Here is a 72,089-nt window from a genome sequence, read left to right on the forward strand (position 1 = left end):
ATAAATAGATTCGGTTTATAGTAATAGGCATGTTAATATGCATACAATATATCATGCAAATAAATATATAAATAAGGCGGTAAATATTAAACCTGAATTAAATAAATGGCAAATAAATATTCAAGTATCGAACCTCCACCACAGCTTGGCTGGATCGTTCTTCGGAATTTAAATGGGCAGAAAATAAAACAAGGAAATAAAATCGATAAATCTAACGTAAGGCTAGATTTATAAAAAGTTCACAACAATTTCCGGTGTAGAAATCGTTGTGAGAAAATAAGTGTTTGAATGAAAAGCAGAATGAAAATACGGTTCGCGGTACAATTTCGGCAGCACTTCGTTAGCAGGAAATCGGACCCTTTGGAAGTGAGATAGCAGGTCCTATTTATAGGAGGTGTTTTGCTGTGACGTTGCATGAAAAGAGGAGGCTCTTGCAGACTGGGTGAGGAGACGTGCGTCTCCGATTCTTCAGGGAGACTGGGTACATGACTTGAGACGTGCGTCTCAAGTGGAGAAAATCCAGGAACATGGAGACGTGCGTCTCCCTTTGCTGATGTGGCATAGAGAACGTGGAGACGTGGGTCTCCACTTGCTGGGAAGGTTTGGGCCACGCGCCTTTGGTTCCATAGTGGGCTGAACTGTCTCTTTTGGGCCTTTTGGGTCCTAGTTGCACCCTTCTTTCACTTCAGCACTCCTTTTTCATCTTTTAGGCACAAATATTGGTCATTTAAGCTCCATTTTCTTTCCTTTTCGCAAATAGTCGTAATTAGAGTGTAAAACCTGAAACAAAGCAAAAACTCGCGTAATATCATAATAAATCGATATAATAAACGGAAAATGCTATAAATATCTATGGATTTCAAGCTAAATATACGATATAAAATCGTGTTATCAAGGCTTCAGATAGTAGATGTTTAAGCATGCTTAGAAGGACCAAATTATTGAGTCACCATAACCTAAGTGTTTAGAGTCTTCGAAACTTGTTCAAACAAAACTGAAATTCTTGCACTTACATTATAGATGTCAAGATTGATGTCTCATCACCAACATAATGTCAAGACAAATGTTATAACATCATTTGTTGACAAAAAACACTTTCTAAAATAGGAGACTGTGTAGAAGGTAAATTGTAGAAAAATAAACAACACAGCCAGCTATTAACCGAGTTTGGTGCAATGTCATCTACTCTAGGGGCTACCAAGCTAGGAAGGAGATCCATTATGATAATATTATTTCAAAGCCTAAAAAATCTTAATTTACAAATTCTCGACTAATCACTATCTTGTGCAACTTCTATCTAGAACTCTCTAGATATGAGATCCCCCTCTCACTTCCTACCAATCACAAACCAGTGACAAAAACCAAAACTAAAGATTACACTTCCGATAAACAATACTTAACTTTTCTTAAAAGCTTCAACTAAGAAAAATACTCAACTCTTTTCTTAAAAGCTCGTGATTGAGAATAATGAACAATACTCAACTCTTTGCTTAAAAGCTCATGAGTGAGAATAATCAGTCTATCTCAATGTATCAAAAGACACATGAGTGACATACACAAAAAACAGAAAGAACTTGAAGTACTCTCAAAACCCTAAACCCTTATTTTTCACCCACGGTTTCTTTGTTGTGAATTCTTGCTATTTTAGGTTTAGCAAGTCCTTATTTATAGACTCTTGCACTATAGGATTTGACTCTTCAATCAAATCCAATCATCTCCTTTTAAATCATCTGCAAGATGTTCATACAAAAATAGGAACAAATCTTCAATATTTGCTAAAAAGTCTCAAAGATCCTTTTTATGAAACCCAATCAAATCTGCAGTGTTCCTAAAATATCATTGATTGGTTGCGCCTGTATGAGTACTAGAATCTTCCAGAATCTTATATTTTTCAATCAAATCTTCAAGGATTTAAACCAGTTGTACCATCATGATATTCTGGTATAACATATCACAGGAGCTGTCTGAACATATGTCTTAAACACATGACAGTAGACCTTGTCATGACAGTTGGTCAAGATATCACATAATCTTGCTAAACATTAGATAAGAACCATGTTTTAGCAAAATTTATGCCAATTATAAAACCATTGATCTAACAATAACCTTGTCTTCATAGTCTTTAGCACCTGGCATTTTGAGACTTTAGAACCTAAGTCATCAAAGTCTTCAGAATTTGTTCATTCAGAACCTTGCCTTCAGAACTTCAGCACTTGGTTTTCTAATCTGTAAAGCCTAAGTCTTCAGGTTCTCCAGAACTTGTTCATCCATAACCTTGTCTTCAAAACTTCAGCATTTGTTCTTTAGAAGTGTTTTCATTTGAATCATTAGAACTTGTTCTTCCATAAACTTGTTTTCAGAAACTTCAGAACTTGGACAATAGAATCTCAGAGCTAGAGGAGGCCCCAAAATCTCTTTCATGAAAGTCTATTTCATAAGATCTATCACCAACGTTCATCAGAATCATTTTTATAGAATCATTCTAGAACTTGACGGAATCTATAAACACACTGGTTTCTTCTAGAGTCAGAGTATAGTGAGTTTTGAGCATGATGACGTCACATGCCTTTTCTTCTGAGTCAGAACCTGTTAGCAAAAGCTATACACTAGACATAAATCGTTATAGCACTAAATTGTTCTATGGGATATCATGTAATGTTATCATCAAAACATAAGGCCAGATACAGAACCAAATCTTGTTCTTACAAGAAGGATTGACGGGGCTGATGAGGTAGGCTTCAGATTTGGGTGTTTTTTTTTCAGGCTTCTTTATTAAGAATCATTGTGTGATTAACCTTCTTCAATTAGAGGACGATACTTTGATTGTTGGGGAAGGGAGTTGAAAGAATTTGTGGGCTATTAAGGCCATCCTTCAATTAGTTGGCTGTTTGGTGTTGCCGTTTAAGCTTATGGGAGGCTTTTCCATATTTGTTTTGTTTATCCAAGGCTAAATAGGCGACCGTAGATCAAATGGGAAGCTTCTCGAGTGGAGTGAGGCATTGGAGCAGCGGCGGGGTTGATCCTATTGCGGATATTTCTCTACTTCCCAGGATTATACAGCTGCAAAAAAATTAACAGTCACGACCCCTGTTTTAGTAGCTCCATATTCGGTAGTTTGGAGGCTTGATCTCTCTAATTTGTATATAGTAGCTTCTGGTTATGAGTTCCTTGCACCAAGTAGTGCCACGACTTTGGAGGAGGCTAAAGCTGAAGCTTCTCTTTGTCTTTGGAAAGTGCAAGTTCCGTTCAAAGTTAGAGATTTTGGGTGGAGATGTTTTCATAACAGAATTCAGAGTAAGGATCATTTGCAGAAGAGAGGTATCCTAAATTTTCGACCTGTAATTGGAAGTGTTTGGAGACTCATGAACGATATACAGTTTAACAGGGGCTCTTTTAATTTAGATGATCTAGTTTGGTTGATAAAGTTGTTAGTGTAAAAGTGGTCTTGTGTAGGAGATATTCCTCAGTCCAAATATAACTTTTACGAGTTTTGTAAGGGCCCTATCACTTTTTTCAAGTAGGGTGCAATTGGTTTGAAATTTCTCTATTTGTATTTACGCAAGAGAACACATAGTACTCTTTTTACAAAATATTTTCTTTCAAAAATAGACAATAATAACTAATAAACAAAAATTAATTAACAAAACAAAGCAAAAAATTATACGAAAGATTTGTTTACCCAACTCGATCCAAAGATCTACTATGGGGGAGAGAGCAGCTCTTCAATTTACTCTACCTAGAAAGTTTTTACAAGATATTAGAGACGAGTTACAAGAAAATAGCCTTCGCCTTCAGAGTTTCCAAGAACAACCCTGAAAGCTCCCAATAACAAACCATATTTTCTACCCAAGTGGAACAATCCTGAAGGCTCCCAAGAACAAACCCCTATTTTCTATCCAAGTGTTTCCAAACCTTTGTAACTCTCGATATATGAATCACTAAAATCAAAATTTTAGAATAAAATATTATAAATATCTAATAATATATTTTATATTAATTTAGACTATTTCTAAATTAATATATTTTCTATATTCAAACATTAAATAACGGATCCGCAAACCAAACCGATTAAACTCGAAATCTGCAAATTGTCTAAATAGAACATTTTTGTTGTTTTTTGACTTTCTGATTTTTGACAATCTCAAAATATTTTTTCTTTCTTTTCATCTACAAAGGTTTTAAGACACAGTTCAACAAAAATATTTAAATGAAATACAGTTACAGTAAAAAAGTTTATATGTTAAGTTCCATTTTGTTTACCACTTTTATTTTAATGAAATAAAACAAAATTCAAAAACTAACTTAACACGGTAAATTTTGAAGAATGAAATATTTTTTTTTGCAAGTCAGATATATTGCAAAGAGAACTAAGTGTTCTCAAAAGAATTACAAAAAAGAATAGGACCAATGTTGGCAAAAAGAAAGATTACCCACCAATTACAATTCAAGATAAATAAAACAAAGGCAATTTGCTAAATTCGTAGAAATTGCAATTTGGATGAGTAATTTTTCCGATGAACATCCGTCTCCAAACCATCTCTTTGATACTCCACACTATGTCTAAAACATTCCACATATCTTTTCTAAAAATAATCCCGTTCCTCCGAATCCACAAACTCCAACAAGTAGCCATCCAAATCATCCCCTCCTTCCCTCCTCTCACCTTGGCCCCGAGACAATAAGATCTCCAAGATAAGAAGCTTTCTTTAAAACACTTGAAGTTAGGATTCTTATGAAGGATAGAAAAACACTTAGAAAGGGGGGGGGGTTTGAATAAGTGTAGTTTAAAAACTTGGACGATAAAAATAAATTGCACAGTTATTTTTATCCTGGTTCGTTGTTAACTAAACTACTCCAATCCACCCCCACGGAGTGATTTACCTCACCTGAGGATTTAATCCACTAATCGCACGGATTACAATGGTTTTCCACTTAGTCCGCAACTAAGTCTTCTAGAGTATTCTGATCACAACTTGATCACTCCAGGAACAACTGCTTAGATACCCTCTAAGACTTTCTAGAGTTTCCTGATCAACACGATCACTCTAGTTACAACTGCTTAGATAACCTCTAAGACTTCCTAGAGTATTCTGATCAACACGATCACTCTAGTTCCTTACAACTTAATGTAATCAATTCTAAGAGTATTACAAATGCTTCTGAAAAGCTATAATCACAACTGTGATATTTCTCTTAACGTTTAAGCTTAATCTCACTAATATATTACAACAGCAATGTAGTGAGCTTTGATGAAGATGAAGTTTCTGAGCTTTGAATTGAACAGCGTTTCAGCAAGTTAATATTCACAGAATTTGGTTCAGAGTTGTTAACCTTGCTTCTCATCAGAACTTCATACTTATAGGCGTTTGAGAAGATGAACGTTGGATGAATTTAATGCTTTGCGTGTTCCGTACAGCATTGCATTTAATGTTTCACGCTTTTGTCAACTACCTCGAGCCTTGTTCACGCTGTGTCTACTGACGTTGCCTTTAATAGCTTCCAACGTTCCTTTTGTCAGTCAGCGTAGCCTGCCACTTGTACTTTCTTCTGATCTGATGTTTGAATATAATATTTGAATATCATCAGAGTCAAACAGCTTGGTGCATAGCATCTTCTTGTCTTCTGACCTTGAAGTGCTTCTGAGCGTGATACCATGAGAACTTCAGTGCTTCTGCTTCTGATCTCAAGTTCTTCTGATGCTTTCATAGACCCATGTTCTGATTCTGCCTTGACCATCTTCTGATGTCTTGCCAGACCATGTTCTGATGTTGCATACTGAACCTTCTGAGACAAAGCTTCTGAGCGCTGATTTGTGCATACTTTTTATATATTTCCTAAAAGGGAAATTGCAATGTATTAGAGTACCACATTATCTCACACAAAATTCATATCCTTGTTATCATCAAAACTAAGAATATTGATCAGAACAAATCTTGTTCTAACAATCTCCCCCTTTTTGATGATGACAAAAACATATATAAATGATATGAATTTGCGATCAGAAAGAGCAGACGGCTAAAGACAAATTACACAGCTATAGCATAAACATGTGAATATGTCTCCACCTGAGATTAACAATCTCCCCCTGAGATGAATAATCCCCCCCTGAAATAAATACTCGAAGAACTTTAATAATAAAAGACTTCCTTGATTATTTCGGTAGAGACGATCACATAAGCTTCTGTCTTTTGATAATTCATAGCTTCTGACTTCTGCTTCCATTGGACAGCTTCAGAACTTGAATTTCTTTAGATCCCTAGAACACTCACAGCTTCTGATTCCTGCTTCCATTTAGGACAGCTTCAGAACTTGAATTTCTTTGATCTTCAGAACATTCACAGCTTCTGATTCCTGCTTCCATTTAGGACAGCTTCAGAACTTGAATTTCTTTGATCTTCAGAACATTCACAACTTCTGATTCATGCTTCCATTTACGACAGCTTCAGAACTTGAGTTTTCTGGATCTTTTAGAACATTCACAGCTTCTGATTTCTGCTTCCCTCGGATAGCTTCAGAGCTTTGAATTTCTTCTTACATCACTTCATGCTAGGTTGTATCAGAACATTGTTGAATGTACCAGGGCATCATCAGAGCATCTCTACATCTTGAAATGTTACAGAACAACACTAAACGACAAAAGTCAGCATGAATGAGTTAGAACATAAAATGTGTATCAGAACACAAAATTATGTATCAGAACCATATAAGCCATATAGAATATATCAGATCCAATAGGCAATGTATCAGAGCAAATAAACAATGATTTGGATCATATTCTATTATCAGAATTTCTGATCATTCTTCGTTCTTGCTTCTGATTCTGAAGCTTTCTAGCACTCAACTTGCTTCAAGAATCCAAGAGCTTGATTCATCTTGTTGTTTCTTATGTTGATCTTGAATCTTTGATTCCTGCAACAACACAACTTAAAAAGATAGAACTTTGCAAGTTCTGTTAGTAAATGCAACTGATTAAATCAAATTACTTATCATATATTTCTCCCCCTTTTTGTCATATCATCAAAAACATAAAAGATTCAGATGAAATACTAAAAAGAAACACATGGAAGAAAAGGATAATTTTCATTTAAGCTCATCAATCCAGAAGTACAGAAGTACACGAAGAGAAGGAAGACAATACGCACAAAGATAGATGCAGCAAAAGCACAAAACAAAACAACAAAGACTCAATCTAAGATGGCCCTAGCCTTGACATGATCTTAGCCAGCATCTCTTGAACCATATTGTTGTGTCCATCTTGCCTCTCCATGAAAGCTCTAAACTCAGCATTGACTGAGGTTTGCTCATCCTGTTTCTTCTGAATATCTTCCAGAGTTCTTGCAAGACGAGAAGATTCATCAGAAGAAGCTTCACGGCTTCTATTCACAGGGATGGCATTATGATCTGCAGCTTCTATAGATAAATCATTTGCAGAATTTTCCTCAACAGGAACTGTTTCAGCAACATGATCTTCTGCAACTGCTTCTTGCATAGAAGCATCTCCATAATCTGCAGCTGGAATCTCAGAGTCTCCATTCTCAAGTGCCTGAAGAATGGCAGCTAGATTCCTGGGAGCAGAAGGACCTTCAACTTCTGGTGGGTCAACAACTTCTGGAATGACCAAGCTTGGGTCTTTCTCAGAAGGGTTTTCCCTCAGAAAGTTAAAGAGAGTCTTGAAATCCCCGAGCAGGACTGGATATTGAGGTATCCAGATCACAATCTCCCTACAAGGATTAGCTTCTAGTGCAGCAGCCAATCTTTCTACTTCCAAATCGTCCACAAAGGGCTTCTCCTTAGCGGCAACACAGTTTCTGAGAGAATGGTAGTATATACCATTATTATCCTTCAGAAGATATCTAGAGGAACCAGGGGCAGCAACCACTAATCTCTTCTGTATTCCCATTGCTTCTACTTGAAAATCCTTGCAAAATCTTTTCCAAAGATTTCTTGTAGAAACGTCATCCAGACCATTTAGAAAAGCATCCTTCAGAAGGTTTAGACTGTTAATTACCTCATGTCTGAATAGTTCCAAGCAGGTGTAGGGTTCAGGTTCAGGCGGATTGAAGGTGAATTTGTAGTCAGGGTAGAGAAGACAGTAGGGTTGGGATTCTCTGGTAGGTAATGGATGGTCTATAGAAGATGGAGGTGCGGTGGATGAGGAAGAAGGGATATCTGAGAGAGTGATTGATAAGGATAGAATATCAGAAGGGATGGATTGAGAAGAGGATGGAGTATTTGTAAAGGGAATTGGTGAGAAGGATTTATCAGAAGGAGTTGGGGGAAGAATACTTAAAGGTGTGGGGTTTAGAATGGGAGAGGAGAAGGATGATGGAGAAGGATTTGGTAAGGTGAAGTTTACTTTTGGTTCAGAAGGAGGTGATTGGGGAGAAGGTTTAGGGACAGAAGGAGGTGGAGTAAAAACCTGCCTGGAGGAGCGTTGAGAAGAAGATCTGGTTTTGTGAAAGGAGTCTCTGATCCTTTTATTCCAGCGTTCAGAAGAGCCTACTTTGTCAGGATCAAAGGTGACCCTCAAATTCTTGGCTCTCTCAGCCTCATCTTCTTGGGCCTTTCTTTTTAGCCTTGCCTTGTAAGCCTTATGCCAGTAGCTTTAACAGGATGTTTGTAACCATCCATCAGAAGATCCCATAGATCAGCATCTAGACCAAGAAAGTAACTTTCCAGTTTATCTTTCCAGTATTCAAAGTTTTCATCATCAAATACTGGTGGTCTAGTATAACCATTGTTACCATTGTATTGCTCAGCAGAGCCAGATGTAGATGCAGATGTATTTGTTGGAATTTTACCAGCCATCTTTTACTGAAGCGTTTTTCTCTTCCTGAATCTTTTCTAAACACGGTTAAGTGCTTGCACCTTAGAACCGGCGCTTGATGCCAATTGAAGGATAGAAAAACACTTAGAAAAGGGGGGGGGGGTTTGAATAAGTGTAGTTTAAAAACTTGGACGATAAAAATAAATTGCACAGTTATTTTTATCCTGATTCGTTGTTAACTAAACTACTCCAGTCCACCCCCACGGAGTGATTTACCTCACCTGAGGATTTAATCCACTAATCGCACGGATTACAATGGTTTTCCACTTAGTCCGCAACTAAGTCTTCTAGAGTATTCTGATCACAACTTGATCACTCCAGGAACAACTGCTTAGATACCCTCTAAGACTTTCTAGAGTTTCCTGATCAACACGATCACTCTAGTTACAACTGCTTAGATAACCTCTAAGACTTCCTAGAGTATTCTGATCAACACGATCACTCTAGTTCCTTACAACTTAATGTAATCAATTCTAAGAGTATTACAAATGCTTCTGAAAAGCTATAATCACAAATGTGATATTTCTCTTAACGTTTAAGCTTAATCTCACTAATATATTACAACAGCAATGTAGTGAGCTTTGATGAAGATGAAGTTTCTGAGCTTTGAATTGAACAGCGTTTCAGCAAGTTAATATTCACAGAATTTGGTTCAGAGTTGTTAACCTTGCTTCTCATCAGAACTTCATACTTATAGGCGTTTGAGAAGATGACCGTTGGATGCATTTAATGCTTTGCGTGTTCCGTACAGCATTGCATTTAATGTTTCACGCTTTTGTCAACTACCTCGAGCCTTGTTCACGCTGTGTCTACTGACGTTGCCTTTAATAGCTTACAACTTTCCTTTTGTCAGTCAGCGTAGCCTGCCACTTGTACTTTCTTCTGATCTGATGTTTGAATATAATATTTGAATATCATCAGAGTCAAACAGCTTGGTGCATAGCATCTTCTTGTCTTCTGACCTTGAAGTGCTTCTGAGCGTGATACCATGAGAACTTCAGTGCTTCTGCTTCTGATCTCAAGTTCTTCTGATGCTTTCATAGACCCATGTTCTGATTCTGCCTTGACCATCTTCTGATGTCTTGCCAGACCATGTTCTGATGTTGCATGCTGAACCTTCTGAGACAAAGCTTCTGAGCGCTGATTTGTGCATACTCTTTATATATTTCCTGAAAGGGAAATTGCAATGTATTAGAGTACCACATTATCTCACACAAAATTCATATCCTTGTTATCATCAAAACTAAGAATATTGATCAGAACAAATCTTGTTCTAACATCTTATAGCTTATCCATTCACCTATCTCCCTCCAAATGAGGCTAGCTACACTACACTCCAACAAAGTATGATTCAGAGACTCGACACAAACCGTACAGAAAACACACTTGCGTTCGCCAATAGGAATAGAAACTTCCCTAGAAATAAGAAGATCAATAGTAGGAACCCTATTGATATAACAACGCCACACGAAAACTTTCACCTTATTCGGGATGTCTCCCTTCCAAATTAGCTTGAAAACAGAATTTGAAAAGTGAATCGGGCCAAAAGGAACGCGAGACTGAGTCAACATATTAAAGAAGCTACTAAACGAGAAGATATCTTCCGGTGTCGCTGTCCATAAAACCGAGTCCCTTTCGAAAGCTACCGGCTGGAAGAGCTGCAGGATGTCGAGGATCTGCTGCCGTTGGGCTGCAGCAAGATGCAGCTGCTCAAAGACGGGATTCTGCGGCCATGAAACATTAGCAGGCAGCTGCTTAACAGTATCAGGCATCATCAATCCTTTTCAAACTGAGCCCCCCTTTATCAACCGGAAGACAAACGTCCCTCCAAGACACCCAATGAATTCTTCTTCTCTCCTCCACCCCACCCCAAAAGAAGCCACTAAGGATCTTATTAAACTTTGTGACGAAAATAGACGGAGCTTTGTAGAAAGAGAGCATAAAAATAAAGAGACTTGTCAAAACCGATTTAAGAAGAGTTAATCTACCTCCAATGCTAAGGAACCTCCCCTTCAACCCTTCTAGCTGATTCTTCACCTTTTGGAGGAGACCCCTCCACATGGATAAACTTCTAGGTTTTTTTTTTTAACTAGCAGTATTCGATCAACAAAATCATTTTTATTTTAAAAAAATAAAAAAATTCAAAATCTAATTTAATACAGTAAATTTTGTCGATATTTTTTTTTGTTTTAATATTAATATCCACTTCATTGAATTGTTTAATTTGATTTGAATGTGTAATATCAAGTAGTTCCAATCAATTTTCAATTATAGTGGCAAGAGATCAAGTCTCCCTATCAAATTATTATTGATAATCTTGTAGAAAGATTTTGATATCGCAGAATACTATTTATATAAGATAACTCATAATACATTATGACTTGGTGAAAGCTGTCAATAATTAATGGTGGCTAAGTAAACGAGTAACCTTTTCAAAAAGCTTTAATTAATATTTAACTTTAGTCATGTATAAACTATTAAAATTTCATAATTAACCACGGCCAAAAGGCCTTAATTAACTACTCATGTGTATTAAAATAGTTTCTTGTAGTAAAAGATAAAAGAAAGTATAATGAAGTTACTATATAAAAAAAAAAGTACACTGATCATTATCCATCTTTTTATTTAAGATCTTTACCAAGGTTTAAGCTATCGAATTAACGAGCTTAAGAGACAAATATGGAATTTTGATCTATCTTAAAGACAAATAACAAAAAGATCATTATTTTATGTTTGGATTCTTGCAACTTCAAAGTGTCAAGATTTGCTCAATTATAATTTAAAAACTTTCGAACTTTTACATATAAGTTGTCAATTTATCACACCAAAGGAAAAAAGATATGCGTCAAATTTCCAAGTATGTTTTTTCTTTGATAGTCTTTCTCTCTGTGTTTCTTGTGTTAACCAATGGCGTATGGGATAAACCTCATCCATGTAAGTCATTTCTTCACATTATTCTCCTTTATTTTTTTTATATCATACAAACATTATCATTTTCTTTAAAAAAAGTTGTATGGTTTTTTTAAAAATTGTTTATTTTTAAGTATAAACAATTTATTTATATCAATACAAAATTTAAACCTTAAATCAATTGTTTACAATTATTTAATTAAATTTTCCTTTACATAATATAAACATTATTTGTTTGAATGTTAGTAACAATCCTTTATCTGACATTGCAGATTTTTCTTCCCCTTGCCAAAGTAGGACTGATTGTCGAGACAAAGCATGCTATCGTCCTTTAAAACGGAAATGCATTTCTTTTAGATGTGAGTGTGCATGAAAGTGTTGAGAATAAGTAGAACAATAGTGGCTTAAATAGTAAGCATGCTCTTTGCAATGGCATAATACTCACAATCCACTAGGACAAACTTTTCTTTTGTTTACAGCAATTTCTCTCCTATATATATATATATATATATATAGGAGTGGCGGAGCCAGGAATTTTAGGTAGCCTGGGCAAAATTTTTAACCGCGAGTTACATGTGACATAATATATAAATAGTCATAAAATGTGCTAAATAGTGTGCTAAATAAAATTAGGAGGTAAATGCCCTCTCCGAGACCTCTTTGCGGTGAATGTGTTAGAACAAGATTTGTTCTTATCAATTATCTTAGTTTTGATGATAACAATAATATGAATTTTGCTTAAGATAATATGGTACTCTAATCCAATGCAATTTCCCTTTCAGGAAATATATAAAGAGTACGCATAATTCAGCGCTCAGAAGATGTGTCTCAAATGGTTCAGCATGCAACATCAGAACATGGTCTGGCAAGACATCAGAAGATGGTCGAAGCAGAATCAGAACATGGGTCTATGAAAGCATCAGAAGAACATGAGATCAGAAGCACTGAAGATCAGAAGATGGTATCACGCTCAGAAGCACTTCAAGGTCAGAAGATCAGAAGATGCTATGCACCAAGCTGTTTGACTCTGATAATATTCAAACGTCGTATTCACAAACATCAGATCAGAAGGAAGTACACGTGGCAGACTACGCTGACTGACAAAAGGAACGTTAAAGCTACTAAAGGCTACGTCAGTAGACACAGCGTGAACAAGGCTCGAGGTAGTTGACAAAAGCGTATAACATTAAATGCAAAGTTGTACGGAACACGCAAAGCATTAAATGCATTCAACGGTCATCTTCTCAACGCCTATAAATATGAAGTTCTGATGAGAAGCAATGTTAACGATTTTCGCACCAATACAATTCAAATTCACTTGCTGAAACTCTGTTCAAATCTAAACTCAGAATCTTCATCTTCATCAAAGCTCACTACATTGCTGTTGTAATATCTTAGTGAGATTAAGCTTAAATTGTAAGAGAAATATCACAGTTGTGATTATCGCTTTTAAGAAGCATTTGTAAACTCTTGAATAGATTACATTAAGTTGTAAGGAACTAGAGTGATCAGTTGATCAGTATACTCTAGGAAGTCTTAGCTGTTGGCTGAGCAGGAAGTCTTGGCAGTTGGCTGAGCAGGAAGTCTTGGCAGTTAGCTGAGCAGGAAGTCTTGGCAGTTGGCTGAGCAGAAAGTCTTAGGAGTGAACTAAGCCTAGAGTGATCGTGTTGATCAGTAGACTCTAGAAAAGTCTTAGGAGTGAACTAAGCAGTTGTTCCTGGAGTGATCAGGTTGTGATCAGAAGACTCTGGAAGACTTAGTTGCGGCTAAGTGGAAAACCATTGTAATCCGTGCGATTAGTGGATTAAATCCTCAGTTGAGGTAAATCATCTCTGCGGGGGTGGACTGGAGTAGCTTCGTTAACAGCGAACCAGGATAAAAATAATTGTGCATTTTATTTTTATCGCTCAAGATTTTAAGTCACACTTATTCAATCCCCCCCTTTCTAAGTGTTTTTCTATCCTTCAATTGGCATCAGAGCGCCGGTTCTAAGGTGCAAGCACTTAACCGTGTTTAGAAAAGATTCAGGAAGAGAAAAACGCTTCATTTAAAAGATGGTTGATGAAAGTGAAAAGACTACATCTACATCTGGCTCTGCTGAGCAATACAACGGTAACAATGGTTATACTAGACCGCCGGTATTTGATGGTGAAAACTTTGAATACTGGAAAGATAAACTGGAAAGTTACTTTCTGGGTCTAGATGGTGATCTATGGGATCTTCTGATGGATGGTTACAAACATCCAGTAAATGCCAGAGGCGTGAAGCTGTCAAGGCAAGAAATGAATGATGACCAAAAGAAGCTTTTCAGGAATCATCATAAATGTAGAACTGTTTTGCTGAATGCTATCTCTCATGCTGAGTATGAGAAGATATCTAACAGGGAAACGGCCTATGACATATATGAGTCCTTGAAAATGACTCATGAAGGAAATGCTCAAGTCAAGGAGACCAAAGCTCTAGCCTTAATCCAGAAGTATGAAGCCTTCAAGATGGAGGATGATGAAGACATTGAAAAGATGTTTTCGAGATTTCAAACTCTGACTGCTGGATTGAGAGTTCTTGACAAAGGATACACCAAGGCTGATCATGTAAAGAAGATCATCAGAAGCTTACCCAGAAGATGGGGTCCGATGGTGACTGCATTCAAGATTGCGAAGAATCTGAATGAAGTTTCTCTGGAAGAGCTTATCAGTGCCTTGAGAAGCCATGAGATTGAGCTGGACGCAAATGAGCCTCAAAAGAAAGGTAAGTCTATTGCATTAAAATCTAATATCAAGAAATGCACTAACGCTTTTCAGGCTAGAGAAGAAGATCCTGAAGAATCAGAATCTGAAGAAGAAGATGAACTATCCATGATTTCCAGAAGGCTAAACCAACTCTGGAAGACCAAGCAAAGGAAGTTCAGAGGCTTCAGAAGTTCAAGGAAATTTGAACGTGGAGAATCTTCTGATGAAAGAAGATTTGACAAGAAGAAGGTCATGTGCTATGAATGCAATGAGCCTGGACACTACAAGAATGAATGTCCAAATCTTCAGAAGGAAAGTCCCAAGAAAAAGTTTCATAAGAAGAAAGGTCTTATGGCAACCTGGGATGAGTCAGAAGATGATTCAGAAGATGAGCAGGCCAACTGTGCGCTGATGGCGACAGAAGATGACGGATCAGAATCTACATCAGAATCAGATTCTGAAGAGGTATTTTCTGAACTTACTAGAGATGAGTTAGTTTCCGGTCTAACTGAACTTCTGGAACTCAAGTCTCAGATCAGTCTCAAATACAAAAAGCTGAAAAAGCAATTTGAATTTGAAACAAAGAAGCTTGAGTTGGAGAATTCTGAATTAAAAGAAAAACTTTTAAAATTATCCAATAATGTTGGATCTCCTTCTGATTCAGAAAAATCCACTCCTAGTCTGAACCATATTCTGAAAGAATATGATTTAAGTTTCAGAAAGTTCTTATCTAGAAGTATTGGCAGAAGTCAACTAGCTTCTATGATATATGCTGTATCTGGAAACAAAAGAGTTGGCATTGGTTATGAGGGTGAAACCCCATACAAACTTGAACCTGTTGATGAAATGAAACTTACATACAAGCCATTGTATGATCAGTTCAAGTATGGCCACTCTCATGATATTAGGCACACCTCACATGCACAAAGTTTTCACATAACACACACTAAGAAGCATGTGACACAACCTAGGAAATATCATGAAACTCACATTAAGAATTATCATGCTGTTCCTCCTATTGCTTATAATGTAAAACCCAAGTTCAAACAGAACTTGAGAAAATCTAACAAGAAAGGACCCAAAAAGATGTGGGTACCTAAGGATAAGATTATTCCTATTGCAGATATCCTTGGCTGCAAGAAGGACAAAGCACAACATGTCATGGTACCTGGATTCTGGATGCTCGCGACACATGACAGGAAGAAGGTCTATGTTCCAAGACCTGGTACTTAAGTCTGGAGGAGAAGTCAAGTTCGGAGGAGATCAGAAGGGCAAGATAATTGGCTCTGGAACTATAAAATCTGGTAACTCTCCTTCCATCTCTAATGTACTTCTTGTAGAAGGATTAACACATAACCTTTTATCTATCAGTCAATTAAGTGACAATGGTTATGATATAATCTTTAATTAAGAGTCTTGCAAGGCTGTAAATCAGAAGGATGGCTCAATCCTATTTACAGGCAAGAGGAAGAACAACATTTATAAGACAGATCTGCAAGATCTTATGAGTCAGAAAGTGACTTGTCTTATGTCTGTTTCTGAAGAGCAGTGGGTCTGGCACAGGAGATTAGGTCATGCTAGTTTGAGAAAGATCTCTCAGATTAACAAACTGAATCTTGTCAGAGGACTCCCTAATCTGAAATTCCAATCAGATGCTCTTTGTGAAGCATGTCAGAAGGGCAAGTTCTCCAAACCTGCATTCAAGTCTAAGAATGTTGTTTCTACCTCAAGGCCATTAGAACTCTTGCACATTGATCTGTTTGGCCCAGTCAAAACAGCATCTGTCAGAGGAAAGAAATATGGATTAGTCATCGTAGATGATTATAGCCGCTGGACATGGGTAAAATTCTTAAAACACAAGGATGAGACTCATTCAGTGTTCTTTGATTTCTGCATTCAGATTCAATCTGAAAAAGAGTGTAAAATCATAAAGGTCAGAAGTGATCATGGTGGTGAATTTGAGAACAGATCCTTTGAAGAATTCTTCAAAGAAAATGGTATTGCCCATGATTTCTCTTGTCCTAGAACTCCACAGCAAAATGGGGTTGTAGAACGAAAGAATAGGACTCTTCAAGAAATGGCCAGAACCATGATCAATGAAACCAATATGGCTAAGCATTTCTGGGCAGAAGCAATAAACACTGCATGCTATATTCAGAATAGAATCTCTATCAGACCTATTCTAAATAAGACTCCCTATGAATTGTGGAAGAATAAAAAGCCCAACATCTCATATTTCCATCCTTTTGGATGTGTATGCTTTATTCTGAACACTAAAGATCATCTTGGTAAGTTTGATTCCAAAGCTCAAAAGTGTTTCCTTCTTGGATATTCTGAACGCTCAAAAGGCTACAGAGTATACAATACTGAAACATTGGTTGTTGAAGAATCAATCAATATCAGGTTTGATGATAAGCTTGGTTCTGAAAAACCAAAGCAGGTTGATAATTTTGCAGGTTATGATATTGACATCTCAGAAGTTGTTGAGCCAAGAAGCAACGCATCAGAAGCAGAGCTTCTCAGAAGCAAGGAATCTGGAGACCAAGTATCAGCTTCTCTGGAGGATCTAAGTATTTCTGAAGAACCATCTGTCAGAAGATCATCCAGACTCATCTCTGGTCATTCAGAAGATGTCATTCTTGGAAAGAAGGATGATCCAATCAGAACAAGAGCATTCCTTAGGAACAATGCAGACTGTCAATTAGGTCTTGTATCTTTGATCGAGCCAACTTCTGTTGATCATGCTCTAGAAGATCCAGACTGGATAATTGCTATGCAAGAAGAACTAAATCAGTTCACAAGGAATGATGTTTGGGATCTTGTTCCTAGACCAGATGGATTCAATATAATTGGTACAAAATGGGTCTTCAGAAACAAGCTTAGTGAGAAAGGTGAAGTGGTAAGGAACAAAGCCAGACTGGTGGCTCAGGGTTATAGTCAGCAAGAAGGGATTGACTACACAGAAACCTTTGCACCAGTGGCCAGGTTAGAGTCTATTCGTCTATTAATTTCTTTTGCCACTCAACATAACATCACTCTCTATCAGATGGATGTTAAGAGTGCCTTCTTAAATGGTTATATAGATGAAGAAGTTTATGTCCATCAACCTCCTGGTTTTGAAGACTCTATGTCTCCTAATCATGTTTTTAAACTTAAGAAATCATTGTATGGATTGAAACAGGCTCCCAGAGCTTGGTATGAACGCTTAAGTTCTTTCCTTCTAGATAATGGTTTCACTAGAGGAAAAGTGGACACTACTCTCTTTTGTAAAACCTTTGAAAAGGATATTTTAATTTGTCAAATATATGTAGATGATATTATTTTTGGAACATCTAATGCTACACTTGGAAAGGAGTTTGCTAAGTCTATGCAGGCTGAGTTTGAAATGAGCATGATGGGTGAACTCAAGTATTTCCTTGGAATACAAATAAATCAAACATCAGAAGGAACATATGTTCACCAAACCAAGTATGTGAAGGAACTTCTGAAGAAGTTTAATCTTCTGGACTGCAAAGAAGCCAAAACTCCTATGCATCCAACATGCATCCTAGGTAAGGATGAGGTAAGTAAGAAGGTAGATCAGAAGTTATACAGAGGTATGATTGGATCTCTTCTATATCTGACTGCTTCTAGACCTGACATTCTGTTCAGTGTTTGTTTGTGTGCTAGATTCCAATCAGATCCTAGAGAATCTCATTTAACTGCTGTTAAGAGGATTCTAAGGTATCTGAAAGGTACTACTAATGTTGGTTTAGTTTACAGAAAATCTAAAGAATACAACTTAGTAGGATTCTGCGATGCTGATTATGCTGGAGACAGAATTGAAAGAAAAAGTACTTCAGGAAGTTGCCAATTTCTTGGAAGTCACTTAATCTCCTGGTACAGCAAGAAGCAAGCAACCATTGCTCTATCAACCACAGAAGCAGAATATGTCGCAGCTGCTGGTTGTAGTACACAGATGCTCTGGATGAAAAGTCAGTTAGAAGATTATCAGATATTTGAGAGTAACATTCCTATATTCTGTGATAATACTTCTGCTATATGTTTATCTAAGAATCCTATTCTTCATTCAAAAGCTAAGCATATTGAGATAAAACATCATTTCATAAGGGACTATGTTCAGAAGGGTGTTATTTCTTTAAACTTTGTTGATACAGACCATCAATGGGCTGATATCTTTACAAAACCCCTAGCTGAAGATAGGTTTAAGTTCATTCTGAAGAATATCAGTATGGATTTATGCCCAGAATGAGAAGATGAGAAGTTCTCATATATGAGTATCTTCTGAAATGAATGAGGAACATTTTTTTTTAATCAGAAGTTCTGATTGAATTCTTTTAGAAATTATGATTCGGTTATTACTAACGTTTCATTGTCTAAGTTGATTCAGAACCTCTCTTAAAGCAAAACAGCTGTTACGCTTTATCTCGGGATGGTAAACCTGTCGTTACTATTCATGGATATGCGCGCGTGCAGTTGAAGGGACGCCGACCATAGGTAACTGTGCTAGTCACCTCATTCGTCTTTATTATCTCTCCTCACGTCACGTAACATTAAATGTTTTTCATCATTCGTTTCATTTTATTTTCCTTTAAATACTCTTCAAAATGATTTTTGGTTTCCTATCTCCTTGTTCTTCATCTTAAAATTTTTTTTCTCTCTCTCTCTCTCGGTTTTCATTTCCTCTCTCAAAACCTAGCATTCACCTCAAGCCTGTTGAAGCTCCATGACTCAAAGGCGACAGATCTCTGTGCATCTCGGGATGGCTCTTCTAATACCGCTCAAGTCAGATCCTTCTTTGATGTTGTTATCAACTTTCATCCAAAGACAGAAGACTTTCTTGAGTTGTGGGAAGATATACTCAACTTCTATGTTGAGTTTCTTGACCGATTGTTGTATTTTTTAATTTTTGTAGTCATTTCCTCTTTGGAAATTCTACTTTGTAGTTTTCTTTTCCTTGCTGCTTCTGCTTGTTTTGTATTTGCTAGGAATGTTTTTCATCTTGTTAAACATAGGAACCTCTTGTAAAACTTTGATTATTCAATGAAAAAGTTTCTTTGTGTTTTACATTCCAGTAAATGTTTTCTTTTGTCGTTTTATACATCTGAATCTTTTTAAAATATTCTTTTTGATGTTATGACAAAAAGGGGGAGAAAGATAAATGATAAATGATTTGATTAAATCTATCAGTTGCTGGGTAAAGGCTCCCACACATTCACTAACAAGAACTGCAAGTTCTATATGGTTTAAGTGTTTTGCAGGTACAAAGAAGTGAAGTGAATCTTCAAAGCAAACACTAGAAGCAAAACCATTGAAACTGAAGCAAGCTGAGTGCTATCAAGCTTCAGAGATCAGAAGCAAGAAAGAAGAATGAATCAGAAGCACTGATAATAGAATTTGAATATCATTGTCTATCCTGTTCTGACAAAATTCTATTTGCCTTGATACACATAATGTTATGGCTCTGATACATTATTTGCTCTGATACATGTTTTTAGCCTAAAATGCTCTGATACATTTGGCTCTGATACATATCATGTATTTAAATATACATTTTATGCTCTAACTCGTTCATGCTGACTTTTGTCGTTTAGTTTTTGTTCTGTAACATTTCAGGATGTAGAGATGCTCAAATGATGCTCTGGTACATTCAACAATGTTCTGATACAAATCTAGCATGAAGTGATGTTGGTAGACATTCAAAGTTCTGAAGCTATCCGAGGGAAGCAGAAATCAGAAGATGTGAATGTTCTAAAAGATCCAGTAATTCAAGTTCTGAAGCTGTCCTGAATGGAAGCAGAAGTCAGAAGCTGTGAATGTTCTGAAGATCAAAGAAATTCAAGTTCTGAAGCTGTCCTGAATGGAAGCAGAAGTCAGAAGCTGTGAATGTTCTGAAGATCAAAGAAATTCAAGTTCTGAAGCTGTCCAATGGAAGCAGAAGTCAGAAGCTATGAATTCTCTGAAGGCAGAAGCTCATATGATCGTCTCTACCGAAATAATCAGGGAAGTCTTTTATTAAAGTTCTTCGAGTATTTATCTCAGGGGAAGATTGTTAATCTCAGGGGGAGACATATTCATATGCTTATGCTATAGCTGTGTAATTTGTCTTTTGCCGTCTACTCTTTCTGATCGCAAATTCATATCATTTATATATGTTTTTGTCATCATCAAAAAGGGGGAGATTGTTAGAACAAGATTTGTTCTTATCAATTATCTTAGTTTTGATGATAACAATAATATGAATTTTGCTTAAGATAATATGGTACTCTAATCCAATGCAATTTCCCTTTCAGGAAATATATAAAGAGTACGCATAATTCAGCGCTCAGAAGATGTGTCTCAAATGGTTCAGCATGCAACATCAGAACATGGTCTGGCAAGACATCAGAAGATGGTCGAAGCAGAATCAGAACATGGGTCTATGAAAGCATCAGAAGAACATGAGATCAGAAGCACTGAAGATCAGAAGATGGTATCACGCTCAGAAGCACTTCAAGGTCAGAAGATCAGAAGATGCTATGCACCAAGCTGTTTGACTCTGATGATATTCAAACGTCGTATTCACAAACATCAGATCAGAAGGAAGTACACGTGGCAGACTACGCTGACTGACAAAAGGAACGTTAAAGCTACTAAAGGCTACGTCAGTAGACACAGCGTGAACAAGGCTCGAGGTAGTTGACAAAAGCGTATAACATTAAATGCAAAGCTGTACGGAACACGCAAAGCATTAAATGCATTCAACGGTCATCTTCTCAACGCCTATAAATATGAAGTTCTGATGAGAAGCAATGTTAACGATTTTCGCACCAATACAATTCAAATTCACTTGCTGAAACTCTGTTCAAATCTAAACTCAGAATCTTCATCTTCATCAAAGCTCACTACATTGCTGTTGTAATATCTTAGTGAGATTAAGCTTAAATTGTAAGAGAAATATCACAGTTGTGATTATCGCTTTTAAGAAGCATTTGTAAACTCTTGAATAGATTACATTAAGTTGTAAGGAACTAGAGTGATCAGTTGATCAGTATACTCTAGGAAGTCTTAGCTGTTGGCTGAGCAGGAAGTCTTGGCAGTTGGCTGAGCAGGAAGTCTTGGCAGTTAGCTGAGCAGGAAGTCTTGGCAGTTGGCTGAGCAGAAAGTCTTAGGAGTGAACTAAGCCTAGAGTGATCGTGTTGATCAGTAGACTCTAGAAAAGTCTTAGGAGTGAACTAAGCAGTTGTTCCTGGAGTGATCAGGTTGTGATCAGAAGACTCTGGAAGACTTAGTTGCGGCTAAGTGGAAAACCATTGTAATCCGTGCGATTAGTGGATTAAATCCTCAGTTGAGGTAAATCATCTCTGCGGGGGTGGACTGGAGTAGCTTCGTTAACAGCGAACCAGGATAAAAATAATTGTGCATTTTATTTTTATCGCTCAAGATTTTAAGTCACACTTATTCAATCCCCCCCTTTCTAAGTGTTTTTCTATCCTTCAGAATGTTCGTATAATATCAACATCTTTAAGTGACTTGAATATCTCTCGTTCGGTGTAACATATCATCAAGTCATTGAACCACACATCGTTGATCTTGTTGCGCAAATTAGACTTGATAATCTTCATTGCAGAAAAAGCTCTTTCGACGGATGCTGTCGACACCGGCAATATCAAAGCCAACTCAATGAGTTTGTAGACCAATGGAAATACCAAATGTTTCTCAGTTTGAACCATCTTCATAGCCAAACTTTGAACATCTTCACAAAAAGTAAATGAAGCATGCCTTTTCACTTGATGTACATAAGTCTCAAGTTGCTCCCTTATTGTTCCACGATCATCATTAGAAAAGTCTGCATGATAAATATCAGCAAGACGAACAAGCTTATCAACATCAAACTTGGAAAAAGAGTTTTTGGGGTCAAGACATGAGAAGTAATCCAACACAATGTTACTTCCTTCACTAAACCGGTGATCCATCTCCACACATATTATGTCAATAGCAACATAAAAAATCTCTGCACGGTAATGGTGAAGATTAGTGACAGTCCTCCCTTCTCTTCTTGAACGACCCCGAACCGATATTTCTTCATCCATATTTGGCACCGGAATACTTTGAGCAACACAAAATTCTTGGACATCAATAAATAAATCATCCCAACCATTCTCTCTCAATGTAGCCAATCGAGCTTTAACATCATCAACTAATTCCATAGCAAGCACAATATTAATATATTTTGTTTGGAAGATTTTTGAAAGTTCATTTGTGATACCAAACAACTTTAACATAAACTTCAAAATGAAAGCAAATTTAAAGCTCTCCATTTTTTCTATCAAACCTGCTGCTTGAGATGGTCCACGTCCATCTTCATCAACAATACTAAGCACCTCTAACACGGAGGACCACATCTCATCCAAACGAATCAAGGTAGTATAATGTGATCCCCATCTAGTATCCCCGGATCTAGTAAGACTAGTTGATTGGTGCAAGCCCTTTCCTTAAGATATCTCACCACTCTCAAGCCTATTCAAAATATATTGGTGTTGTGCCTCTGTCAAAGCATCTCTTCTCTTGCAAGATGCACTTGTTGTGGTTACAATTAAGGAGATATACTCAAAGAAATCATGAATAGATGAGCAACTACTAGCAACAGACACAACCACCAATTGTAAACGGTGAGCATAGCAATGGACATAGAAAGCATAAGGGTTTTTATCTAGAATCTTTCTTTGCAAACCATTAAATTCACCTCTCATATTTGAAGTCCCATCATATCCTTGCCCTCGTATCCTTGAAATACATAATGTGTGACGATCAAGAATACCATAAAGAGCATCCTTTTGTGCCTCAGATGTAGTATATTTGACATGATGCAGAGCAATAAATCGTTCCACAACTTTTCCTTTGTCGTTCAAGATCCTAGCAATATAAATAAAAAGTCAAATGTATTCAACAATGTTATATGGAGGCATGGAGAATAATATGTAATAGGAATTGGAAAATACAACTACTAACCTCAACATCACCGCCATTTGCTCTTTGACAGATATATCACGCGACTCATCAATAAGCACAAAGATTTGTCTTTCACCAAGCTCTTCCATAATGACCTTGGTAACTTCATGTGCACAACACGTTGCAAGCTCCTTTTGAATGTCACCAGAAGTCATTGTGCAATTTTTTGGACCACGGCCAAAAGCATCTCTCACTTTTTCATCATTAGATTTTACCCAATCCACCATCTCTCTAAAATTGCCCTTGTTTAGAGAATTATAGCTTTCATCATGGCCACGGAAAGCAATGCCTTGTGCTATGAGATATCTAATACAATCTAAAGAACAAGTCAAACGGATCTTATACAATTCTTCTGATTCTCTAGTTGCTCTAGCAAAGATACTTGTCACACTTTGCCTTTGATTATTATAATCATCATAGTGCTTCATACATGAGTTGTGATTACTATTATGACTACCAATATGATCTTTGAAGCCTTTAGATGCATGTTTCCAATCTTTAAATCCGTCTTTGTTAAAGACTTCATAACCAAAGTGTTCGGCCCTTCCGGGCGGCTTAACGAGAAAGCAATAAAAACAATAAGCTGCATCCTTCGACTCACTGTATTCAATCCATGTATAATTCTTATACCATGCTTTACAAAACGCTCTTGAAGACTTCACAGATTGAGTACGAGGAAATATTGCTAAATCTGGTTGCGTTGGACCCTTCAATATATATGCCCTCCTCACTTGGTCTTGAATGTCCGTAGCATACTCATGAATTTTCTTCCTACATCCTAGATCACGTACAATCTCATTTGGATTAAATTCATTGGCAACATTAGGCGGTGTTTCTTCTACTTTGGCTTCCGGTTGGACAACATTAACATTCTCAATACTTGTTCTAGGAACCAAAAACTTTCTCATCTCTGAAATTTAATTATCTAGAAAAATAAACTATGAAGTTAAATTGAAAGTAAAATGGTCCGATTTTGGTAAGTAAGTGAGAGCCTTTTGTAACGCCCGTATAATTTTAATATTAATTTAATTTTATTATTGAATTAATAATTAGAATTATTAAAGAAATTGTGGAAATAATGAGTAAATAAGGTTTTGGCATTTGGGCCATGTGTGGAAATAGTAAAAGAAGGGGGGTGATTTTGTAAATCCTGTTTACTAATTTTATTATTATTTCATAAAACAATTGGAATTGGGAACAAAGAAAGAGCGTGAAAGAACAGAGGTCTGAGGAACGAGGAACGTGAAGGAGAACGGTAGAGGGAGAGACCAAGAATCAAGAATTGTCTAAGGTAAGGGGGGACTTGTCTGATTATCATCTATTATCGGGTTAGGGGTTGATAATGCTGAATAGATGTAGAATTCGGATCGATTGAGTCATATGATAGGTTTAGGGATTGTGTCAATTGTATGATGTTTTGATCTCTATGTGTGAATCTATGATATCTGTGTTGTTATAGTCTCAATTGATACGTAATTGATGCATTGTGAGACGTAATTTGTGTTGTTTTGGGCAATCTATGTATCTATGTTCGCACTGGTATGTCTTGGGGGTGTTTGGAATGCATAAAATGCTGTTTTCTGCAGGTTGGGGTTTCTGAAATCGTCGGTTCGCGCCGCGAACATAGGGTTGGCGCCGCGAACATGAAGGCAGAATGTTAGGAAGTGATGATACGCTCAGGTCGCGCCGCGTACCTGTGTTCGCGCCGCGAAGGCGTAACTTTTTCTCGTTCCGCGCCGCGTGTGGATGTGAGCGCCGCGAACTGCTTGGCAGAGAGTCAATGAATTTTTGGGACGCTCAGTTCGCGCCGCGAGATGGTGATGGCGCCGCGTGCTGTTGGTGTTTTGAGATATTTTCTAAAAAGTTCAAAGATGCATAACTTTTTAACCGTTGGTCCGTTTAATGTGCCGTTTTGAGCTAAATGAACCTTATAGGATAATCTATATGATGATGATTGATTGGTTTTAGAATAATGATAATACATGTATGCTATTTCTTATTGATGATGATGATTGGTGTAGGTACATGTATATTTTCTATATGATGATGATAGAATTGTGATTGAATGGTGTTAATATATATGAACATACTTGATGATGATGATGATGATGATGATAATGATGATGATGGTATAAGTATGTTATATATATGTTGCATTCATTCACATTCATTGATGATACTGTATCCATAAGGGTGTGTTGGATCAGTGAAGGGCATGATTCCCACTGTGTGGAATCTGTGCTGGCAGGGCCGTATCTGGATAATGATGGATCGGTCATGGGTTATTCCCATTGGATGATGTTGGTACCACATGCATAGTGTCAGTCCATTCATATGCATAATTTATAACATGATTGGAGGTATTCCAGTGTTGTAAATGTTGATGATGTGTTGGTTGTTATTGTATTGTTTTGATTGTCTGTTATGAAACAATTGGGTGAATGATGCAACTGTGACGTGTTACTGCTTTATAACCTTATAACATTTGTTAATTATGACGAGACTCACCCTTACATGTTGTCATTTTCAGATTGAGGATAGCGGCTGTTCGACTCGGTGAGGATTAGCTCATGAGTCAGTGTTTTAGTTAGCGTCAGGTGTCATGCTCTGATAGTTGTAACACTGGGAACGCTTGTTTGGAGTTTTGATTGTAACTCTATGTTTATTTGTTTGGGTTGAAGTCTGATACATTAGTGATAATGTTGACTTGATGAAGTATTTCCGCTGCGTAGAACATGAATTTGATTAATGAGTTATGATTTTCAGGTGTTTTCAGTAATGCATGACTTATACTGACGTGTGTTTTCATTAATTATGAATTGTGATGCCTCTCTACGTGTTACTCTGATTTTAAAAATATAATTATTTGCCGCGGGTTATTAGAGGGGTGTTACAACAGTGGTATCAGAGCATAGTCGGTCGTTGTGACCAGAGTCTTAGTGTCAGTGTCAGTCTTTTTGTGTATACGACTAATACGAGTTATTTGTCGATACTTTTGTTCTGACTGGATTGTTGTATTTAAGCAGAACAAATGGCTGGAAGAGGAGGAAGAAACGATGATGCTCTTGCTGAGGCTCTGGGCATGATTGCTGGTGTGCTTGGAGGAGGGACTGTAGGAGCAGGGATTGGTGCTGATAGGCAACTGGGAAATTTTCAGAAGAACAATCCTCTATTGTTCAAAGGCACGCACGATCCTGAGGGTGCTCAGAAATGGCTCAAGGAGATCGAGAGGATTTTCCGAGTCATGGATTGTGCTGAGAATCTCAAGGTGAGGTTTGGTACTCACATGTTGTCTGAAGAGGCTGATGACTGGTGGTTGACAACCAAAGCTAAACTGGATGCCGGCGGTACAGCGGTTACTTGGGCTATATTCAAAAGGGAATTTTTGAGGAGGTATTTTCCTGAGGATGTCAGGGGCAGAAAAGAAGTGGAATTTTTGGAGTTGGTTCAAGGTAACATGACTGTACCAGAGTATGCTGCCAAGTTTGTGGAACTGGCAAAGTACTATGTGCACTACAACAACGACGAAGCCAGTGAATTCTCGAAATGTGTCAAGTTTGAGAATGGTCTTCGTGATGAGATTAAACAGGGTATCAGGTACCAGAGAATCCGGAGATTTGTTGACCTGGTGGATTGTAGCAATATTTTTGAGGAAGATAGCATCAAGCTGAAGTCATCTCACTCTCGCAAGTTGGTTGACAGAAAGGGGAAGAAGCCTATGGACAGAGGTAAACCATATGGTAGAGGTAAACCTGTTGATTGGAAGAAACCCAGTGGGGGAGATTCCAGTGCTCGTATCAGATGCTACAATTGTGGTGAGATGGGACATCGTAGGAATGAGTGTAAGCTGAACCAGAAGAAGTGCTTCAAGTGTGAGGAAGTGGGTCATGTTGCGGCTGATTATAAGAAGAGGGTTGTGACTTGTTACAACTGTGGTGAAGAGGGTCACATCAGTCCTAATTGTCCTAAGCCAAAGAAGAACCAATCGGGAGGAAAAGTTTTTGCTTTGACCGGGTCAGAGACTACTCCAGAGGACAGATTGATTAAAGGTACGTGTTTCATTCATGGCACACCTTTAGTTGCAATTATTGATACTGGAGCAACTCATTCTTTTATTTCTTTGGACTGTGCTACGAGGTTAAATCTTGAGATATCTGACATAAATGGAAGTATGATTATTGACACTCCTACGTCGGGTTCAGTAACTACTTCGTCTGCATGCTTGAATTGTCCGATTGACATTTTTGGTAGAGAATTCGGAATGGACTTAGTGTGCCTTCCGTTGAAAGAACTTGATGTAATCCTGGGAATGAACTGGTTGGAGTTCAACCGTGTTCATATCAACTGTTTTGAGAAGACGGTAATTTTTCCTGAAGAGGTTAGTGCTGATAATCTAGAAATGACAGCTAGGCAGGTGAATGAGGCTATCGGAGATGGTGCAACAGTATTTATGTTGTTCGCATTGATGAATGTGAAAGAAAAGGTGGCGAGTAGCGAATTACCTGTGGTGTGTGAATTTCCAGAAGTTTTTCCCGAAGATGTGAATGAATTACCACCGGAAAGAGAAGTGGAGTTTTCTATTGATTTAATTCCGGGAACTAGTCCAGTGTCGATGGCACCATACCGTATGTCGCCGTCTGAGTTGGCCGAACTGAAGAAGCAGTTAGAAGAATTGCTGGAGAAGAAATTTATTCGTCCTAGTGTTTCTCCGTGGGGTGCGCCTGTGTTACTAGTAAAGAAGAAAGAGGGTTCGATGAGGCTGTGTGTAGATTACAGACAATTGAACAAGGTTACTATCAAGAATCGGTATCCATTGCCGAGGATTGATGATTTGATGGATCAGTTGGTTGGAGCGCGAGTATTTAGTAAAATTGATCTGAGGTCTGGGTATCACCAGATACGTGTGAAAGATGATGACATTCAGAAGACTGCTTTTAGAACAAGGTATGGACATTATGAGTATTCTGTAATGCCGTTTGGAGTTACTAACGCACCGGGTGTTTTTATGGAGTATATAAACAGAATATTTCATCCTTATCTCGACAAGTTTGTGGTGGTATTTATAGACGATATCCTGATATATTCCAAGAATGAGGAAGAACATGCCGAACACCTCAGAACTGTGTTAGAACTGTTGAAAGAGAAGCAACTTTTTGCCAAACTGTCGAAGTGTGAATTCTGGTTAGAAGAAGTTAGTTTTCTTGGACATGTGATTTCTAAGAATGGTATTGCTGTTGATCCGACAAAGATAGAAGCTGTGTCTCAGTGGGAAGCTCCGAAGTCAGTGTCAGAGATTCGTAGTTTTCTTGGCCTTGCAGGTTATTACAGGAAGTTTATTGAAGGATTTGCAAAGTTAGCATTGCCATTAACTAAACTAACCAGGAAGGGACAAGCTTTTATTTGGGATGCAAAGTGTGAAGAAGGATTCCAAGAGTTGAAGAGAAGGTTGACTAGTGCTCCTATCTTGATTTTGCCGAATCCGACAGAATCATTTGTGATTTATTGTGATGCGTCACTAATGGGTTTAGGTGGTGTATTGATGCAAAATCAACAAGTAGTTGCTTATGCGTCGAGACAACTTAAAGTACATGAGAGGAATTATCCGACTCATGATTTGGAGTTGGCAGCTGTAGTCTTTGTTTTGAAGTCGTGGCGACACTATTTGTATGGTTCGAGGTTTGAGGTATTCAGTGATCATAAGAGCCTGAAGTATCTCTTTGACCAGAAAGAGTTGAATATGAGGCAGAGAAGATGGTTAGAATTCCTGAAAGATTATGATTTTGGTTTGAACTACCATCCGGGTAAGGCAAACGTTGTTGCTGATGCATTGAGTAGGAAAACCTTGCATATGTCTATGCTAATGGTGAAGGAATTGGATTTGATTGAACGATTCAGAGACTTGAGTTTGGTATGTGAAGGTACTCCTACTAGTGTTAAATTGGGTATGTTGAAGCTGACTAGTGGCATTCTTGAAGAGATCAGAGAGGGTCAGAAAGATGATGTTGAGTTAATAGATAAGTTGACTTTGATTAATCAAGGCAAGGATTGTGAATTTAGAATTGATGAAAATGGTATACTGAGGTTTGGTGACCGAGTTTGTGTCCCTGATATTACTGAACTCCGGAAACGTATTTTAGAGGAAGGACACCGTAGTGGATTGAGTATTCATCCTGGTGCTACCAAGATGAATCATGATTTGAAAAAGTTGTTTTGGTGGCTGAGAATGAAGAAAGAAATTGCCGAGTTTGTGTACTCTTGTTTAATTTGCCAGAAGTCAAAGATTGAGCATCAGAAACCGTCTGGGTTTATGCAACCAATGTTTATTCCTGAGTGGAAGTGGGATAGCATATCAATGGATTTTGTGTCGGGTTTGCCGAGGACTGTCAAGAATTGTGAAGCTATCTGGGTCGTGGTGGACAGGTTGACAAAGTCTGCACATTTTATACCGGTGAGAATGGATTATCCGATGGAGAAGCTAGCTCAGTTGTATATCGAGAAGATAGTTAGTCTTCATGGTATTCCTTCAAGTATCGTGTCAGACAGAGATCCGAGGTTTACGTCTAAGTTCTGGGAAGGTTTGCAGAAGGCTTTAGGTACTAAACTGAGGTTGAGTTCTGCTTATCATCCGCAGACGGATGGACAGACTGAGAGGACAATTCAGTCGTTAGAAGATTTGTTACGTGCTTGTGTGTTGGAAAAAGGAGGTACTTGGGATAGCTATCTGCCTTTGATCGAGTTTACCTACAACAATAGTTATCATTCGAGTATTGGTATGGCTCCGTTTGAGGCTTTGTATGGTAGGAGATGTAGGACGCCGTTGTGTTGGTATGAATTTGGTGAGAGTGCTGTGATTGGACCAGAAATTGTACAACAGACTACGGAGAAGATTAAGATGATTCAGGAGAAGATGAGAGCTTCTCAGAGTCGTCAGAAGAGTTACTATGATAAAAGAAGGAAGACACTTGAGTTCCAAGAGGGAGATCATGTGTTTATGAGAGTTACTCCTATGACAGAAATTGGTCGGGCATTGAAGTCAAGGAAGTTGACTCCGCGTTTTATTGGACCGTTCCAAATTTCTGAAAAGGTGGGAGAATTGGCATATCGTATCGCTTTGCCGCCGAGGCTTGCAAACTTGCATGATGTGTTCCATGTGTCTCAGTTGAGGAAATACATTTCAGATCCGTCCCATGTGATCCAAGTAGATGATGTACAGGTAAAAGACAACTTAACGGTTGAAACATTGCCTGTGAGGATTGAAGATAGACGACTGAAACAATTGCGTGGCAAGGAAATAGCTTTAGTCAGAGTAGCTTGGGGAGGACCAGCCGAAGGAAATGTTACCTGGGAGCTAGAAAGCCAGATGAAAGATTCCTATCCGGAACTCTTTGCTTGAGGTATGTTTTCGAGGACGAAAACTCTTTTAGTGGGGGAGAGTTGTAACGCCCGTATAATTTTAATATTAATTTAATTTTATTATTGAATTAATAATTAGAATTATTAAAGAAATTGTGGAAATAATGAGTAAATAAGGTTTTGGCATTTGGGCCATGTGTGGAAATAGTAAAAGAAGGGGGGGGTGATTTTGTAAATCCTTTTACTAATTTTATTATTATTTCATAAAACAATTGGAATTGGGAACAAAGAAAGAGCGTGAAAGAACAGAGGTCTGAGGAACGAGGAACGTGAAGGAGAACGGTAGAGGGAGAGACCAAGAATCAAGAATTGTCTAAGGTAAGGGGGGACTTGTCTGATTATCATCTATTATCGGGTTAGGGGTTGATAATGCTGAATAGATGTAGAATTCATATCGATTGAGTCATATGATAGGTTTAGGGATTGTGTCAATTGTATGATGTTTTGATCTCTATGTGTGAATCTATGATATCTGTGTTGTTATAGTCTCAATTGATACGTAATTGATGCATTGTGAGACGTAATTTGTGTTGTTTTGGGCAATCTATGTATCTATGTTCGCACTGGTATGTCTTGGGGGTGTTTGGAATGCATAGAATGCTATTTTCTGCAGGTTGGGGTTTCTGAAATCGCCGGTTCGCGCCGCGAACATAGGGTTGGCGCCGCGAACATGAAGGCAGAATGTTAGGAAGTGATGATACGCTCAGGTCGCGCCGCGTACCTGTGTTCGCGCTGCGAAGGCGTAACTTTTTCTCGTTCCGCGCCGCGTGTGGATGTGAGCGCCGCGAACTGCTTGGCAGAGAGCCAATGAATTTTTGGGACGCTCAGTTCGCGCCGCGAGATGGTGATGGCGCCGCGTGCTGTTGGTGTTTTGAGATATTTTCTAAAAAGTTCAAAGATGCATAACTTTTTAACCGTTGGTCCGTTTAATGTGCCGTTTTGAGCTAAATGAACCTTATAGGATAATCTATATGATGATGATTGATTGGTTTTAGAATGATGATAATACATGTATGCTATTTCTTATTGATGATGATGATTGGTGTAGGTACATGTATATTTTCTATATGATGATGATAGAATTGTGATTGAATGGTGTTAATATATATGAACATACTTGATGATGATGATGATAATGATGATAATGATGATGATGGTATAAGTATGTTATATATATGTTGCATTCATTCACATTCATTGATGATACTGTATCCATAAGGGTGTGTTGGATCAGTGAAGGGCATGATTCCCACTGTGTGGAATCTGTGCTGGCAGGGCCATATCTGGATGATGATGGATCGGTCATGGGTTATTCCCATTGGATGATGTTGGTACCACATGCATAGTGTCAGTCCATTCATATGCATAATTTATAACATGATTGGAGGTATTCCAGTGTTGTAAATGTTGATGATGTGTTGGTTGTTATTGGATTGTTTTGATTGTCTGTTATGAAACAATTGGGTGAATGATGCAACTGTGACGTGTTACTGCTTTATAACCTTATAACATTTGTTAATTATGACGAGACTCACCCTTACATGTTGTCATTTTCAGATTGAGGATAGCGGCTGTTCGACTCGGTGAGGATTAGCTCATGAGTCAGTGTTTTAGTTAGCGTCAGGTGTCATGCTCTGATAGTTGTAACACTGGGAACGCTTGTTTGGAGTTTTGATTGTAACTCTATGTTTATTTGTTTGGGTTGAAGTCTGATACATTAGTGATAATGTTGACTTGATGAAGTATTTCCGCTGCGTAGAACATGAATTTGATTAATGAGTTATGATTTTCAGGTGTTTTCAGTAATGCATGACTTATACTGACGTGTGTTTTCATTAATTATGAATTGTGATGCCTCTCTACGTGTTACTCTGATTTTAAAAATATAATTATTTGCCGCGGGTTATTAGAGGGGTGTTACACCTTTAACTCTAAAGCCCACAACTAAATCTAATTAATTAAAATAATAATAAAAATATAACATAAATAAATAAAATTAATTAATTAATAAATTAAACTAATTGTTAAATTAAACCAAATAATAACCAAACCTAATTCACACATGTTTATACCTATTTAAAAAATTAGAGAAAAAAAAGTAAATTAGACAAAACTACCACATACTACCTACACCTAATTCTCTTTATAGTTTCAATTATTAACTTTTTTTTATTAAAAAAATTGCAAAACAAAATAACACAAAACTACACACTTTTTCGGTTAATTCAACACTGGACCACACACTACCTAGACACATTACACACACTACCTAGTACCTATCATAGACTTTGGCTAATATGCATAAGTATTTTCCTTATGCACCGTGCATAAGCCTACATAAGTCATTGGATCATATTTTTAATCCAGTATTGAGTATTGAGTATTGAGTATTGAGTGGTGACTATTGAGTAATAACAATTGATGTCTAGAATTCGATCCAATGATCCAAGGGTCCATAATAATCTATGCACGGTGCATAGATTTTTATCTATGCACGGTAACTGCACCCCCTATCCTACTTCTCTTCTCTACACTACCACCACACAATACAACACAACTTTCATAGTTTCATGTTTCAATTTTATTTATCCTTTTCATTTACTGTGACAACAATAACTAAACACAACACAAACACAACTACACAAGCAGTCAAGCATGGAAGTGGAAATTGGCGAAACAAAAGAAGAAGATAGGGGAGATTATCACCTTACAGTCACGACTCACGACGGAGAGATGAGGCGGTGGAGTTTTATTTTTTTCAAAACCTTTTTACCTGTAGTTTTGTAAGAAGGTTAAGGGTTGTTTTAAGAATTTTTTTTTTAATTTTTGTTTTGATTCATTAATAATTAATTGGGTTGGGCCTGGACCATTGGTTATTTATTTGTTTTAATTTTTACACCCTGTTTTGACTAATTTTGCCCCTAATTTTATCTAAAACTCTAATATTAAATTAGGAAAAATACAAAGAAAATAGGGCACCCGCCCAGGCTAGCTGGGGACTAGAACCGCCACTGTATGTATATATATATATATATATATATATATATATATATATATATATATATATATATATATATATATATATTGTAATCGTATATAGTAAATTATTTAATATTTCATATTGTATTTATTTTGATAATAATTATTTCATATTATTCTGTAATTTTATTACTATTAGGAAATAATAATAACTATTTAACATTTGAATTATTTTATAATCATTTAAAAATATTTGAACTATTAATATTTTACTATTAATACTTTTAGTTTATTAAATATTTAGCCTATTAATATTTCAACTATTTTTTATTTTATATATATATATATATATATATATATATATATATATATATATATATATATATATATATATATATATATATATATATATATATATGGCATATCATATGTGAATGACTTTTTTATATGAGAATGTGAGAATGAATATGAACCATTGAATTATATATAAATAAAAATATTATATATAATTTATTTAATATTTAAACTATTAATAATTTATAAATTATTTAATATTTTAACTATTAATTATTAATTCAAGTATTAAAGATCAAATAAATTATTTAATAATTTAACTATTTTATATTTTAATTTTTAATATTGTAATTAATGTGCATTTGAAATGTTCTTATCCAATACATTTAATTATGGTTGAAATATGAAATATCAATATATTTAATAAATTAAATATTTTATTTTATTTAAACTATTTAATTTATTAAATAATTAGTTATTTAAATATTTAAATATTAATATTTTAATTATTTAGTTTTTTAAAAAATTAATTTTTTAAATATTTCAACTATTTAATATCCAATCACACTTTAATAATTTGTTTAAATATTTAAAAACTTCCAAAAAAAATTAATAATTAATTAATTAAATATTTTAACATGACTATTTAACTTTAATAATTAATTAAATAAATATTTTAATTATTATTTAATTATTAACATTACTATTCAATATTTTAAACAAAACATAACATAACTCATTTAAAAAAATTTCATTTAAAAAAAATTATCACAAGTATTCTTTATATACATATGCATTGCGATTTTGTAACATGGAAAATTAGTGTCCTAGTGGATTTCACAAGTATTCTTTAAATACATATTCTTTATAGGTGTGATTTTTATGATCATATCGCCAACATGTTTATGTTGATATGGTTCTTCTCCTCTAGGTTTCACATATCCTATACCTTTTCTAGCATTTCTACTAACTCCAGTTTTTCAGTTTTTAGTTTGCAAATATGTTCTTTTAACTTAGAATTTTCTGCTTTTAGTTTTCTAGATTCCTCATAATCGAATACCAGATCGTGTTTGAAGTTCTTGTATTTAATTCAAAGTTTCTAGAAAAGTTATAGAATACCTCTTCTTCTTTTGAGTCTGATTGTGATTCGGATGAACTGGAATCACTTGATATACTGGCCATCAAGGCAATGTTGGCACGTTCATCTTCTGATTCAGATTCTACTCCAGAAGATTCTGAGTCGTCCCATGTAGCCATAAGACTTTTCTTCTTTTCTTTAAAATTCTTCTTTGGTTTTTCCCTCTGAAGTTTAGGACAGTCGCTTTTGTAGTGACCAGGTTCCTTGCATCTGTTACATACAATTTCCTTACTTCTAGACTTTATGTGTCCAGAAGATGATCCAGAGTGATCTTCTGATCTTTTAGGGTTTTTGAACTTCTTTTGTCTTTGCTTCCAGAGTTGTTGGACTCTTCTAGAGATAAGAGATAGTTCGTCTTCTTCTGATGAGGAACCCCCAAAGCTTTCTTCTTCTTCCTGAAAAGCGTTTGTTTTAAATTTATTTTTAGATTTAAGAGCAAGAGACTTACCTTTCTTCTGGGGTTCATCTTCTTCGAGTTCTTTCTCGTGACTTCTTAAGGAAATGATAAGTTCTTCAAGAGATATAGCGTTCAGATTCTTGGCAAGCTTCAAAGCTGTGAACATGGGTCTCCATTTCTTTGGTAAGCTTCTGATGATTTTCTTTACATGATCAGCTGTTGAGTATCCTTTGTGCAGAACTTTCAATCCAGCAATAAGAATTTGAAACCTTGAGAACACAGTCTCAACTGTTCCATCTTCTTCCTTTTGTGCGCTTCGTACTTTTGAATGAGTGAAAGGGCTTTGGTCTCTTTGACTTGAGTGTTGCCTTCATGCGTCATTCTCAGAGAGTCAAATATATTTTGGCTGAATCTCTTTTTGTGATCTTCTCATACTCTGTGTATGAGATATCCATATAAGTATTGTTCTGGCCTTGTGATGATTTTTGAGTTCATTCTTCTATTAATCACTCATACTTTCTCTTTCGATCTTCTGACCACTTTCATTTACCAAATTTTTGTAACCATCTGTTACCATATCCCAGGATCAATGTCATAAGCTAGAAAGAAACTCTCGATTCTGTCTTTCCAGTAATCGAAGTTCTCTCCATCGAACATTGGTGGTCTGCCACTAATTTTGTCTCTATCATCATAGTTATAATTGTTGTTTTTGACTGATTCCGTCATAGTGTTTTTCTTTTAGGGTCTTTTTCTGACACGGTTAAGTGTATGCATCCATAACCAGACGCTCTGATGTGAATTGAAGAAACAAAAAACACAATAAGGGGGGTTGGATTAGTTTTTTAAAACAATTTAAAAATAAGACAAGTTTGGTTATCCTGGTTCATTTGAACTCAAACTACTTCAGTCCACCCTGCTAAGGTGATTTATCCTCTCTCTTACGAGGTCTTAATCCATTAATAAAAAATAATGATTACACAATGACGAAGACAACTATCAAAGTCTTCTCAAGATCAAACAACAACCCGGTTTGCTCAAGGAACAACAATTACAAATAATATTTTATATGTGCTTACAAACGAAATGCTTCTAATAAGCTGTATCAAAACTGTGATGTATACACTAAATTAAATCACATAATAAGAGATAAGATATGAATATGTTTGAGTGCTCCTTTTTCTTTTGCGTGCGTGTAATATCTGCACGATTCTCCAACATGGACTTCTTTATATAGGAGAGCTTTTTGATCCATTGGGAGACAAGACTTCTTGTTTTGGAAACATGATAAAATGCTGATTAGTTCTATTTCCAAAAATGAATATTATGTCTATTGTAATTAATTTCCAGCCGTTACGAGATGATTCTGTATTTGATGATTGACCATTAGATCTTCTAATCATCAGAGCATTCTTTGCAGCTTGTTGGTGCTTGAAGCGCTTTTTGAGTATTAGAGTTTAAGACATATATTGATTTGGCTTCAGAACATCTTGTTCTTGTAAACTTCCTTCGATCTTTTAGAACTTCTTGTTTTTGCATACTTTTAGATCTTCTTATTCTTGTAAACCTCTATCAACGCAACCTTCTGCTTCTGAGAAGTTATTGTCTAGAACATCTTCTTCTTATAAGTTTTTCTTAATGCAGCCTTCTGCTTATGAGAAATCACTTTTCCATTTTTCATAACTTCTGCAATTTAAATCATACGATTAGAGTGAATATTTTGTTCTTATTTAAAATTATGTGTTTGTTATCATCAAAACTCTTTCAAAGATGTAGAACCAGAATATGTTCTAACAACTTCAAGTTTGATGTTCATAAAGCTTGATTGTTTGCTTGTTGCTCAAGTCACCATGGAAATGGGTGGATAAATCTATCTTTGTGTCAACATTAGAGGTAGATAATCTTCTTCTTTGTATGTATTCATCTTAATATTTTATATGTGAAAAAGTGATGATTAATATGTGTTGAAAAACCTTGTTTTCATGTTTATTTATGATTTGGATCATTATTGAGAAATAGGTTTCAAGTTAAGACCTAGGTTTTCATCTTTCTACAAACAAGGTTTAGAGATAGCTTTGAAAGTTGATATTCACTAATATCAAGCTTTGAATGTTATCATTATGATAGTTAGGTTGAGAGATCGTCTAAGGATCAAAATGATAAAACTCACAATATGGTTTAGAGATGAAACATATTGAGAGGATATGTTATTATATTGATCATTTATGAGTTCACATGCTTTATTAAGAAAATACGTACGGAATAGACTATCGAGTCCTAATATTGACATGCTTTTACCAATCCTTTTAAAACCAAAACTTTCTTTTTAGAAATGTTAGACTTAAAACAACTATGACTATAGAACGTCGGTAATATCACACCAATCTTTGTGGAAAACGATAATTTAAAAGTACTCCAATATACTTTCAACAGTTATCATTGTCCTGCAGGCTATGAATGATTTTATGTAAAATCTACAAGAAAAATAGTATCTCAAAACTACAGAACACTAAAGCTTTGATAGGTGTTTACTATAATTTAATTTCCAAGTGCAACATACAATGATGTAGCTATCGAAAAAGAAATTGTACTTGGTAGTATTATAGACATGAAGTTGTGTATATAATGACAGTAGGATGACTTGTTGTAAAAGGCAACACGAGGCATTTAATGATGAAAGTAGTAAGTCAAAAGCCAATTTTGAAGCATTTACTTTATAGTTTTCTTTAAACAACATAAGTAATATGTGACAGAGACATTCTCAATTGAGATTCAGTGTCTCATTATGTTTATTTGTAGAAAGAAGATAGAAGGTTAGACATTGAATCTTAACAATTAATTTAATATAAACAATTAGGAGGTCCCTAGTGTTAGATTTAATATAAGTGATGGTTAGAGAGGAAAAAATTAAATATGTTGAGTTATCGTGTTTGGTAAATTGTTAAGAAAATTATCTCCAAAAATGATTGACCATCACTACTTACTCAATGTTGTTGAACTATTTGTCAATGTTGGGAGTGATTCAACATGCAAATTACATGACAATGACAATGATTGACTACTTTCTTCTTTTTTTAGTTTCTTGGCATTTTTTTAGTTTCATACCGGATGCAAGGTTTTGTGTTCATAATACAATATATGACCACTCTTTATTAATTGTTAGTATACAATATATGACCACTTAGTTTCTGTAACCAGTTTGTATCCAATATAAACATCATAATGCAAATTAATTAGATTATGGTTTATCTAATCATGTACAGTATTTGTCATTCCTAACTATATATGATCATTCAATTTTGTTACAAACTGGATGATTTGTAACTATTACTTTCAATTTTATAGGTTTCTTAAGTCACTGTCACATTGCAGTAAGTTCTACTTTGCAAGAAGTGGCTAGCTCTCAATTCTTCTTACTCACTGCATCAAACAGTTCTCTGGCTCTACATACAGTAATTGCACTACTTTGAAACCAATGTCACCTAAATCCAATTATTCCCTTTTGTATTAGAAAATCAACTATGATCATAGCAATATGTAAATAAAGATATTGTGTTCGTATCTATTACTAAGGGACTTCTATATTATTCATTTGTTTAACAATACTTTGAAATATATTTTAATAAGCAACACCTGTAAATAGGAATTAATATTGAATATTGTTACTGAGCCTTCGAAAGGATTTTTGAACTCTTTCTCTTAAAGTTACAAATTTATATTGTTATATTAAGCTGAAATCTCATGATACACGATTAGGAAGATTACCCTTAAGAGCTTGGATTGACCTTTTTGATCCTAATAATTTCAGCGCAATAGGTTGATATGGACCAAAAACTTCACCAGATGCAAGCTGACATAAGAAATTAAGTCAGTGGAGATAAGTTACATGAACTATAATGGCTCGTGCTTTACTAACACGGTCCTGATTTAAATCAAAGACACGTTCACCTTGAAAAACAGATGATTGGAAATCATTCCAACAGCACGTGATACTACAGTGTTAATTAATTTCTTCCACGGTTTTGTCTCCTCTTCCTGCAAACACATTGGTCAAATGTTTCCACAAGAGATCAACACATAAAACAAAATGAAAATTTTAACTATGAGTTGACATCAAAAATCCATCAGATTGGATGTTCAATTGAATATTAAAACAAAAAATTGGGTAGTCATTGTTACATTAATTGGTGTTTACTTAATCGTTACATTAAGAAGAACCATCAAGAAATTTGAAAAGATGCACATATTGACAAAAACCACATATACGTGGAATAAATAAAAAAAAGCAGTGAAGAATACTCATAACCTTTAAATCATAGGTAAGGAAGATGATGGATGTTGTCAGGCAGTTTGCATCTTATATAGTATCAACATATCAGACTTTTCATACTACAAAGTAAAAAAATAATAAGATAATAAATTGAAGTAGAACACACCTGGGTAAGTAATAATATGAATAATCAAGGATATATAATATGGATATCTCCATGGAAAGAAAAAAGTGTGTGTAAAGAAAAAATAGTAGATACTGCAAGCATTATAAATTTCAAGTTTTGTCAAAATAGCAAGACATATTGGAGTAATTCAGATGAAATAGCAAGACATGGGGTTTGTCTAATCTTCCCATCTTGGATTATCAATTCAAGATGTTGTTGTCCACTTTGTTCTTTTACGCTCCATAGATCAACAACACGGACATCGATCTTCTAAACTTGAAATCCATTTATATGATTTAATTTATGCCAAATTTTTGAAATCCAAATGAAACCTGAGGACTGCAAAACAAAACCAGCTAATCACAAACTTTATATGTAAACTTCCAACAGAAGCTGGGTAAAAGGAAGAATAATCGACAAGCTTTAATCTAAAAAATTTGGTGACGAAAAACAGAAAGAGAAAGAAGAGGAAGAGGAAGAACTCAGTGGAAGGGAAAGCAGAAGAGGTATGGTGGGAAGCCTTAGAGAGAAAATGAGAAAAGTAGTATGAGCAATGTTTTCTGAAAAATGAGAGGGGAAATGATTGAAATGCAGGTAATGGTATTATTGTGTAGAGGTATCATAGAACCCATTAGTTAATGCAACGTTTCAGTATGTTACATTTTTGTGAATTAGCAAGTTACTAAAAAGGGCATTTTGAAGTGTAATATTAATTATGAGGGAAAGGTATATTAGGGAGTTATTAGGCATGTCTCAATATTAGTTTGGTAGTTGACTTTTCACAATGTTGTAAATATTAAAATTTTATATGCTCTAAACATAACTTAAGCATTATAGTATAATGTACATTTTGAACTTACATATAAATAATGTATAAAAAATAAATTAGGGTGATTTAAAAATATATGAGCTCTAAATACATGAACATGCATAGCAAAAGCCTAGGAAATGTGATAAATAGAGGAAGAAACTAAAAAACATGTGAAAGATAATGGAGAAATGAAGTAGAACGGTGCTCAATATCTTTTAAAAATTATGAAATGAGATGAAGAATGAGATGACCACCGTTAACCCTTTTTTTACCATTTTTTTGGTCATAGATGTTTCATTCTATATGTTTTTGCTTTTTTGAATGTGTGAATATGAGTGGGGTTGTGTTAGAAAGATCCAAAAGTTCCATATTGATTGGAGATGGAGCATTGAAATAATTTATATATAGGGACACTCATCTCCTTACCAACCGGTTTATGATTCCGTCTACTACCAACAAGAGATTAAGGGTGATTAAGTCCTCAATTTGTCAATAGATTAAGGGTGATTAAGTCCTTTCTGAGTTTGCACCCAAACTCATTGACATTGTCATAGTTCAATAATTCACTTTGAGTCTTTACAACTCGCACACTTCCCTCTCATTGGATCTTGTCAGTGAGACACCAACATCCAAACATTTTACACAATTCGCTTCATATTCACTTAGCATATCACACTTGTTAATTACTTCCAAACTTCATAATCATTAATATACTCATACATTACTATTCATCTCGTTCCTAATCAAAATCCTCATCTTAGCAAAAGACCGCGATAACATTCATAACTCGTGGTTTTACTCTAAATCCCATGACATATTTCGCGTCCAAGTATCATTCCACTCGGAATCTCAATAAAGTCTTCCTCACATCAATAGGTGTCAAAAATCCTCTACAATTCTTCTTTTATACATGTCATTGCTTTGGCATCACAAATACGACTTCAACCGTTCTAAAGTTTATTTCACCTTTACTACTAATTCACTTCTCACTAAAACCCATCGATACTCAAATCATCTTTATGACCGAACATCTCATCAACTTATTCATCAACAACATGTTCTTCTCAACTTTGTTTCGAACAATCGAGGTAGTAACCATTCTTATTCAACAAGCTTCACGCTTCCTTAACCGAATTTGGAATATATTCTCATAAGATCATATCTACTGTATTTATAACTCTCCCATAAGGTAGAACATTATTTCACCTCTTCGTAGGCTCAAACGGCACACTAATCCGACACTCGGAACTCAAGATATGAATTTTCCAATCATTATTAAAAAATGCAACACCGACGCCATGCAGCGACACTCTAAATGATATCTCCAAAACCCATCAAATGGTACACTTAATTCCTAAAATTTCTTCTCTTCAAACCTTTTAATTATTCCTTCAATTCGTTCAACTCTGACACTAACGTCCCGTGCAGTACCAACAAACAAGTCTAGTTCTAAGAACAAGTGTAACTGTAACTTCACCTCTTTCCAACATCATCCTATCATAATTAAAAATGTTACAGCTTCTGCAACCATTTTTATAACAAAGTTCATCTAGTTAGCTTTCCGACGCTTCAAACCGAACTCAAATGGGATATGCAGAACTCCAGTTATGAATTTTTGAAGTTTCATAACAATTAAGCAATTTTCCTGCGTTTTGCTTTTGGAAATTCCGCTCCAAAACTCATCCTCTTCAAATCAATCACATTCTAAACAGCCCCTTATCATATCTCTTCGCTTCCAAACTTCTTATAACTTGAGAAACACATTCCACCGTCGAAGTTCGATTTCTGAAACATCACGACAACAATCCTCTTTGCACACTTGCAACTGAACCTCTTCCGAGAAGCAAGGCTTCTCCCCCACTCCGCTCAAACCAACTCCTGCAACAAAACAAACAAGTACCGATAGTGATTCACTCACATGTTGCATACCAAGGGATAATACGCTGACAGTATTCAACTGTCGCGCAACTCAACTGACTCGACAATTGGCCAGACAGACCGACCTGCTCTGATACCACTATTGTAACACCCTTCTAAACCCCGCAATAATTTATAAAATAATCAGAGTAAAAACATATAATCAAGGGTGCCACAATTAATTTAAACCAAACATGTGTCAATTGTCATGCCTTTTTAGAAACGATTCATTAATTAACCACATCATGTTTAACACAGCGGAAAGTATACATCACCAAATTAAAGTAATGGAATAAAACCAAAACCACCAAAACAAAGTACATAACTCAAACTCTAACTAAATTGTTCCCCAGTGTTACACTATCAAAGAATGACTGACACGACATCGAACTACTGGATGAGCTCTATAAGCTATCATCACTGATCAATAGGCCGCTACTCCTCAATATGAAAATATCAACATGTAAGGGTGAGTCTCATTCGAAATTAATAAGTATTATACATTCATCAGCGGTAAAACATCATACAATTATTATTCACCCAATTATAACATGAATTTCAGATACACAACAATTAATCAAATAATCATGCCAACTAAACACATCACAGAATATAATACGCAATTCATCCAGTCATACTATATTATTATGCACATGAATGAACTGACTCTATGCATGTGGTACCATACATGGGCTAAACCCATCCAACTGGTCTATTCATCATCAAGATACAGTCCAGCAGGCACAAATTCCACACAATGGGAATCATGTCCACCATTTGATCCACAACATCACCGGGATCCATCACCAAAATACGTATGAATGAATGCACACATATGACATACTTACAACATCACCGATCCGATGAACAACATCGTCTCACATAACTCAACATAGTTATCACCAACAAGTATGTACATGTATCATGCATCATTCAACATAAATCAATCATCATCATACGATTAAAACAATCACCACATAATCATGTTATACACACATTATCAACATTATAATCATGTTGTCACAACATCACCACTATATCAAAATGAATAATTTCAGCACCAATAACTCACCAAAAGTAACACCGAATGACATATTCGGTTTCAATACCATCCACAATTATATCACACATAATCATATCAACATGTATTCAATTCTAGCAACATCATTATTCAATTATATCACATATATTCATGTCAAAACACCACCCAATCACAATGAATTCGAAGTGGTTACATCACCATAACAACACATTGTTACATTCACACATATATGTACACAATGCTACAATCCATCAATTAAATTAAATCAATATTTAAAATAAAATAGGGCCACTGCCCATTTCACCAATTCATCATATAAAGCTTTAAATCAGCTTCGCAACGCTCAAAACGGATGTACGGTTTGAAAGTTATGACCTTCGGAAAAACTTATCAAAATTTGGATGTTGTGAGCCGACGCACAACTTCTTCAGGTCGATGCACAAAATTCCTGTCCCCCCTCGGGTTAGCTCAGGTCGACCCATGAGTCGACTCATACTATCTTTTAGGGAACCTATAGGTCGCGCATGAATTTCATAGGTCGACGCATGCTGCGTTTAAGCAGAATGTTTCTACGATTTTGACATCTTTCCTCTCCCAATTTCAGTCCAATCGCACCACAATAGTTCCCACCCCAAAATATCATCAAGTAACATAACATACTACAATTATAACACATTTTAGAGGTCATCTAACACCAAACCATTCATCAATTCATCAATTGCATCAAATCAACATAAACAACCTAATTCCCCCAAAACCTCAAAACTTAAACACGCAATCGAATCAAATAACAATCCTAATCAGTTCTACTACCCTTGATTGTATAATAATCACTAACCTTGAGAGTTCCCCCTTACCTTAGCAAAGAATCTGGACTTTTCCCCTTCTTCTCCATCAAACCCGTAAGCCCTCTTTCTTCAAATTAAGCAAGAATCTCCAATCTTCAAACTCGCTTATCTCCCTCATCAAGAACTTTCCTGACACGAATTAATATATCAAATCAAAGAAAATTTTGTGTAGAATCCGAATCTTCAAGAATTACCTGATTTGAAGCTACGAGCAGAAAGTTATGACTCATTTTGTAAGGGTTGTACCATGAATACGAAAATGGTATTGTCCATGAGTTCTTCTTCTCTCCCTCTTAGGTTTTCCTCTCTATTTCTCAATTTCCTCTTATTTCCTTGTTTTATGAAAACATAACATAATTTAGTAATCGGCTCAATAACTTAACACTCCCTCATTACTAAATACCACACTTGGCCCAAAGATCAATATTCTGTAATTTCTCCAATTAGTTCAACGAAAATACTAAATAATTCTAAATAATAATTTAATTTCCGATTAAATTAAAATTAGAAAATATGGGGTGTTACAATACTTCCTTTGACATAGTTTAATGCCTTTAGAAGATCTAGCAATCTCGAGCCCTAAAAAGAATTTTAATTTTCCCAGATCTTTGATGCGAAAGGTACGATGCAAAGCTTTCTTCAAGTCTTCAAAAACACTTAGATAAGTGCCAACTTAGATAATGTCGTCAACATACACTAGTAAAGCTGTGAAAGAAGTAGAACTGGATTTGATGAAAAGTGTGTGATCAGCAGCATCATGTTTGAATCCTTGTGCCATAAGAAATGTAGTGAGCTTCTCAAACCACTGTCTACTTGCCTGCTTTAATCCATATAGAGACTTAGTGAGTTTGCATACTTGGCTAGATTTGGGAGTTGTGACACCTTGGGGAATTCGCATATAGACTGCTTCATTTAAATCACCATGTAAGAAGGCATTATTTACATCTAATTGATGTAAATGCCAACCATGAATGACAGCCAAAGTAAGGAGAACGCGAAATGTAGTGAACCTGGAAACTAGAGAGAAGGTTTCAAGATAATCCAAACCTTTTGTTTGGTTGAAACCCTGAGCAACAATACTGGCTTTAAATCTCTCGATAGTGCCATCAGCATGTCTTTTAACCTTGTAGACCCATTTACTTCCTATGGTAGATGCATCAGGAGGAAGTTCAACAAATTCCCAGGTTTGGTTATTGTTGAGAGCCTCTATTTTAGTCTGCATTGTTTGAACCCATCCAGATTCTTTAGAGGCAGCCATGTAGTTGCTCGGTTCAGTTTCAAATGAGAGTGACATAATGTATGCTTGATGACCAGGTGAAAGCTTGGAAAAAGACATACATTTTTCAATAGGATATTGGCAAGTCACAGTATTAGAGTTACAAATGTAATTTTTCAAATGAACAGGTGTTTATGTTACTCTACTGGACTTTTTAGTTGACTCGAGAGGAGGAGGATGTGTGTCATTATTTATGGATGAAGAAGGAATGTCGGGCAAGGCATTGGGTGTGGAAACAGGATTTGGCACATATTCAACATCTGGAGATACATGATCAGAAATAGATTCATCATCTGATTCATGTAGAACTTCAGTGTTAAAATTATATGGAAGTATATGGAGAAACTCTTTTTCAGCATTATTGGCTTTAGATTGGTCTATATATTTTTGTGCGTATGTTTGTGTTAGATGGTTCAAAAAAAGGAAAGGTCATATAAAAAACTTAACATTTCTGGATACAAATATGTCATGAGTGTTAATGTCTAAGAGTATGAAACCTTTCATACCTGCCTTGTATCCCAAGAAAGCACACTTTCTAGCTCTTGAATCAAACTTGTGCCTATTATTTAGATGTGTGGAAGCATAGCTTTAACAGCCAAATACTTTCAATGAACTCAAATCAGGCATTGTGTAATACGGTGAACTGACTTTTTATTAATCGGAATGTCGCGGTAAGCAAGAGTCGCCACCGAATTTTATTTTATCCAAACAATATTCGGAAAGGCAAAAAGAAACAGAAAAAAACCTTTTAAGAAATCTAAGTTCGGGGGGTAATTTATGCAAAGGGAAGGTGTAAGGCACCCTTTGCATCCATGGTTTTCCATGGGCTCTTAATTGCTTTGCTTGCTCGTTTTCAGAAAATGTAGATGAAAGAGGAAAAAAAAGGACTTTAGCTCGTAAAATGAGCGTAGCCAGTTTTTGAAGAACTTTGAGAAAGAATATAGAAAATAGAGCATGGCAAGGCAATTAGGGGCAATTACCTTAAACTCAGATGATAGGTCTCTTTTTAGCCTTTCAGAATGAAAGGGTCAATCCTTGCCATAAGAGGGCAGGAAGCCTTTCGTTTGGAGGTAGAAGGGTCATCGAATTATCATTCGCCCAAAGACTGACCCATGCCATAAAGAGGCAGGTAGTCTAAGAGGAAGGATCAGAATAGCCTTTTTTGTAGGCAACCAGAAGATACCTCAGCCTTTTTCGTAGGCTACTTCCGAGGGTCGAGGTCATGTTAGTGTATCGAAGGCGGCATCATTTTAGGGTCTCATGACCTTTTATCGAGGCAACATGGCTGAGGTATCCTCGTATTCGAGGGACTGGCTATTCTGCACAAAATACAAGGCAATAGGCAACAGGCAACAGAGAGGGTTACCCAAAAGCGTGCGTGTGTGCACCAATCACGTGATTATATTCAATTATATTATCTTATAAATTAGCGATTCTAAATTCAATTCATGGTTGCCACTCCCTATTTTACTAACCACGCAGATAATATAAGGCAAGAACAACAATGATATGGAGAAGGGGACAATGAAACCAGCGGATCCCTTAGTAGGGTTTGACATAAGTAATAATAAAAGACATAAAATATAGAGCTAGGGTTTAGGGTTACCAATGACGTAGCCTTGGCATTCGACAAACCCTGAAAATTGGAAAAGAAAGAATAAACAAAAGGGGGTGAGTGCATTATCGGTTCAGAGGCAAACGAAATTAACCCTAAAATAAGAAGGTAAAAAGAAATTAAAATAATAAGATATATAAAGGCAAACGAAATTAACCCTAAAATAAGAAGGTAAAAAGAAATTAAAATAATAAGATATATAAACAAAGGTACTTAGCTCTGCATTTGATCTGACATGGTTGGCGGTCGGAGGAACTCTGAAGTATGCACAAGCTATGAATTCTGCGAAGCAATCCAATGCTCACCACTCACGATGGTGGTACCTCGCAAAAACAAGAAAATGGGAGGAGATACAAAAAATGATCATGAGAAAATATAAACAATTATTGATTAAAAGAAAAATCTAAAAATAGCTACGTTAATTCTAAAAAAGGAAATTAATGTTTTCTAAAAAAAAAATAATCTAATTATTAGATAGAAATATTTTCCTAATTTAATAATAACTAAAAACTAATAGGATAATAATAATAAAAAAAAGATTTGCTAAAAGTGGGGCGCTCCCCTTATTTTTCTAACATATATATTATTATTATTTTATTCTTAAATTTAAAAGCTAAGCTTAATTAATCCTAATATCTATTTAAACAATTATATTTAAACAACTAAAAGCCATATAATTAACACAGAGAAATATAGTTACAAGAAAAAATTAATAATGAACAAATCAACGTGATCTCTCACTAATTTGACATAAAGATAGGAATAAAAGTTTGACTTTTCCACCATCTATATAAGCCACTTAGATATTGACACTTGGCATATTGTAAAATAAAAATGAGAGTAAAACCATATCACACAATTATTATTACACAAGAGAGAAAATCAAAAAGAGATCTCATCATCTCTCTCGTTCACCTTCATGATACAAGCCACACAAACTAAAGTAAAATTCCTCATGAAACATCACCACTATTAAGCTTTAGAAAATCAATTTTTCGAAATAAAAATACCTCACAGGATCAAGTAAACACCAACCACAAATCATAAAAAGAATTAAATGAAAGGCAGATCGGAATATTACCGACGACGGCAGTGTTGTCTGGTTTTGGATCTGGGTTCCAGTTCGGTCCGGCTACCGGATCTTCGAGCGGCGCTGGGGTGTCGGAGGCTGCCGTTTGAATCGTGGATGCTCTGAGGTCGATGATGCTCTGTGAAATTATTCGAATGTCGCGCCAATGTGAACTTGCAAATGGATTGAATAATGGAACGTCTTCGTTGAAGGTTGCAATGCTCAGTGAGAAAAGATAGGAATGTTATGTCGCTTCGAATCGGTGCGGGTGGTTGTGTTATGCGACGTCAGATGCTGAAGTTGTTTTGTTGGATCGGAGCAGCGACGTGAAGATGCCGGCGTGTGTTGGCTTCAATGCTTCTTCCTCGTCTATTTTCCCTCTTTTTCTTTTGTTCGAACCAACTATGTACCTGTGAAAAAAGAACTAATTGAAAAGATAAGGTAAAATTTAAGAGTATGAATTGTAATTGAGATTTTGGTACGGGTTTTGTAAAGTTTGATGGTTGGTAATTAGAGTTTTTGTGACTGGCTTCATGGAAGGACTGTGTTTAAAATTGGTGGTATGGAAACAAAAGGTTGAGTCGCTGTTAGATTTTTACAGGTTATTGTTATTGTGAAAGTAATGGATAGAATTGGGATTGGTGCATGTTCTTGAAAAGTAAAAGTAAATTTTGCAGGTTTTGTGAGGTGTATGTGGAATCGGTGGGTTGTTAGCAGTATGTGACAAAGATTTGTGAAAGTTGTGGCGAATTGGAAAAATAAGGGTTCATGGTTTGTACCGAAAGAAAGTAAGGGTTATCGGTGAAAAAAAATGGACCCCTAAATGTGTACAAAATAGTCCTATTTATATTAGTGCATTAGGTTAAATTAAAAATAGAAAAAATAAATTAATATTAAGAATATTAACATAACCAAATTATTTGATTTGATTTTATCTAAAAATAGAGATAATCAAATCAAATAAGTTTTAATGTTAATTGACTTGGACCAAAAGTTAAGGAAAAACTACAATTTTTATTTTATTTTATTTTTTTAAAGATTTTTTTGTGAATGTAAAAGCATAAAAAATGGAGAAAAGTAAAAAAAAAAAATTTTTTAAAATGCTTAAATTAAATAATACGAAAATTAAAGATTAAATGATTAAAAAAACTTATTTTTTGTGATTTTAAATATGAATGAAAGTAATATTAAAATAATAGTTATAAACAAAGTAAAAAAGAAAAATGTTAGAAGCGGGATTCGATCCCGGGACCTCTCGCTCTTGTACCTTTTGCCCTTAAATTCTTACCAAATGTGTCATGTCACTTAATTGAAATAAAATGACATTCATAGTTATGTGAGGGCAAATTTTGGGGTATGACACATTGTGCCATACATGATTTCAAATGATGATTTGTTGCTTAGTAATTTTGTATGAATTCTATTCATGAGGTACACTGCATGAATCACAACATAGGACCATAAGTGTTTTGGTAAGATTGATTGGAACATGAGGGCACGACTGATATTGAGTATGAGTTGATGTCGCCTTTCAACTCTCCCATTTTGTTGAGGCGTGTACACACAACTTCTATGGTGTATAATGCCCTTTGAAGCATAAAACTGGGGCATTAGTAATTCAGTCCCATTGTCAATTCTAATGACTTTGATCTTCTTGCTGAATTGAGTTTCAACCATGTTGACAAATTCCATTATCTTTTCACCAACTTCAATTTTGGATTTTATCATCACAACCCAAACATGTCTACTATGGTCATCTAAGATAGTTAGAAAGTACTTAAAACCATGGACTGAAACTATGTTAAAAGGACCCCACATGTCAATACGTATCAAATCAAAGGGATTACATGCATTATTATTATTGATATGTTGTTAGGAATATATCTATACTTGGTGCTAATACATTGCATTCTATCATGTGATAGATGCCCTAATCTCAACTGCCAAAGAATAACATGAGTAGTTTCTTCATTCCTTTTACTTGTGAATATGCTTGAAACTAAACCTGCATTGCTAGTTCTATGAGAGGTGTCCTTCTCTAAAACCAAGTAGTACAGTCCATTCAGCTCACTAGCTGAATCAATCCTCTTCAAATTCCTCCTTGCCTGTATAATACATTTGTTAGTTTCAAAAACTAGGTTGCAATCTTGCTCTTTACATAGGTTTGAAACAGAAATCAGATTTACTTCAAACTTTGGTAGATACAAGACACCTTGAATGACAAAATCTTTGAATATTCTAACATCTCCACATATAGAGGTGGTTATAGAATTTCCATTTGGAAGATTCACTACAATGGGATCAATCTTATCATGCTTTAAGAACCAATCTAAATTATTGCATATATAGTGTGTAAGATCCATGTAACACCACTTATAACATTGAAACTAGAAATTTAAGGTTTACCTCCCTTTGCCATGTTTACTAAAGCTGAAGATGTGTTCTTCTCGAGTAACATTATTAGGTTGTTGTACTGCTCTTTTGTCAAAGTCATGTTTCCATCATCATAAGTAGATCCAGCTGCCACATTACCATTTGCTTCAACTTGATTAATGTGTGTTGAAGATCCTCGACTAAGATTAGGAGGATATCCATGCTTTTTGTAGCAATTATCTACAATGTGCCCGTTTTTACCGCAATGTGTACAAACTTTAAAGTTGCCTCTACCTCTACCATTGCCATTTCCACCATTTTCTCCTCTGCCAGGTCCACTATTTCCTTTACCCCTTCCAAATTGTTTTGTACTATCAACAACATTCACCATTTCAGTTCCATCTTCCGTGATATTACTTCCAGATAGAATAGTTCCAGCTTCACATATTTTTCTCTCATGTTGTAGCACCATAGGAAACACTTTGTTGATTTGAGGTAAAGGATCCATAAGCAGCACTTGGGAAACAACTCCGTGAAACTCTTCATTGAAGCCAATCAAAAACTGGATTATATGGTCTTCAGCTCTAAAGCTTCTACTGTTTCTCATAGCCAGAAAGTACAAATCACAGGGCATGTACAATTTGGCATTGGCCTATATTGATCAAGATCCTCCCATAAGCTTCTCAATTATGTGAAGTAATCAAAAATCTTCTTGCTTCCTTGCTTTATATTCGAGATCTCTTGATATAACTGCGCGACACGAATCTTGTCTCCTCTCATGAACTGATCCCTATGATCGTTCCGCATATCTACAACATTTTCAATGAACACCACACTTTGAGTTATGGAAGGTGTTATTGAATTAATGATGCATGTGTGAACAAGATTGTTACATCTCTACCACGCAACGTAGTTGAGATCATTGCTATCAGGCACTTCAATTGTTCCATCAACAAACTGAAATTTATTCTTCATTTCTAATGCTTTCCTCATCTTCATAGACCAAGCATGGTAGTTTTCTCCAGATAAGGCTGGCGTGACACAAACTGTTGTAGGATTTTCAGATGGATGGACATAGTATGGATCAAGCTGATCCTGCATTTGAATGTTATTATTATTTCTCCTAGCCATCGTAACAATGCAAAAATGGAAAAGAACAAGATGATGATGAATCAATGAATCTAGAAAAGAAGAATCGTATGAACGATTCACACTGATCGATACAAATCAAACGAAGAACCAAAAGACAAATCAAAGATCGAAGCTTAAGCTTCAGAATCGGTTGCAGCGGAAACATAACAAGATTAACTTGCTCTGATACAATCTAAGAAGGTATAGAACTCCATTGAAGGAGAAGAAATCGTACACAAATTGAAGGAGAAAGAGAGAAAAAAGAGTTTTGATTCATTGATTATAAAAGTTAGTTACAAGATACAAACTATATATCAACTAACTGTAACTAACAAAAAGAGAAACTATTCTAATGCATGAGAGTGCATGTTAAGATAATAAACCCTCACTAACTACATGCAACGTGAGTTTTTCTATTCATGCAACTTGAGGTCTTATACAGTTAATACGTGGTGTGAAAGTTTTTTTTTCCTGTCAAGTATAATGTTGATTTTGAATGACGTGGTATGTCACGTCAACTTCTATTTGCCAAATAGATGTAAAAACCAAATTTGTGAATGAAACACTTTATAAAGACTGTTCTTGAAAGAAAATTGTTTGATGAAATAAAATTAAACGTTGCATTATTTCGAACAACGAAAAATATATTTAACCCCTTTTGACAAAATATTTACCATGCTTAGTTTTTAAATTGTTGTCCTCTTTAAATGATTTTATAGAAAATCACTCTTAAAATGGATAATATTTATTTGTAACTGTTTAAACTTTTTTACCTCAATGAAGCGTTGTAAATCTTTAAAAAAATATTATTTGTTTAATTATATGTAAATATCAACCGCGTTTTAAAAAAAATTATAGGGTGTGTTTGTTTCAAGGTTATAAAATTTATTCCTTAAATTGGTATTCCAGGATTATTATTTCTTAGAATGTTATTCTAACATATGTGTTTGTTAAGAATTTAATTCCCCAGGAATAATTATATAATTTGTTTAATTTAAAATTATAAAAAATAAAAAATAATAGTAAAGTCAAATGTGATTGATAGTGGAAAGTTAGAGTTTGTTGAACTTATTTTCACGAGAATGTTATATTCCCACCTTTTAAGTCTTGATATAAGAATAGAAAAATCATGTGAAAATAAGAATACTAGAAATAAAAAGTGCATTGGAATAATTTTTTAAAACATGTATCAAACATTGGAATTTTGAATTCGCATAGTCATATTCTCAAAAATAATATTTGTAATAACCTTGAAACAAATACACCCATATTTCCAAAATTTTCGAAAGCACTATTATTTAAAGAACTTTTATTTAAAATCACTTTTAAATGAACAATGTTAAAACCTTAATTTGACGTAGTGTTATTTGAAGCAATGACAATAGTGCATGTTTGTTCTTCAAGACTAAGGGTGTGTTTGTTTGAAGGATTAAAATTATAATCTTTGGAATATTATTCTTGGGAATATTATTACTGAAAATTTTATTCCCATTTATGTGTTTGGTGACTAATATAATTTCCTGAGAATATTTATGAAATATATTTAATTTAATTTTTAAAATAAAAAATAAATTAATTAAAATACCTGTAAATGAGAAGTTATGGGTGGTTACTTTTTATTTCCACCGGAATGTAAGATTCCCACCTTATAACATGGAAATAGAAATGAACAACATTATGTGGAAAATAAGTTCCCGGAAATAAAAAGTTTCTAGACATAATTTATCAAAACTTAAAACAAACATAGGAATTGAGAATATTCCAACCTATATTTTTGAGAATAAGTTTGCAATCCATGAACCAAACACCCCCTAATAAATTAAAATATCACTTTGAAAATTAACTTGCATCATCTTCAAATTTAGATTAACAAGCAACTGAGAATAAATAATTCTCTTATATCAATCGTGATCCTAAAAATAAACAAGGGTCATTGTTCTTAAACTAACAAAGCTTCAACAACGATTAAAAGAAATAGAAGTTCAACAAAGATGGCTTACAATTTTTTTCCATAACTAGTTACTTATCTTCCTGGATAGAGAGTTGTTGAATATTTATAAATTTTGATCCTATAACTTTCCAAACTTGTATATCCTTTTGTAATTTTGATTTTTAAATGCACTATTTCTACAACAATTTCTATTTAATAATTCATCACAATTTTTTTTATTGGAATTTATTTTGAAAATTTCTTTACCCACCCCTCCCTATGAGGTCACTCCCAGCGAAATTCCAAAATTACCCCTGCTTCGGAGATGCATCTCCGAAGTTATTTTTTTTTAAAGATTTTTCATACATTTCGGAGATGCATTTCCAAAAACACCAAATAAGTGGTGTTTTCGGAGATGCATTTCCGAATTCAGAAAAAATTCAAAAATCGTGAATATTTCGGAAGTTCATTTCCGAAAACATTTCTCCATATACAATTTTCCCTCCTTCACTATTTCATCATTTTTTCTCCAAAACTTCTCCTAACCCTCTCCAAAACTCAATCAATCTCCATCCATTTTTCGTCTAAAAATCAAGTTTCAAACCGTTGATCACGTTAAAGGGAGCATAGAAAGCTACAATTTGAGGTAAACATCTCTCATTTCATCCCTATTTCACTACATTGATTCAACACATTTATGCTGAAAGCTGCGATGGTTCGGAAGTTCATTTCCGAAATATATTACCTAACAAATTTCGGAAATGAACTTCCGAAATATGCCCTGGCAGTTAAAAAAAACAGTTTTGGCCAATTTTTCTAATTTTTGGATATGTTAGATATGGTGCATCCGGACAACATTGTGCAAGACAATGACGCAGTAGTTCCGGAAGTTGTCAACGTTAATAACGATCCAGTTATCGACGTTACACCTCTGATCAATGCGGTTGATGTTCGACAATAATTTACAAATGATCGGAGCTTCGGTAGTCGCGAGCATTTGATTGATTGGGTTCGGAACGAAGCTAGTAAACTTGGATTTGGAATTGTTATTTTAAGGTCCGACAATGGAAATAGTAGGCGGAAAGCTTTCGTTGTTTTGAATTGTGAACGTAGTGGGAGTTATGCACAATCAAACCGGGTGCTAAAACACGAAGACACGGGATCGAGAAAGTGCGGGTGTCCGTTTAAGTTGCGCGCGACTTGGAGGGTTGATGATTTGTGGCGTTTAACCGTAATTTGTGGAATTCATAATCATGCCTTGGATGCCAAGTTACGCGGACATCCAATGGCGTGTCGTTTGTCCCGCAAAGAGAAGAATGTGATTTCGGATTTAACGATAGTCAAAGTGGCGCCTCGCAACATACTTGCCGATTTGAAGCGTAAAAAACCGGATAACGTTTCAAATATCAAGCAAGTTTACAATGAACGACACAATCTCAAAGTTTTAAAAATGGGCCCTCGGTCGGAAGTGCAACAACTTTTGAAACTATTAGGCAATAACAAATATGTGTCAAGCTTCCGAACGTCCGAGGACAAAGTTACGGTGCGTGATATTTTTTGGACTCATCCCGAAAGTATCAAATTGTTCAACATATTTCCAACCGTTCTTGTCATGGATTCGACATACAAGACAAACAAGTATAGGCTTCCTCTTCCAGAGATCGTCGGTGTGACCTCGACAGACAAGACTTATTCGGTCGGGTTTGCTTTTTTGGAGTGTGATAAAGAAGAAAACTTTACATGGGCTTTGGGAATATGTAAGTCTATGTTGGTTGATCAAAAGGTTATGCCAGAAGTCATTGTCACCTACCGGGATAATGGTTTGATGAATGCGGTTGATACTGTCTTCCCGACATCGACCGCGTTACTTTTTCGGTATCACATAACTTGCAACGTGAGAAGTAAGTTGAAACACGTGGTTGGGACAAAAGATATGCCAGATGAAAACGGTAAAGTTATCAAAGCCGATGTTGTGGTTGATAGGATAATGGCGGAATGGAGGGAAATTTTAGATGCATACTCTGAAGAGGTGTATACCGAGAAATTGGTACACTTTAGGTCTTTGTGTGGTTCCATTAAGACTTTTTGTCATTACGTCGAATCCACCATTCTTGACAAAGTCAGAGAAAAAGTCGTGTGCGTTTGGACAAATCGAGTTAGACATCTTGGTTCCACCACGATTAACCGAGTTGAATCCGCACATAAGGTCTTCAAGAGGTGGTTGGGTGATAGCAAGGGAGATTTGTGTCGGGGATGAGACACCGTGAACCAAATGCTTGAAAATCAACACAATGAAATTCAAACATCATTCGGTCGGAGCAAGACAGTTATGGAACACCGGTATAAGGGCCAAATTTTATCCTCCCAATTGATTTACAACATATCCCGATCGGGTTTGAATTTTTTGTTTCATGAAGCGAAGCGGTCGGAGACCACGAGGCCGAATAGTTCTTTATGTGGGTGTACCATTAGAAAGACATACGGTCTTCCATGTGCTTGTATACTTTCAAAAAAGAAGAAGTTGAATTCACCAATACGCATGGATGAGATAGCCGATCATTGGAAGAAGCTTCGTTTTGATGATTTTGACCCGCCGAAAGAAAATGACTCCAAAATCACCATCTCCGACGAGTTGGAAGTGATAATGGAGAAGTTTGCTAAAGCGTATGACACAATGAAAATGCACATAAAAGAACAATTGCGAAAAATTGCATTTCCGGAGACCACCGATTTGAAACCGCCATCTCAACCGGTTAAAACGAAAGGTGCACCGAAAAAGTCCAAAGTTACACAAGAAGACACATCAACAAAGCGATCTACTTCCTACTTTGAACATGTTGATGCATCATTCCCGGATTCTCCGACACCGAAGTCCAAGTGTAGTGGTAACAAAGGAGCCCGTATTTCCAAGTCCAAGTGTAGTCTTCCTCCAATTTTCGGAAGTTCATTTCCGAAACATCCACTGAATGCAAGATAAGGTTTGTTGGGCCATTATTACTCCAATAAGTCTATAAATATAACACACTCTTCTTCATCCTCTTCACACCTAGAAACACAAATGACACAAACCTACCCCCACCTAGCATTCGTCTACTTCACGACCGGCTATCCAATGCCGTTCCAATTTCGCTTCTTGCGCGACACGCCGTTTGCGGAGTTGATAACGTCGCTCCACACGCTATTGCAATATCCCAAAAATCGGAAGGTTGTCAAGCTCGACTACTGCTCGCCATCGCTTAACGACGAGGGAGACATTGAGTTCACACCTTTTGAGATCAAGAACGACGAAGATTTAACGGTTTTGTGGACAACGTTCGACCGATTTTCTTCAAAGGGTCCGATCGAGTTGGACGCGAAACTTCAAAGATCGGGGGCCGACGTTATCAAAATGTTGACTCATCCTCACCTACCCGTGTTTAACAATATGTAACTTTAATCTTATGTAATGTGATCGCTGTAATCTTCATCCGTCTAAATAAAGCGAATCGTTCTTGTTTGTTATTTTTCTTCTGTCCAGACCTTATTTCGGAAGTGCATTTCCGAATTTCTCCAAGGGGGGTGAATTCGAAGATGCACTTCCGAATTCACCAATTTTCTTGAAAACAACTTTATATCGGAGATGCATCTCCAAAATCAATATTTTTCATTAAAATATTCACCTTTTCGGAGATGCATTTCCGAAAATACTTTTTTTTTTAATAAAAGTACGTTTTTGGAAATGAACTTCTAAAACAAGGAGTATTTTTGTAAATTCTCCAGAGGTGACCAAGAAGGTTAGGAGGTAGGTAAAGAATTTTTTTTTTTTTTCTTCTATATTATGAAAGTTTAAAACTTAGAGAAAAAACAATACCAAAATTTAATCAACATTGATCACACCACCAATATTTTTATGTGAGATGTTGACTAGGTTTAAGTGATTGAATCAATGAGCTTAAGAGACAAACATGACGTTTCATATATCTAAGAGACATTTAACTAAAAATATAACAAAAAGTACATTATTATGATTGGCTTTTTGCTACTGCAAAAGTGATAAGATCTGCTTAATAATTTTCATTAGAAAAACTATAAAAAAAAATTTACTTTTCAAGTAATCAAATAATTTTCAATTTATTAGATTGCTTAAGAGTAAATATATGGGTAAAATTCCTAAATGTGGTTATTATTCTTTGATAATTTTTTGCTTCTTGTTTCTTGTTGTAATCACAGGCGTCAATGGTAGACTCCAAACCTGTAAGTCATTTACTCTCATCATTTTAAAATTTATATGATATATACAGATCAATAAATCGAAGAAGAATTTAATTTGAATCAGTAAATTGTAACTGTTAAATCTTAAATTATGTTTTATTTTTATTTTAATTATAAAAAAAATGATAATTAAAAATAATTATAATAGATTAGCTGTATAAATTTTTTTACACGATAATACATAACAATTAATCTCAGTGAACAATATGTTTTTTTTACATTGCAGATTCTCCGTTCCCTTGCCAAACCGACGTTGATTGTATAAACAGAGCGTGCCACCGTCCTTTAAAACCGAAGTGTGTTTATTCTAATTGTGAGTGCGTGGAGGTGTTAAAAATAAAGTAATTATATACTTGTATGATAGAATATAATGTCGGTGCTCTTTTAAATTTATATCACAATTTCATTTACATTTCTATTACCTATTGATTTTTTTGAAAAAATACTCAAAAGTATCTTATTATATTGTATAGTTATTGTTATATTTCGTTTACTCATAGAAGATATTGAAAACACAAAAATAAAGTAAATATTTGATTATATTGATTAATTATTTATTTCCTTTATGCATATTGCACAAGCTTGAAAAATTATATTAACATTATAAATATTGTTATTTTTAAAAATTATAATAATTTTAAGAATCATTGACCAAAGTTTAATTTTAATAATTCTACGTATATAACATTTATATAATAATAATAATAATAATAATAATAATAATAATAATAATAATAATAATAATAATAATAATAATACAAAGTGAACAAAGTTGTTTTTCAGAGTGAGTATTTGGCGGACTATCACACAAAACTCAAAGTTTATCCTAGTTAAAGTATGGATAATTAAAAGTAAATGTTATGAATAAAGATTAAAGTGGATGTCCATCCTTATTCTTCTTTTTCATCTTCATATTCCCATTAATATATGTGACTTTTCATCTCACTTGGATCCTATAAATAAGACCCACATTGTGATGTAAATGATACTTTTGAAAGAAGATAATACAATATTAGTTTCTCCATTATCTTCCTCTCTTTGATCTTTCTATTGTTTTAGTTAGTTTTATAACACGTTATCAGCACGAAACTCTACCAAATTTGAAAAAAAAATTGAAGCCCTAACTGTTAGAGGTAATATAATTATTTTATTATTTTACTTTCTCATTATTCGTGTTGAATTTTGATATTATATCTTATTAAATTATTAATAATATTTGAAGGATTACAAAATAACGTGTTTGTTATATAGTTTCTGAATAACTTAACAAATATCCATTAAAGATAGTATCAAGTTTGTTATATAGTTCCTGAAGAACTTATAAAGCATCCCTGAAGGATTATAAATCTTATTATTTTTATTAGTAAAATATTTGTGATTGAGTTCCTGAAGAACTACAAAATGTGATTGAGTTCCTGAAGAACTATAAAAAAAAATTGTGATTGTGATTGAGTTCCTGAAGAACTACACAGAAAAAAAAAACCTCTCTTAAACTAATGTTAAGATATCTCAAGAGGATTGCTTAAAAAATTATTTTTCTTAATTGATGTGAACATTTGTGACATGACTTTGAAGGTTTTTTTTAGCTTCCTAGAAGGATTATGCAAATAATTGTTTCTTTTTATCACTACGAAGATCATTTGTGATATATAATTCCCGAAGAGGTAAAGTTTTAAAATAAGGATTTCTCACACCTTAAAATGTTGTATCTATTATATTAGAAGAATGCCATCATGATATTAATGAATCTCAGAAGGATTGTATCTATACTAATAACATATCCCAGAAGGATTGCATCTGTTATGTTATAAATTTGAAAAATGATTGGATCACCTATATTATCGAATTCTAGATGGATTGAATCAATAATTGTGAAGTATTTTAGAAAGATTTCACAAAGAAATTTGTGTGTTTCAATGTAAGAAAAAAACTTGTAATATACTCATAAAATGTTTGTCATTCCAGAAGAATAACATGAGTGACTCTAACACATCCCAGAAGGATAACTATATTTTTGGATTATTGTAATTTTCTAGCATTTGGCTATGTTAAAAACTTATTAAATTTGTTAGAGTATAAATTATTTCAATATTAGAATTATAAATATATATATATATATATATATATATATATATATATATATATATATATATATATATATATGTATGTATGTATATATGATATAATTTTAGTAATATAGTTTTGTATGATTTTGATAATTATATGATAATATGTTCATATGCATGTGTATGATTAAAGTGTTAAATCATGAGATATTATTAGGATGATCAATGTTTGCAGATACAATTTCCTTATTCACATTATTTATTAAATATTGATATTTTAACAAGAGAATTAAAACATTGCAATCTATTAAAGAATATATCAATAGTCTAAAGTTGCTACATATTCTAAATTTGTTATAATAGTGCTTAGATTTCTCATATAAATCTTAATAATACTATTCTTTTCTTTTTACAAGTATAGTGTATGGATGACATTTGTTAGTCCATCTTAAAGGCACATGAAAGTAAGCTCATATTTTGATTGAGTCGAGATTCGAATGAACTTTAATCCTTTATATTTTCTTTTTATGTGTTCTCTTTATGTCTTGCCAAATATTTTCGTCATAGATAATTCACAGGAATTATACTGGAAGTATTGAATATCTTTGTATTACACAAATGAATTTGGACATAAAATGTATAATAGAAAAGCTACTGGCTTTTCCCTCGGACTCGTACTACACTTATATTAGTACAATTTAAACGCATGTCATTGTAAATCAGTAGTTTACAAATTACTTATATTAGCCATTTCTGAGCACCTTCAGGATCATGCGTGCCCTTGAATAATGGAGGATTATTCCTTTGAAAATTCCCCAATTGTCTATCAGCACCAATCCCTGATCCATTTGTATTTCCTCCCAGCACACCAGCAATCATGCCCAGAGCCTCAGCGATAGCATCATCGTTTCTTCCACCTCTTCCAACCATTGCTCTGCTTAAATCATGAACACTTTAATCAGAATAAAAGTATCGACAAGTTAACTCGTACTAGTCGCATACACAGGAAGGCTGACTCTAAGACTCTGGTCACAACGATCGACTATGCTCTTATACCACTATTGTAACACCCTTCTAAACCCCCGCGGAAATTAATAATTAAATCAGAGTACATGCAAATAAGGGTGCCACAATTGATAATAAAATAAACATTATCCGTCACTGTCATGCATTCACTAAGGAATAATCCTTCATAACTCATCAACCTCATGTTTACATAGCGGAATAAATTATCAAAATAGAATTTAATCATCAATACCACAAATCCTCAAATTTAATTTAAAATAGAACAGAGTTATCAAATTAATTTCAAAACATAACATTCCCCAGTCTTACATCTATCAAAGCATGACACCTGACGCTAACTAAACAAAGACTCATAAGCTAATCCTCACCAAGTCGAAGCCTCTATCCTCAATCTGAAAAATATAGTGTAAGGATGAGTCTCATTCGCAATTAACAAATATTATTGCATTATAAATAATAACACATCAATAGTTATATCATTCACCCAATTCATCTATATTTAGATAATCCATCATCATACAAATCACATAATACCAATCATGACAATGAAGCACATTCAGTCATATTATCAAATTCATGCATATGAATGCAACTGACTCTATGCATGTGGTACCAAACATCATCAATGGGAATAATCCACCGACCGATCCAACATCATCAAGATACGGCCCTACCAGCACAAATTCCACACAATAGGAATTATTCCCTTCACTGAATCCCCTCATCATTAGGATTCAGCCCTCAACAAATGACTATGTATGCATGCAACATACACAACATACTTATATCATCATCATCATCATCATTAAGTATGTTCATATGTATATTAGCATCATTCAATATAATTCAAATCATTATTAAACACAATATCATATCACAAGGTTTATCATCCTCAAAACGATACTCAAAACAGGCCTACAGATCAAAAGTTATGCATCACTGAACTTTCGAAGAAAATCACAAAACAGAAAATTTAACACACAGCAACCATACGCGTATGACCTAACCCATACGCGTATTACCCTTCATCATACGCGTTTTACCAGAGCGAAAATTTCCCAAAAAGTATCCCATACGCGTATCAGCCTCTTCATACACGTATCTGCAGAACCAAAATCCTCCTTAAAATTTCTCATACGCGTATGACCACTCCCATACGCTCCTCATACGCAATTCACCAGAACATGGTTTTTGGGACAAGACAAATGCGTATCATACGCGTATCGTCCTTGGGGATTGTCCATCATACGCGTATGGCCTCATCCCATACGCGTATGACACTGTTTCATACGCGAAACACCAGTAATTTTCCAAAACCTGCAGTCTCGTACCAGTCCAATTCTCACTCGTTTTTACTCCTATCAGTCAATGATTTTGAGTCTAAAACAGTTCATTTTACCACTTTCATTCATAGGATTCATTCATACTTATTAGACTATCATCCTATATCAATTTATACACCAAAAACCCAATTTCTAATCAATTCTTTAGAACCCCAAAAACTTAATTCTGACATATAATCAAATTGACCCAAACAACACAACCAATCATGCACTATCATTCATAATTACAATAAGAGAAGATAATTGGAAGATTCCCTCTTACCTTAGCCAAATTCTTGATTTTGGTCTCTTCCTCTTCTGTTCCTCTTTACGTTCCTCAGCTTTTCTCTTCCACTTCTTCTTTTTCACATTCCCACTCCTTTTCCTTATTTCTTTATTTTATGAAACATAAGATAATTATGGGCTTACTCACTTAGCACCCCCACATTACTAATCTCACCATCCAGCCCAATGGCCCTTAATCCATACTTCTCCAATAATCCCAATTTAAAATACTGATATTAATTAATTAATCTAAAAATTCAATTAAATTAATAAATCAGAATTTATGGGGTGTTACATCACGTGCCATCCGTTTTAAAGGACAACTGTGAACTTACTGTTTAAATTTCTCGGGAGTGGGAAGTTATGATGAATAATAACTGCACGCACGTCTCGATGAGACGTTTTGAAAAATCAAACCAGGATTGATTGACAGTTACTACTGTGGAACTGAAGAGCAGTCGAAATCTGGAGTTACAAGAAATGCTTATTTCTGCATGAATTTGAAATAATCATTTAGTGGGGGCAATTGGTTAGCTGAAGATTTCGACTGGTAGATCGTGATACCTTGAAGTGTTGGATTATGATGAAGAAATAGCTCTCATAGAGCTAGTTAAAGATTTTTCTCCTTGGAAGAAGTATTATTCGACCAAGAGTAGTTTTTGTCACATTTACAAGTGTCCTTCGATGGAAGCGCTAGCATGATCGAAATGCCAAAGCGGGAAGATTTGAATTTCAAATGGAACGGTTTTGCTTAGCGGACGTGTGGGAACATCTGAAACAAAGTGAGCGTTTGAAATATCGAATGTGGCAAAGATTTATGTAGGGACCGTTAGGGTCAAAGTAGTATAAATAGGAATACTATTGTTTAGTTTGATATGTTCAAATCAATATACAGAAAATTCACAAAATTACTAGAAGTACCGACGCGAGAGAAAAGAGTCTTTGCTGAAACAATGTATGTGTGAAGAACATCATGTTTACATATTTCTATGTTATTTGTTCAATGCAAAGTTATACGTAAAAGTTCTTTGTTTGCACAATTTCTTTATTTTATTTCAAAGTCATTTATTTATTGCACTTTACATTAGAAAGTTGTATGTTTCTGCAAACTAGAAAGATTATTGAACATGAATCAAATTACTAAAACACTATTTGACAATGTCCTAGGATCAATCTAGTCGATCCTGCGAGTAACCAAATTGTTTAAACACTTTGGAGGACTAGCGGTTGTTTGTCAGAAATCACTGGTAAACAGTGTAAGATGATCATATCTTTTATTAGGGGATAGATGATCATTTATGTTTAAGTACATATGATTATTTTCTCTATCTAGGGACTAATGATCATTTAGTTATTGGGGTGCAGATGAGCATAGCTCACTTTCTTTTAGGTGAAATTATTATACACATGAAAGCAAACATATTAGAATATAAATTATTCTCAATTATATTGTTATCACCAAAATTTTACAATAATATGTAATTATTCTGTAAATTATTTTTCATTCAACGGTCTACCATTTTGTAAGATAACAAACATATGATTGTATGAACACTTTTCCATGTCTAACAAATTTTTTGTATGAACAATTTTTCCAAGTTTTAAAATATATTTAATTTATGGAATAAAAGGCATCCTAGACTAAATATTTATTAGGGTTTAAGTGATCGAATCAATGAGCTTAAAAGACACACATGATTCTTGAATATATCTTTGAGACATTTAACAAAAATCACATTTTTATGATTGCCTTCTTGCAACACCAAAATTCTAAAATGTACTAAATTATAATTAAAAATTTATAAAATTTTCAATTATAAAGTAATCTAACTTCTTAAGCTTATTATATGCAAAGAAGAAAAAATGATTCAAATCCTCAAATTTATGTATCCTTTGATAGTCTTTCTTTCTTTCTTTCTTGTTGTAACAAATGCCATCAAGGGTAATCGTCCAAGCAAACCCACAATCTGTAAGTTTTTTCTTCACACCATTTTCAAAGATTCTTTCACATCAAATAAATAATATTTTTTTAATCAACTATTTATTGATACAACTCTTTATTTTAATTTGACATTGCAGATTCTCCATTCCATTGTAAAAATCTTTGGGATTGTTGGTATAAAGCATGTCGCATTCCTTTAAGACCTCGATGCGTTTCTTTTTTGTGTGAGTGTGTGGAAGCAGAATCAAAATGAAAAATAGTTCTATGTTACTTTAAGCTCATAAATAACTTATTGTAATATAATAAAATCATTCTTACATGTTCATTTTGCTCATAATATATAATGAAAACTGCATCTTGACTATATATTTATGTAAGAATTAGAGGCCTTGTATTTTCATAAATAGTCTTATATACTATCATTACTATTCTATAAATAGAGATATGTACAATTATGACTAACACAATAATAGTCTAATACACCCTTGTAGTCGAAACGTGAGGTTGATGAATGTTGAGATTATCACAAAAATCATCAAAGAGTTTGTAATACGGTGGGAGAACTGACTTTTTATTTTGTTTCTTGCAAAACATGTTGCGGTTAGCAAGAGTCGCCATCGACTTTTCTTTTATCCAATAAGGAAAGGCTGAAAAGAACAGGAAAGACCTTGATAGATTTTGAGTTCGGGGGTAGGTTATACAAAGGGAAGGTACTAGCACCCTTTGTATCCATGGTTATCCATGGGCTCTTAATTGCTTAGCTCACTTTAATTTGCTTTGTCTGATAAGTTGTGTGTATTTATAAAATACTTCGAAATTTAACTTTGTAATGATTCTCGTATGAATGTATACAAAGTGTCTTTTTTAAAGTATTTGTGAAAGAGTGATGTTTGGAAATATTTTGTAAAAAACTTGACTTTGTAATGATTCGTGTAAGAATGTATATAAAGTATTTGCTTTTTGAAAATAACTTTGAAAGTATGAGGTGTGAAAATGATTTTTGAGTGTGAGCAAGCAATTAAGAGCATCTACCCATTAAGTATTGGTCTTTCCTATTTTTGTTCTGTTTCCTTTGGAGAGAGTATTATCCATGCCATTAGTTAGTAGGAAATCCTATCTACTGGATGAGAAGGGACAGGCGTAGGGTCATTGAATGGTCATAGAAGGCAACTTGTAAGGATACCTTAACAATTCGAAGGGATTATCATCATTTTTCCGTAGGGTCATCGAGGGACAAGATCATCTTTTCGTAGCAACTCGAAGGGTCATCGAGGGACTGTGGTTTTATATCGAAGGGACTATGATGATTTATTCGTAGGCAACTTTTGTTAAGATATCCCTACGTTCGAGGGACATGACCAAGTAATCGAAAGGCAACGAAGAGAGGTTACCCCAGGGGTGCAAGTGTGCAAGGTGTGTTGTTTTCAGATATTTTTGTCTTGAGTTATTGTTATCTAACATTTGATTTTATTCTTGCCATATAATCTTATTAATCATACATCTAGTATTTAATACAGTTATAAAGGGTGCAGAAAGTAAAGTGCAAAATGTAAATCCTAATTACTATTACAAGGCTTTGGGACAGATACATATAATCACAAAAAACCTTATAGAAAAATAAAGGGCGGAAAGTAAAAGCCATAAGCTATTACATTGCTTCGGGATGGGAGATTACAAATTTACAAATGGAGATGAAACTTACTACGAATTATTACAAAGTCAAGTGAAAATTGAAGTGGAAATAGAAGTTAATATACACATAAACTTATAAATGTCCACCAAAAAGTCTAAGTGCCTCAAGATGGTAATACCTCACAAAAACAAAAAAAAAAATATTTGTAAAATAACAATGCATGCGTAAAATGATATATGAATAATAGAATGAATATGAACAAATAGTGACCAAAAATAATAAAAAAATTTAAAATTTTAACCATATTAAATTCTAGATGAAAATTATCACCAAGCAAATACTTTTTTTTTTTTGTATTTTTGATATTGAAAAAGAAAAGTTTAATGAAATAAAATATATATCCTTTTGTATTTTTATAATAAAATTCTAAATAAAAATCTAAATGAAATATATATTATTATTATTATTATTTTTAGTTAAAATTAATAGCTAACAATAATATTAAGTGTGAATTGTAATAATAAAATGAGAAAAAAAATCTAAGTATAGCCACATAACACATCACGTGCATCTCTCTCTGTCCAATAAGCAGCAAGGCATGTACCAGTAGCTCATAATAACTAATATAATTAGTTAAGACCAAGACAAGCAGTTTATTTTAAAGACCCTCATTTCAACAACACCACATACTTAAAAAAAGTGAAAAGCAAGAGAGTAACAGATGAACAAACGGTGATGACCAGAGGAGTGAATACCGGCCGGATTTGATGGCCATATGGGTGGTTGCGCGGTGGAGATCGTGGAGAGAGCACGCGAACGGTTCCGTTGCGGAGGCGGCTCCAATGGTGGACGAGATGAGCGCTGACGGAGACGATGGAGAACCGGTTGGTCTCATTCGCAGGCGCGGTAATGAGGTGGCTGTTCGGAGTGGATGACGTTGAAAATTGATTTTGTTTGATGATGAAAGTTGGTATGGATTTGAGAAACAAATGTATTTTTATTGAAATTTTTGTGTAAAGGTTCAAAATGATTTGTGCATGGTAAGGTGAATTTTTGTATATGTTGATTAGTATGTATTGAAAAAAAAATTTGGAATAGCGTTGGAGGAGAATTAAGTAGAGTGTATGTCGTGTGGTGAAGGAGAACTGTGAGTTAAAGTTGGTACGTGTAAAAAAAGGTTTGTAATTGTTGGCATCTAATGTTAGAAATTAGACCTATTTATACTATAAAATTAGGTTAATAAAATAAGAGAAAAAAAATTAATTGGGATTCAAATAATTGATCAGAAAATAATCAAATAAATTGATTCTTTCTAAAAATAATTTACTTGTTCCCCAAGTTGTAAATCATGTTAAAATACAAATTAAAACCTTTCTTTTTTGAATTTTTGAATATTTTATTATTTTTAGTTATTTTTTGGGTCAAAATGTGCATAAAGTGAAAAAGTCAATTTTAAAAAATGCTTAATTAAGAAATACGAAAATTCAAATTAAATAATAAAAAAATGCAATTTTGTGATAAAAAATGTCACAAATAGAACATGCAACATTTGAACCCATGACCTCTTACTCGCAAGCCTTATCTGATTAACAATTGTGCCAATTCATTTATTCGAAACTAAATGGAATTAGAAAATATATGAAGGTCATGCAAATATATGTTATTTAAAAATACAAATAATTTAAAATAAACTATTGTATATTTTTAAATAAGCAAAATTAACTACTGTTAAAATGTCAGTAACATTGAACCAAAATTTTTGTAAAGACCAAGTTTAAAAATAATGTGACTGCCCAAAATTTTTGTAAAGACCAAGTTTAAAAATAATGTGGCTGTTAGCAGTAGGGCGAGCAAAATTTAGGGTGCATCAGCTGCCTCTGTTCAATCTTAAACTTCGCATGGACTTAAAGATGCCATTCGGAGAGGTGACAGAGCGTTGTCGGAGATGGGCTTATAGATGCCATCAGTAGTTGATGATATGAGTATCAGAATGAGTCGTACGCTAGACTGTATCTGAAGACATAAACCAGGATGAGCCTGTATCAGACTGTATCCAGCAGATGTGTTGGGGAGTGTCAAAATAAATTTTGTATCGATTGTATCTGGAGGTGTATGGAATGAGTATCAGAATGAATCTATATTTTGATCGTATCTGCACTGTATCCGGATAATATGCTGAAATGAATGTCAGAATGAATCTATATTTTGATTGTAGCTGAACTGTATCCAGCTATACTGGAATGAATGTATCGAAGGAGTATCAGAATGAAATCTTGTATCTAGATTATATCTGACTTGTTTCTTGATTGTATCTAAACTATATCTGAGAAGTTTCCTGAAATAAGTGTCAGAACTAAATCTTTGTCTTGATCGTCTCTGAACTCTCTCTAGAGAATATCCGGAATAAGTATCAAAATTAAATCTTTGTCTTGATCGTCTCTGACCTGTCTCTGGAAAATATCCCGAACTAAGTATCAGAATTAAATCTTCGTCTTTATCGTCTCTGAATTGTCTTTCGAAAATATCCCGAACTAAGTATCAGAATTAAATCTTCGTCGTGATCGTCTCTGAACTGTCTCTGGAGAATATCCGGAATAAGTATCAGAATTAAATCTTCGTCTTGATTGTCTCTGAACCGTCTCTTGAGAATATTTGAAATAAGTATCAGAATTAAATCTTTGTCTTGATCATCTCTGAACTGTCTTTGGAAAATATCTCGAACTAAGTATCAAAATTAAATCCTTGTCTTGATCGTCTCTGAACTCTTTCTGGAAAATATCTTGAACTAAGTACTAGAATTAAATCTTTGTCTTGAATGAGTGTCAGAATTAAATTGTTGACTCGATTATCTCTACATTGTATCTAGAAGACGATAATGTTCATTGATAGTGAAATAACCTGAAAAGGCAAAGTTAGCTTTATGCAATGTCATTGATGTATGTGATGCATTGCGTAACGAGGCTCTCAAAATAAATGAGAATATTGTATCTTTTGCATGAATTTGCCATGATACATTGTGAATGATGTATGGACACAACTATGTAGTTGAAGCATATTGGTAGCTTCGTATAGCAGCTTCTGATTTGGGAAAACGCATCCCTGTTTGTTGCTAGGGATGAAGAAAACACTTCTTCGCTTCTGTCTAGAACAACTGTACACAGGATTCATGCCTTCTGTTTGAGGATACTTGGCTAGGGATTTCCGACTCCTGCTTGGGAATGAAAGCACTCCAGGAAATTCGATCGTTCGTCGTTCTTTTTATTGAAGAATTTGATTCCTATGCATCCTAACTGAGTATAAAAGAGATGAACATCCCTCCGATGTACTTCTCCGACCAAGAGCGTCAACTCTACTGGGGATAGTGAGCTTGAATAAACCTTGTTGGAGAAAAGAATTGTATCGGGGAATTTGTAGTGTTGGAGACGTAAACTCTGTTAGGGAATTAGATCACGTTGAATTATGTTGAGAAATCTTTCGCAATATGCTGGGGAAATGGTCAAATCCCTTATCTGTTAGGGGACCTATTGGAGAAGATGATCATTTCAATCCGTTCATTGGGGAGATTTCTTCATTTTAGTCTACTGGGGACTAAATCTCGAGGAGACTTGGCTGAAGAGAGAAATTATGTTGTGAATGAGATGTTGAAGAAATAAACTCCGCTGGGGAACTCTCTGGAGCGTGATGGGGAAAGGATCAAACCTCTTCCTGTTGGGAAATCCTTTGGAGATATGGGAGTAAATTGCTGGAAGATTTCCCAACTGCCGCTTGAGAGTATATCAGATCTTCTAGGGAATATATCTCTGTTAGGAATGAGCTTGTGTAGATAGCTCTATAGAAATATGAAAATTCAAATTAAATAATAAAAAAAATGCAATTTTGTGATAAATAAGGGAAATAAAGTTAGTAACAAATAAAATAAAAAAATATCACAAATGGTACATGCAAGATACAAACCCATGACCTCTTACTTGCAAGCCTTATCTCCTTACCAATTGTGCCAATTCATTTATTCGAAACTAAATGGCATTAGAAAATATATGAAGATCATGCAAATATTTTTTATTTAAAAATAAAAATAATTTAAAGTAAATTATTATATATTTTTAAATAAGAAAAATTAACTACTTCTAAAATGTCAGTAACAATGAACCAAAATTATTGTAAAGACCAAGTTTAAAAATAATGTGACTATTAGCAATTTGGTAGCGAAAAGGAACATGTAAGACTCGTAGATGGCAGTGAGTCGCCTTTTCACACACAAAATGTATGTCTATTTCGATGTATTTGGTGCGCTGATGTTGAATTGGGTTGCCGGATAGATAAATTTTACTTACTTTATCATAATAGACTAGAGCGGTTGTGGTTACGGTAACACCACAATTTTTATTAATTATTTTTGTGTTAATTTTATATTAATTTATTTTATATTATTGAATGATTTATGTGTTGTGGGTGAATTATGGGTATTTCAATAATTTAATTAATATTATGAAAATTGGAATTAATTAAGAATAAGAGAAAATATTTTTTTATTAAAATTGAGTGGAAGGAGGTATTGGAGAAGAGATAGGGATATGGCGACGAATTAATGAGAAATATGAAATTATTATTATTATTGTTCTTGTATAAAAACTAGATTTAGGGTCGAGCTTCCCTTGAAAGTTAAGGAAGTTGTCAATTAGAAGTTGTTTTGTAGCAACTAAGAGGATTTAGAGGTTGTATTCTGAGTACTTCTCCAAGATGAGTGTCTTGCTTAACCCTCTTGTGGGAGCCCCTATTTATAGTTCACATTAGCCTTTAGGACCTCATTAATGAAGTGACTCTTGGCCTTCCGTCGTTATAGACGTTGGCCTCATCATTAACTCGAGATTCATAAATGATACACTTAATGATCAGTTACAGCCGAGTACCACATAACAGCCAGACGTTACGTCCGGGTTGTAGCATGCCCCTCCATATGTCGTTGGTACGCGTCCTTCGTTGGTACCCGATGACACTTACTGTCCGGCCAGGTTATTCACTTGAATCCGCGGATAGTCCCCGGATGGGCTATGCCGCGCACTTCCTGACCGAAACCATCCTCAGGACACGGCCTAGGAATCCTGAGCCCGAAACAAGCCCCCTGAGCATGGGTCTTCGGATCACGAGGAGGTGTGCTCGGCTGAAGTCCTCGGATTCCTCTTTGGTATCGTTCGTGACGTGTCAACTAGATGATATGTTGCGTGACTAGCGGTTTTTTAGGCACTAGCAATGATGGCTTTTATTGGAAATAAGTTCCCTTAGGTAACTGTTCGCCTAGCCCTCATCATCGCTTTAAATCCTATTTAAACCCTCTGTTCTGCCACATTCCCTCACCACATTCAAGTGATTCATCTTCAAAAACTGTTTCTGATTCCTCATCTCCTGTCCGCCTTCAGGTATCTTTCCTTCTCTCATTTTTT

At 34.9% G+C, this 72,089-nt stretch overlaps 3 protein-coding genes and 2 long non-coding RNA genes across 8 annotated transcripts; 1 reads left to right on the top strand and 4 right to left on the bottom strand.

Moving 5' to 3' along the window:
* Window positions 1–10,083: 10,083 nt before the first annotated feature.
* Window positions 10,084–10,599, bottom strand: LOC131631617 (uncharacterized). The gene has a single exon (XM_058902401.1). The coding sequence runs from the start codon at window positions 10,597–10,599 to the stop codon at window positions 10,084–10,086; it is 516 nt and encodes a 171-aa protein (XP_058758384.1).
* Window positions 10,600–22,940: 12,341 nt separating this feature from the next.
* LOC131631618 (uncharacterized) lies at window positions 22,941–36,404 on the bottom strand. Its single transcript, XM_058902402.1, has 4 exons — window positions 36,253–36,404; window positions 35,730–36,046; window positions 23,458–24,367; window positions 22,941–23,361 (listed from the first exon to the last, which is right to left on the bottom strand). The coding sequence occupies exons 1-4, from the start codon at window positions 36,402–36,404 to the stop codon at window positions 22,941–22,943; spliced, it is 1,800 nt and encodes a 599-aa protein (XP_058758385.1).
* Window positions 36,405–38,541: 2,137 nt separating this feature from the next.
* On the bottom strand, window positions 38,542–49,512 carry LOC131631637 (uncharacterized). Of its 3 annotated transcripts, none has more exons than XR_009292766.1 (4): window positions 46,512–49,512; window positions 39,624–40,450; window positions 39,441–39,525; window positions 38,542–39,157 (listed from the first exon to the last, which is right to left on the bottom strand). It is a non-coding gene; the product is annotated as an uncharacterized LOC131631637 (long non-coding RNA). The 3 variants fall into 3 exon arrangements; XR_009292765.1 differs by lacking the exon at window positions 38,542–39,157 and having other exon boundaries at window positions 39,171–39,525; window positions 39,624–39,710; window positions 39,982–40,450; XR_009292764.1 differs by lacking the exon at window positions 38,542–39,157 and having other exon boundaries at window positions 39,171–39,525.
* Window positions 49,513–50,518: 1,006 nt separating this feature from the next.
* Window positions 50,519–51,696, bottom strand: LOC131631619 (uncharacterized). The gene is made up of 3 exons (XM_058902403.1): window positions 51,096–51,696; window positions 50,876–51,018; window positions 50,519–50,794 (listed from the first exon to the last, which is right to left on the bottom strand). Exons 1-3 carry the CDS (start codon window positions 51,694–51,696, stop codon window positions 50,519–50,521), a joined length of 1,020 nt encoding a protein of 339 aa, XP_058758386.1.
* Window positions 51,697–64,842: 13,146 nt separating this feature from the next.
* LOC131631632 (uncharacterized) lies at window positions 64,843–66,547 on the top strand. 2 transcript variants are annotated; one of them, XR_009292753.1, is made up of 3 exons: window positions 64,885–65,042; window positions 65,153–66,428; window positions 66,533–66,547. It is a non-coding gene; the product is annotated as an uncharacterized LOC131631632 (long non-coding RNA). The 2 variants fall into 2 exon arrangements; XR_009292754.1 differs by lacking the exon at window positions 66,533–66,547 and having other exon boundaries at window positions 64,843–65,042; window positions 65,153–65,379.
* The last annotated feature ends 5,542 nt before the right edge of the window (window positions 66,548–72,089 follow it).

Source organism: Vicia villosa, unplaced genomic scaffold (assembly GCF_029867415.1).
Source record: "Vicia villosa cultivar HV-30 ecotype Madison, WI unplaced genomic scaffold, Vvil1.0 ctg.000852F_1_1, whole genome shotgun sequence".
Classification (NCBI taxonomy): domain Eukaryota; kingdom Viridiplantae; phylum Streptophyta; class Magnoliopsida; order Fabales; family Fabaceae; genus Vicia; species Vicia villosa.

What these genes read in the sequence shown, in the direction of transcription:
- LOC131631617 (XM_058902401.1), bottom strand. Translation starts at nt 10,599, where the DNA reads ATGCCTGATACTGTTAAGCAGCTGCCTGCTAATGTTTCATGGCCGCAG.
- LOC131631618 (XM_058902402.1), bottom strand. Translation starts at nt 36,404, where the DNA reads ATGACGGAATCAGTCAAAAACAACAATTATAACTATGATGATAGAGAC. An exon ending in GACATTGATCCTGGGATATG is followed by an intron (nt 36,047 to 36,252) that starts GTAACAGATGGT and finishes TGACGCATGAAG; the next exon opens with GCAACACTCAAGTCAAAGAG. An exon ending in CAAATGGCGGTGATGTTGAG is followed by an intron (nt 23,362 to 23,457) that starts GTTAGTAGTTGT and finishes TTATATTGCTAG; the next exon opens with GATCTTGAACGACAAAGGAA.
- LOC131631619 (XM_058902403.1), bottom strand. Translation starts at nt 51,696, where the DNA reads ATGCCCTGTGATTTGTACTTTCTGGCTATGAGAAACAGTAGAAGCTTT. An exon ending in AGTAAACATGGCAAAGGGAG is followed by an intron (nt 51,019 to 51,095) that starts GTAAACCTTAAA and finishes GCAATAATTTAG; the next exon opens with ATTGGTTCTTAAAGCATGAT. An exon ending in TGTATCTACCAAAGTTTGAA is followed by an intron (nt 50,795 to 50,875) that starts GTAAATCTGATT and finishes TGTATTATACAG; the next exon opens with GCAAGGAGGAATTTGAAGAG.